Source organism: Onychomys torridus, chromosome 1, assembly GCF_903995425.1.
Source record: "Onychomys torridus chromosome 1, mOncTor1.1, whole genome shotgun sequence".
Lineage (NCBI taxonomy): Eukaryota > Metazoa > Chordata > Mammalia > Rodentia > Cricetidae > Onychomys > Onychomys torridus.
The window spans coordinates 32,895,172-32,967,260 of record NC_050443.1 but is presented as its reverse complement, the minus strand read 5'-3'; the positions used below and the strand labels follow the sequence as shown (position 1 = coordinate 32,967,260).

General features: G+C 38.9%; 2 pseudogenes; one reads left to right on the top strand and one right to left on the bottom strand.

Moving 5' to 3' along the window:
• Positions 1-31,310: 31,310 nt before the first annotated feature.
• LOC118595159 lies at positions 31,311-57,354 on the bottom strand (annotated as a pseudogene).
• Positions 57,355-60,094: 2,740 nt separating this feature from the next.
• LOC118595055 lies at positions 60,095-63,468 on the top strand (annotated as a pseudogene).
• The last annotated feature ends 8,621 nt before the right edge of the window (positions 63,469-72,089 follow it).

The following is a 72,089-nucleotide window of genomic DNA, read 5'->3' as shown; positions in this document are numbered from 1 at the left end:
TATAACCCTTTTCATCAAATCACTTGAGGTCAGGGCAGCTCCCATTATAGACAAACCCCTCCCTACAAAGAAGGCCCAAGGCAGTGCAGGGAAGGTCAAGGTTTCTTTGGTCATTGAATATGATAAAGATTAAATGAATATTGTACTTAATAGAAATGTCCCTATTTTTAAGCAGTTGTTTTTTAATGTTAAGAGAAATAGTTGCCCTCAAACCTTGCCCTTCATTACCCCCACTGTCGTCCAGGTTGTTCATGTAGATCTCATCCATTTCTCTGTCATTGGACGATCTCAGGGTCTTTCCTAGGGTCCCATTTTCTAGGTAGCCTCACTGAAGTTGTGTAGCAGTCTAGTCATCTTTGTTGTACATCTAGTATCCTACAATGAGTGAGTACATACCATGATCGTCCTTCTGAGTCTGGGTTACCTCACTCAGGATGATTTTTTCTAGATCCATCCATTTACCTGCAAACCTCATGATGTCATTGTTTTTCTCTGCTGAGTAGTACTCAATTGTGTATTTTACCATATTTTCTTTATCCATTCTTCAGTTGAAGGGCATCTAGGTTGTTTCCAGGTTCAAAGAAAGCTTAGGGGAGCAGGAGATCCAAGCTGGATCAAGAACAGAAAGGGAGAACAAGGAATAACAGACCATGATAAAGATGACCACATGAGAACAGGAATAGGCAGAGTGCTGGAGAGGTCCCCAGAAATCCACAATGATACATCCTCTGCAGACTGCTGGCAATGGTCAAGAGAAAGCCTGATCTGACCTAGTCTGGTGATCAGATGGCCAAATACCCTATTGGTCGTGCTAGAACTCTCATCCAATAACTGATGGTAGTGGATGCAGAGATCCATGGCCAGGCCCCAGGTGGAGCTCCAGGAGTCCAATTGTCGAGAAAGAGGAGGGACTGTAAGAGTGTGAATTGTTGAGACCAAGATTGGAAAAGCACAGGGACAATAGCCAAATGAGTAGAAACACATGAATTATGAATCAAAGGCTGTGGATCCCCCAGCTGGATCAGGCCCTCTGGATAAGTGAGACAATTGAATAGCTTGAACTGTTTGGGAGGCACCCAGGCTGTGGGACCGGGACCTGTCCTTAGTGCATGAACTGGCTGTTAGGAACCTTGGGTTTACACAGGGACACTTTGCTCACCCTGGAAGGAGGGGACTGGACTGCCTATACTGAATCCACCAGGTTTAAATTAATCCCCAGGGGAGTCTTGGCCCTGGAGGACATGGGAATGGAGGGGAGGGGCTGGGGTGAAGGTGAGGGGGGGGACAGGAAGGGGGAGGACAGGGGTACCCATGGCTGATGTTGTAAAATTAAAACACAAATAAAATAAAAAACAAAAAGAGAAGTAATTGAAATTCCCATAATTCCAATTTCCTTCGATATCCTCACATTTTAGAATATATGTATAATTTTCAACTGTTCCTTAAATAAATTGCCTAGTAAACAAAAATGCATCTTTAGAACTATTCTAAATCTCCATTCACCAATTTGAGTCTAGAACTTCAAATATCTGCCATCTTCAGAATTGAAAGAATAAGGCCAGGTTTTATACATCAACATCCAAGCACACTTGAAGGTGGAGAGAGACTGTCTCCAGTTTCTCCCTTTCCCAATGCCTTGGTTAGCATTCCATGGCCATGTCTTCCCTCTTCTTCCCTTGTCTTTGCCCTGATTCTCTCTCTGTGACTGTCTAACCCCTCATGAAGAAATTTCCAATCAGGGTCATTGAACTGATTTCCTCTTGAATTCAACCTCTGTTTTATATTTACATTATTCCCAAAAGTGCATAGCATCCATTACTTGAATTATAAGTGTTTACATTTTCTTTTTAAAATGAGTCTGAGTATTGAAGCTTGGTAGGAATGTTTGTTTCCTTCACTTGGCAATTTGTATAGTGTTTTCTGGAACCATGGAAGTCATACCACAAGAAAAAGATCAGGTCAAGCTCAAATAATCTGAGTCCTCTGTCCTAAATGTGAAGTGTCTTCAGGAATACCAGCCTATCCTAAACCACTAAGAAATGACCAATGGTTACATCTATAATCCATATTGTTTTGAGAGTCATAGGGACTATCCTGACCAACCATTCAAAAAGAGGTGTCTCATGCCTGGAACTGCTTCTGTTGGTTTATTGTCAGCCTAAGTGGCTTAACTTCCTTTAAGATGTATATGTGTGTGTGTTCGTGTGTGTGTGTGTGTGTGTGTGTGTGTGTGTGTGTGTGTGTGTATAAAATATTTGTATACATGCATATGTGTGTATACATATATATGTGTATATGAAAAAATATATATATAAACAAATAAATATATATATACTCATGTATATGTATAATTTTAAAGAATGATAAAATAATACAATTCCTTAAGGCCTTAACAAACAGCCTTCCTAGTATTTGTCCTTTGCCCTTCCTCTTCCTTCTTTATTGACCTTCCACGCTCCACCCCAGTCAGATCTCCTCCCCATTATTCCAATTCCCACTTCACAACATCTCTATCCTGCTATTGCCTCCCAACCCTCCCAACATATGGTCTTTTTATACTTTTCTGGTTTGTGGTTATTCCATGTTGTATATGCATTTCTGAGATTTTGGAGCTAGGAGCTACAGAAAAGAAAGACTGTGTGGCATTTGTCTTTTTTGGACAGGAGTCCATTTAAAAACAATTGAGGCAAACAATTGATAAGTGAATCTTCATAAAACTGAAAAACGTCTGCACAACTAAGGAAACAATCATCCAGGTAAAGAAGAAACTCACAGGATGGGAGAGAATCTTGCCAGTTATACACCAGATGGAGGATTAATATTCAGAATATATAAAGACTTTCAAAAATGAAGAGTCCAAAAACCAAATTGCCATTTGAAAAATGGACTGAGACCTAAACAGAGAGTTCTCAAGAGAACAAATAAAAATTGCTGGTAAAATTTTGAATGTCTTTATCAACCTAAAAATAAGAAGAATGCAAACTAAAACAACTTTGATATTTCATGTTGCCCCAGGCAGCAGATTTCAAATCAACATCATCCAACAACATTAAAAAAAAATGAACAAAAAATGTTATCTAGGTTGTGGAGAAAGCAGACCTCTCCCTCATTCATTCTTGTAGAAATGTGAACTTGTGTGGCCACTCTGCAAAACAGGATGGAGAATCTTCAAAGACTAAAAATGTATCTAACATATGAATCAGCTATACTACTTGTTGGTATATGACCAAAGAACTGAACATCCTTGTCCACAGATATTTGTTCACCAGTGTTCATTGACGCCTTCTTCATAGAAGCTGGGAAATGGAAACAACACAAATGACTTCAGCTGGGTGAATGGACAATGAAAAATGTCATACATATACACAATGGAATACTATTCAGCCTTTTATGTAGATAAGAGGAAAAACCTAGAAAATGTTAATATTTTCTATGAAATAATATTTCATTCTTAAATGCTACTGAATTGATAATTTAAAGTGTAATTAAGAAAAAGTGATATGCACAGATTAAACAAATGCATAGTTAAAAAATTTTGCTTGGACAAATATAACTACTTGACTCAAAACCTAATGAAGACACAAAATACTTCCTTGCCTCTGTGAGTTCCCTCTGTTCCTCCAGTCATAACTCTGCCTTGGAGGTAAGTACTGTCCATATTTGCAATTTAATGTAAAATTGATAGTGCAAAATAAGAGTATATCATCATGTTGTGTGATACATGATAAAATGGTTGTTAAATATGAATGCATCAACACATAGACATATTTATGCACACACAAACACACACATATATAAATATATATACACACATTTAAAATTTAATTTTCATTTTTCTCCATATAGCAAAACTGCCCTAGGAAAAACTCCTAAATGCAATGCAAATTTACCACATAGTGATCTTGTGTTGTAAAAAATTTTTATTTCATCTTATGTATGTGTTACTTCATATTTTTTACACATTTATCCATTTGCTATGACCATAAAGGTTTAGTAACCAACATTATATCATGTAGTCTGTCTGTACATATTGACACTTTAAAATACATTCCATATGTAAATGAGGTTATACAATAGTTTTCTCCTTATGTTGATCTTACTTCCAGTTGAGTTAAATGGTGACTCCACTTAGATTAAAACTTCACTAATATATGTATCTATTTTAGGAAGTAGTGGGTTTCCATATAGCTTTTCATAAGGCCTATAGTGTTATATTTAACCTTCTCCAAATTCCATCCTCTAGCCTGCCCTCCTATTGAACTTGAGCTTTGAAACTGTGTTGGAAATGTAAATATTTTGTGCCTGTTGAAGATGGACTACTCGAGTTTTACATTATGAAATGGGTATGACACTTTGGGATAGAGGGCAGAATGTTAAGGTCTGAGTATTAAAAATCTTCATAGGCTTGTGCTTTAAATGTTTATTGTCCAGCTAGTGGTTCTATTTTGAGAGATTATACACAGATTAGTTCTTAACTATTGGGAATAACTCCACCTATATTGTAGCCAAAGATAAAAACTCCTCACTTTTGACAGTTGAGGAATGGCATGCTGTTTGTGACTGTAACAATTTCTCAATCCATTTATCTGTAGTTGGATGCCTAAGTCTCCCATATACTAAATCCTGTAACTAATGTTCCAATAAACATATAACACTTTCTTTTTATTGGTGGTAGAGAGGCCTTTGTCAATTATTTTATTTTAATCTGATACATCTATATTTCATAGTCAGCATCTGGAAACAATCTGAATTTAGGGTGTTTTGTTCTCTTTTTCTGAAATTCAGTACTGAAGTCACTCTGTTTCATTTAGTATGTGACATGAAGAGAAGACAGATTATAGCGGCTCATGGTTTGAGCATGTGATACATGACTTAATGGATCTGTGAATCTATGTCAAATGTAATGGAGGGGGGATAAGTGAAAGCATACATGATGGAAGACAGAAAACAAATTTGACAGGAAAAGGCAAAAAATACATATATTAAAGGAAACTTTTCAGAGTCTCTCACTGAGAGAATTCATGCAGGAACTCAAGCTGGAACTGAAAAACTAGGGAGGGACACTGCTTGCTGGCTTCCCCACTTGTCATCTCAGAAGCCATTGTTCAGATAACTTTCTTTTTTCTTTTCTTTTTTTTTTCATGAAGACAAGGTTTCTCTATGTGGTTTTGGTGCCTCTGTTGGATCTCACTCTGTAGACCACACTGGCCTCGAACTCACAGAGATTCACCTGACTTTGCATCCCGAGTGCTAGATAACTTTCTTATAGAGCTCCAGACCACTAGCCTAGGGAATGGCAATGTCCTAAGTAGGCTGAGTCAACCTAAGTTAATTAACAATTAAGACGATCCCTCAGAGATATCTCCATAAGATAAACAATAAAGTACTCAATTGGGGCCTCTCAGAGGATCCTATTCTGTTTCAATATACCAATATGGTAACTAGGACATTCCACCATTTGTCAACTTCCCATACAAACATTTCACTTAAAGACATAATTTTTCTATTTCTTATTCTTGATCTCTCATTTTAATATCATCAGATAAAATACAGTCAAAATTTCAAAGTCTGATACTCTTGAATTTTTAAGCAATTAAATATGCAATAAATCTTTAAAAGTCAAAAGCCTCTTAACTCTGAGTCCTGAAAATAACAAACAAAGAATATGTGCCTTGTTCCAAAATGGAAGAACTTAAGAACAGCAAAAGAAATGAATATTCTAGAAGTGTAAATGCAAATCACCCAGCTCATTTTCAGCATCTGGGACTCACTCACTCTGTAGTTGTCTAGCTTCAAAAAGTTTATGCAGGTTCACTCATCAGCTCTGCTATATACAGCAAACACACTTTGTCTCATAGGCTCTGACATTTACAGCAAATACATTTTGTCACATAGACTCAAGCAGTCTCCACCCCATACCTGCCTTTGTCCTTGAAAATCACCCCATGGCACATGTCATTTCTGATAATCAAGAAAGCATAATGGTACAGGGGTGTCTCAGGTAGGGTTTCTATTGTTATAAATATATGCCATGACTGGCAACTCTTATAAAGAAAATATTTAATTGGGGCTGGCTTACAGTTTAGAGGTTTAGTCTATTATCATCATGTAAGGTGACATGCAGGAAACATGGTGCTGGGCAAGGAGCTGAGAACTGTACGTTTTGACCTGCAGGCAACAGGAAGTGAACTGTGTATCCAACTCTGGGCATAGCTTGAACATGTAAGACCAAAAAGCCCACACCCACAATGACACACATCCTCCACCAAGGTCACACCTACTCCAACAAGGCCACACCTCCTAATATTGCCACTCTGTATAGGCCAAGCATTCAAACACATGAGTTTATGAGGGCCATACCTATTCAAACCACGAAAAAGGGGGCAAAAAGGACCATAATATAAGGAAGTCTGCTGTGAAACTGTCTTGCCTAGAAATGGTTAAATAAACAAGACCAAACAATGGCAACATCAGTGGACATGCTAATGCAGAGGGAGAAATACCAGAGTTTCACCCCTAGACAAAGAACTACAGGTAATTAATGACTTCTGTGGGTAGGGGGAATAAGCTTCTCCTAGGGTTAAGCAAAGAGTGGTTAAGCCCTTGTTTAGTTATAGTTTCTGTTGCTCTGAAGAGACAGCATGACCACAGCAACTCTTATAAAGAAAAACATTTAACTGAGAATGACTTACCGTATGAAGTTATTGTCATCATGGCAGAAAACCTGGCCACATGCAGGCAGACATGGTGCTAGAGAAGGAGCTGAGACTTATACATCTGGATTGTCAGGCATCAGGAAGAGAGCATAACACTGGGCCTCACTTAAGCTTCTAAAACCTCAAATTCTGACCGCAGTAACCCACTTCTTTCAACAAGACTGCATCTTTTCCAAAAAAGCCACACCTCCTAATGGTGCCACTCACTATGAGTCTATAGGGACCATTTTCATTCAAACCACAACATTATACTCCCTGGCCCCCATAGACTTGTAGCCATATCATAATACAGAAATGCATTCATGCTAACTCCAAAAGTCCTATAGTCTATCAGTCTGAACCATGTTTGAAAGTCCAAAGTACAAATCTCTTCTGAAACTCATTCAGTCTCTTAAATGTAATCTCTTATAAAATCATAATAAAAAATAAGAACACACTCTTCCAACATATAATGGCATATAATATACATTACTGTTCCAAAATGGAGGAAAAAGATAATAGTAAGAAAATACTTGATCCATCCATTTGCCTGCAACCTCATGATGTCATTGTTTTTCTCTGCTGAGTAGTACTCCATTGTGTATATGTACCACATTGTATTTTTCCATTCTTCAGTTGAAGGGCAATTAGGTTGTTTCCAGGTTCTTCCTGAATGAGGTAATGCAGACTCAGAAAGATAAACATGGTATGTACTCACTCATAGGAGGATACTAGATGTAAAACAAAGATGACTAGACTGCTACACAACTCCAGGGAGCCTACTAGAAAACAGGACCCAGAAAGACAGAGAGATTGATCAATGACAGAGAAATTGATGAGATCTACATGAGCAACCTGGACATGAGTGGTGGTATTGAAGGGCAAGTTTTGAGGGAAAGAGAGCTTAGGAGAGTGAGAGATCCCAGCTGGATCAAGAACAGACAGGGAGAACAATGAATAAGAGACCATAATAAATGAAGACCACATGGGAATAGGAAGAAGCAAAGTGCTAGAGATGTCCCCAGAAATCCACAAAGATACCTCCACAATAGACTATTGGCAATGGTCCAGAGAAAGCCCGAACTGACCTAGTGATCAGATGGCCAAAAACCCTAACTGTCATGCTAGAACTCTCATCTAATGACTGAGGGAATCAGATGCAGAGATCCATGGCCAGGCCCCAGGTGGAGCTCCAGGAGGGATTGTATAAGTGAGAACTGTTGAGACCAAGATTGGAAAAAGCACAGGGACAAATGGCCAAGCTAATGGAAACACATGAACTATGCACCAATAGCTGAGGAGCCGCCAACTGGATCAGGCCCTCTGGTTAAGTGAGATAGTTGATTAGTTTGATCTGTTTGGGAGGCCCCACACACAGTGGGACTGAGACCTGTCCTTAGTGCATGAGCTGGCTGTTTGGAATCTGAGGCTTATGCAAGCACACTATCCTCAACCTGGGAGGAGGGAACTGCACCTGCCTGGACTGAATCTATCAGGTTGAGCGGGGGAGTCCTTGCCCTGAAGGAGATGGGAATGGGGTGTGTGTGCTAGGGGGAAGGCAAGGGGGCAGAGGCAGGAGGAGGGAAGACAGGCAAATCCGTGGCTGATATGTAAAATGAAACTAAATTATAAAATAAAAAAAGTTGAAAAAATTAAAATAGTTTACCAAAATAAGACCAAAATCTAGCTGGGAAAACTGCAAACACTGCATCTCCATGTCTGGTGTTAAAGATCTCTTCAGATCTCTGTTCAGATCTCAGCCTTCTTTCAGCTTTTTTTTTTTTTTTTTACTACAACACACATTTTTTTCCTTGAGCTGGTCCACTCCCTGTTAGCAGTTTTCCTTGGCAGGTATTTCACAGCCCTGGTGCCTCTAACCTCTTGGTGTCTCCAAGGCAATCCAGTCTTCATCTTTATAAATTCACACAGTGGCCTCCCTATACCACCATTCACGGATATACATTTATATTTTCCTTGTTCAACTTACATCTTTGCATTATAGGTCTATATAAGACTGGCCACTAATAGCTACACAACATTGTCAATGCTAGCTTGATTCAGAATGTCCATTTCTAAAGCTGTTACTCCATAAATCCTCAATTTTTCCTCAGCAGAATTTTTGGACAAGGGCAGAAAGCAGCCATGTTCTTCACCAAAAGATCAGAAGAATGGTCTATAGGTTACATTCTAATATTCTACTCTGAAACATCTTGAGCCAGGCCCTCACAGTTCAAATCACTCTCAGCACCACTGTCTTTCATGCTTCTGCTATTATGGTCCTTTAAATTCTTCTGAAAGCATTCAGCAGCTTTTATAATGCAAATTCCTAAACAACACATTCCCCTGAACAAAAATATGATACAGGCTATCATAGCAATATCCCTGCTCCTGGCACCAAATTCTGTCTTATGGTTGCTATTGTAATGAACAAACACAATGTCTATAGCATCTCTTATTCAGAAAAGGACTAACCATTTACATTACATTGTTAAATGAACTGTATAGGTACAATACCTAGAACAAGAGTAGAAATGTACATACAGTATGTGATAACTGAAATAATTTTAAATTTGTATCAATATACAAAAGTATCTTAGACAAGAGTAGAAACATATATATATATATATATATATATATATATATATATATATTATAACAAAAATAACCTTAAATCTGTATCAATATATAAAAATCCATACCAGTGAATCTACCAGGTTGAGCTGAGTCCCCAGGGGATCTTGGCTCTAGAGGAGATGGGAAGGGAGGGGAGGGGCTGGGAGGAAGGTGGGGAAGGGACAGGATGGGGGAGGAAAGAGGAGCCCATGGCGGATATGTAAAATTAAAATACAAATATAATAAAAAAAATTCAAAAAACAAAATAAATCCATACCAATGTAAAATATTTGAGACTAGTAGCTGCTTCTTTGGTTTAAAAGTAGATTCAAAAATCTATCCATTCATCCTAATCTAAATCCCTCTTTCTGCTTTTAGAATGAGATCCCTGAATCTGATCTCCTCTGTTAAGCTTTTTTCCTGACCATTTGTAACCAAACCCCATAAACAGTGAAAATCCTATGAATAACCAAAAACTGTCCACCCTACCTCTTGGGAATGTGGGCATCATGTTCTTCAAATTACTTCATGCTGTCTGGGGATGATGGCATCTGTAAGAGATCCTGAAAAGAATGATATAATTGTCAAGTCCTGGGAGAGGTAGCTGTATCATTTTTTGTCCTGTCTCTGTAATGGGGAAGTGCAGAGACTATCTCAGTTCCTGGCTAGAGTAGTCTGTGAGGCTGGACCATCTGAGCTAGCCACCTTGAAATTGTCCTGAGAAGTATGTAGTATAAAATCTATCTTTGGGTGGTGTTTTTAGGCTTAGTGGTGTTACCACAATCCAGGTGGAATCATTGTTCTGGGGTCCCATCCTCCTTTTGAAGACTTCAAAGGTCACTGTTAGGAATGGTTATGGGTCAGTTAGAAAACTTAAACATTTTCAATGTCATATGCAGCAGATCTCAAAGAGGTTAAAGGACTATAATTTGTTATGCACATCTAGAGTACAAAAACTTAATTCCTAGTTACATGATAGAGATTCAAACCTATAACCATGTATAGGAAGCTATATGAAGACTTTTTCTAGAATTAGTACACTATATTACTTTTAATATAATGCCAAAAGTTTAAAATATATACATATTAATTTTATAAATATTGAGATAATATTTAAACCTTAAGAAAAGTTTTAGAGTTTCTGTCCAATTGGCAGGCCCTGCGGGAAGGCTCCCCTTTTCCAAGACTGCAGGCAGACCCTGCAGTCTCCACACCCTGCCCACAACATCCACTTGCCCAAGACCCCAGCCACTTCCTGAGAATCAGAGACCAGCCCCCAGCTTCCATCCTGCCCTGGAACTCCCACCTGGAGCAGAGGTGAGTGCCTGGGGTCATACCCAGAGAGGCCCGCACCTGGGTCACAGCCTAGGGCACCAGCAACTCTGGGGAAGACCTGCCCAAATAGGCCCCAGGTTCTCGTCATAGGGCAGGAGACCCCATCCCCACCTGGAAGGTTCCCCCACTCCAAGACACTCTGGTAAATGCTACAATGTCCACGCCCTGCCCCCACAGCCATCTGCCTGAGACCAGGCCACTTCCTGAGACTTAGAAAACAGCCACCAGCTTAAATACTGCCCAAAACTCCAATCTGGACCACCGCTTCCATCCTGTCCTAGAATTCCCATCTGGACAAGAGGATCTCCCATCTGGACAAGATAAGGAGACTCCAGGGACTTCCTGAGACTCAGAGTACAGCCCCCCCCAGCTCCTATCTTACCAGCACTCTCATCTGGACCAGAGCTCCCATCCGGCCCAGAGCTTCCATCTGGACCAGAGAAAGGCTACCTAAATCTGTCAGCTCTGTCTAGAAAAAGTACACTGATAGGATCAAGAACAAATCCATGAGAAGATGGGCAGATGCCAAGGAAACAAAATAAAGAGCAATACAGCATCACCAGAACCTAAACCTTTCTCCAACAGCTAGACATGAACGTCACGGAATGGAAGAAGAAAACAACCTTATAAGGAACATCATAAAGAGGATAGAGTCTTTTATAGAAGCAATCAAAAATGAAGTGGAGGAACAGACAAACAAGAAATGGGAAGAACGCTATAAAAAAAAAAACTAGAGGAAAGGACAATTAAAGCAGAAGAAAACAATAAGTCCTTGAAAGAAAACCATGAAAAAGCAAGGGAAACAGTCCAAGACCTGAAGAGGGAAATAGAAAAAATGAAGAAGACACTGGCAGAAGGAGTACTGGACATAGGATCTGAGTAAACAAATAGGAACTTCAGAGGCAAGTATTACTAACAGAATGCAAGAGATGGAAGAGAGGATTTCTGATGTTGATGATACAGTAGAAGAAATGGATTCATCAGTCACAGAAAACACTAAAACCAACAAAGTCATGACCCAAAATGTCCAAGAAATTTGGGACACCATGAAAAGACCAAACCTACAAATAATAGGGATAGAGGAAGGAGAAGAATACCAACTCAAAGGCACACAAAATATATTTAACAAGATCATAGAAGAAAACTTTCCAACCTTAGAGAACGAAATACCTATGAAGATACAAGAAGCCCATAGAACACCAAACAGACTAGACCCCCAAAAAAAGTCCCCTCGCCACATGATAATTAAACCAATAAATGCACAGAATAAAGAAAGAATATTAAGAGCAGCAAAGGAAAAAGGCCAAGTGACATATAAAGGCAAACCCATCAGAATAACACCCAATTTCTCGATGGAGACTTTGAAAGCCAGAAGGACATGGACAGATATAATGCAGACACTAAGAGACCATGGAAGCCAGCCTAGACTAATATACCCAGCAAAACTTTCAATCATCATAGATGGAGAGAACAATACCTTCCAAGACAAAACCAGACTTAAACAATACTTATCCACAAACCCAGCCCTACAGAAAGCACTAGAAGGAAAATTCCAAGCTAAGGAAAGGAGATACACCCATGAAAACACAGGCAATAGGTAACTCCACAGCAGTAAACCCAAAAGAAGAAAAGTACACACACACTACCGCCAAAAAGTAAAAATAATAACAGGAATGAACAATCACTGGTTATTAATATCCCTTAATATCAATGGACTTAATTCACCTATAAAAAGACATAGACTTTCAGAATGGATACGAAAACAGGACCCATCTTTCTGCTGCATACAAGAAACATACCTCAAATTCAAAGACAGACACCTCCTAAGAATAAAAGGCTGGGAAAAGACTTTCCAATCAAATGGTCTTAAGAAGCAAGACGGTGTAGCCATCCTAATATCCAGCAAAATAGACTTCAAACTAAAATCAATCAAAAGAGATGATGAAGGACATTACATACTCATTGCAGGAAAGATCCATCAAGATGAAGTCTCCATTCTGAACATTTGCCCCAAACAAAAGGGCACGCACATATATAAAAGAAGCATTACTAAAGCTTAAATCACATATAAAACCCCACACATTAATAGTGGGAGACTTCAACACCCAATTTCACTTCTGGACAGATCGGCCAAAATGAAACTTAACAGAGACATAATGGTATTAACTGATGTTATGTCTCAAATGGACTTAATTGATATCTACAGAACATTCTACCCAAACAAAAAGGAATATACCTTCTTCTCAGCACCCCATGGAACCTTCTCTAAAATTGACCACATACTTGGCTACAAAGAAAATTTCAACAAATACAAAACAATTGGGATAACCTCCAGTGTTCTATGAGACCACCATGGTTTAAAGTTAGATTTCAACAACAACAACAACAAAAAAAAAACTATAGAAATCCTACAATCTCATGGAAACTGAATATGCTCAACTGAATCACCAATGGGTTAAGGAAGAAATAAAGAAAGAAATTAAAGACTTCCTAGAGATCAATGATAATGAATACACCATATACCCAAACTTATGGGACACTATGAAAGCAGTGCTAAGAGGGAAATTCATAGCACTATACAGCCACATAAAGCAACTGGAAAAAACTCACGCTAGTGACTTTACAGGACACATGAAAGCATTGAACAGGAAGAAGCAAAGTCTCCCAGGAATAGATGCCAGGAAATTATAAAATTGAGATCTGAAATCAATAAAATAGAAATAAATAGAACAATACAAAGGATTAATGAAACAAAGAGTTGGTTCTGTGAGAAGATCAACAAGATAGACAAGGCCTTATCCAAACTAACAAAAAGACAGAGAGAGAGCATCCAAATTAACAAAATCAGAAATGAAAAGGGGACATAACAACAGACAATGAGGAAATCCAGAGAATCATCAGGTCATACTTCAAAAACCTCTTCTCCACAAAACTGGAAAATCTAAAAGAAATGGAAAATTTTCTGGATATATATCACATACCTAAGTTAAATCAAGACCAGATAAACCATTTAAATAGCCTAATAACCACTAAGGAAATAGAATTAGTCATTAAAATTCTCAACCAAAAATAGCCCTGGACCAGATGGTTTCACTGCAGAATTCTACCAGATCTTCAAAGAAGACTTCATAACAATACTCTTTAAATTGTTCCACACAATAGAAGGAGAAGGAATATTACCAAACTCCTTCTATGAGGCTAAAATTACCCTGATTCCTAAACCAAACAAAGATGCAACAAAGAAAGAGAACTACAGACTGATCTCCCTCATGAACATTGATGTAAAAATATTCAATAAAATACTGGCCAACAGACTCCAAGAACACATAAAAACAATTATCCACCATGATCAAGTAGGCTTCATCCCAGGGATGCAAGGGTGGTTCAACATATGAAAGTCCATCAATATAACACACCATATAAACAAACCCAAAGAAAAAAACACATGATCATCTGACTATATGCAGAAAAGGCATTTAACAAAATCTAACACCCCTTCATGATAAAGGTCTAGGAGCGATCAGGAATACAGGGAATATACTTAAACATAATAAAGGCAATCTACAGCAAGCCAACAGCCAACATCAAATTAAATGGAAAGAAACTCAAAGCAATGCCACTAAAATCAGGAACAAGGCAAATCTGTCCCCTCTCCCCATACTTACTCAATATAGTACTTGATGTTCTAGCCAGAGCTATAAGACAACAGAAAGAGATTTAGGGAATACAAATTGGAAAGGAAGAAGTCAAGCTTTCCCTATTTGCAGATGACATGATAGTATACATGAGTGATCCCAAAAATTCAATCAAGGAACTGATACAGCTAAAAAAAAAAACTTCAGCAACATAGCAGGATACAAGATCAACTCAAAAAAATCAGTAGGCCTCCTATATACAATAGGCAAACAGGCTGAGAAGGAAATCAGAGATACTTCACCCTTTACAATAGCCACAAATGATATAAAATATCTTGAGGATACTCTAACTAAGCATGTGAAGGACCTATATGACAAGAACTTTAAGTCCCTGAAAAAAAGAAATGGAAGAAGATGTCAGAAAATGGAAAGATTCTCCATGCTCTTGGATAGGCAAGATTAACATAGTAAAAATGGCGATCTTACCAAAAGAAATCTACAGATTCAATGCAATCCCTATCAAATTACCAACACAATTCTTCATAGATATGGAAAGAATAATACTCAACTTCATATGGAAAAACAAAAAACCCAGGATAGCCAAAAGAATCTTGTACAATAAAACAACCTCTGGAGGCATCACAATACCCGACCTCAAGCTCTACTATAGAGCTACTGTAATAAAAGCAGCTTGGTACTGGCATAAAAACCAACATGTGGACCAATGGAATCAAACTGAAGACCCTGACATTAACCCACTCACCTATGAACATATAATGTTTGACAAAGAAGCCAAAATTGTACAATGGAAAAAAGAAAGCTTCTTCAACAAATGGTGCTGGCATAAATGGATGTCAACATGTAGAAGGCTGCAAATAGATCCAAGTCTGTCACCTTGCAAAAAACTTAAGTCCAAGTGGATCAAAGACCTCAACATAAATCTAGTTACTCTGAACCTGATAGAAGAGAAAGTAGGAAGTATACTTGAATGCATTGGCACCGGAAATCACTTTATAAACATAACACTAGTAGCATAGACACTGAGAAAATCAATCAATCAGTGGAACCTGTTGAAACTGAGAAGCTTTTATTCAGCAAAGGACATGGTCAACAAGACAAAACAACAGCCTAGAGAATGGGTAAAGGTCTTCAACAACCCCACATCTGACAGAGAGCTGATATCCAGAGTATATAAAGAACTCAAGAAATTAGACATCAAAATGCCCTACAGTCCAATTAAGAAATGGGCTATAGAACTAAACAGATTCTCAACAGAGGAAGTTCAAGTGGCTGACAGACATTTAAGGAATTGTTCAACATCCCTAATTATCTGGGAAATGCAAATCAAAATGACTCTGAGATACTACCATACACATGTCAGAATGGCTAAGAACAAAAATGCAGAAGACAGCTAATGTTGGAGAGGATTTGGAGCAAGGGGAACTCTCCCCCACTGCTTGTGGGAATGCAAGCTTGTACAGTCAATTTGGAAATCAATGTGGTGCTTCTTTACAAATTGGGAATTCCCCAAACCCAGCTGTAGCACCTTGGGCATATACCCAAGGAATGCTCAATCATACCACAAGGGCATTTGCTCAGCTATGTTCATATCAGCATTGTTTGTAATAGCCAGAACCTGGAAACAACCTAGATGCCCTTCAACTGAAGAATAGATAAAGAAAGTATGGTACATATACACAGTGGAGTACTACTCAGCAGAGAAAAAAATGACATCATGAGGTTTGTAGGCAAATGGATGGATCTAGATAAAATCATCCTGAGTGAGGTAACCCAGACTCAGAAGAATGAACATGGTATGTACTCACTCATAGGAGGATACTAGATATAAAACAAAGAAGACTAGAGTGCTACACAACTCCAGTGCTACCTAGAAAATGGGACCCTAGGAAAGACACAGGGATCGCCCAATGACATAGAAATGGATGAGATCTACATGAACAACCTGGACGACAGTGGGAGTAATGAAGGGCAAGATGTGAGGGAAAGAAAGCTTAGGGGATCAGGAGATCCAAGCTGGATCAAGAACAGAAAGTGAGAGCAAGGAATAACAGACCATGATAAATGATGACCACATGAGAACAGGAATAGGCAGAGAGATAGAGAGGTCCCCAGAAGTCCACAATGATACATTCTCTGTAGACTGCTGGCAATGGTCTAGAAAATGTCTGATCTTACCTAGTCTGATGATCAGATGACCAAACACCATAACTGTCGTGCTCAACCTCTCATCCAATAACTGATGGAAGTGGATACAGAGATCCTCAGCCAGGACCCCAGTTGGAGCTCCAGGACTCCAATTGTCGAGAAAGAGGAGGGAATGTAAGAATGTGAATTGTTGAGTCCATGATTGGAAAAGCACAGGGACAAATAGCCAAACAAATGGAAGCACATGAGTTATGAACCAAAGGCTTTGGAGACCCCAGCTGGATCAGGCCCTCTGGATAATTGAGACAATTGAATTGCTTGAACTGTTTGGCAGGCATCCAGGCTGTGGGACCGGGTCCTGTCCTTAGTGCATGAGCTGGCTTACATAGGTACCCATTGCTCAGCCTTGAAGGAGGGGACTGGACCTGCCTATACTGAATCCACCAGGTTTAAATGAATCCCCAGGGGAGCCTTGGCTCTGTAGGAGATGGGAATGGAGGGGAGGGGATGGGGGAGAAGGGGGAGGTGGGAGCAGGAGGGGGAGGACAGGGAAACTCACGGCTGATGTATAAAATAAAACACAAATATAATAATAAAAAAATAAAATTAAAATTAAAAAAATCTTTAAATGTAGATTCAATAATCTATCTTTTTATCTATATAGTTCTATATCTTCTCTTTGCTTTTCAGAGTAAATTCTTTAATCTATACCTCTAATCTATCATTTCTACATATATTTTTTAAACAAGCAACCACATTTTGCTATATGCAGAGAAAGGAAATTTACTATATATGTACATATACATATATACGTATATATATATATATATATATATATATGTGTGTGTGTGTGTGTGTGTGTGTGTGTGTGTGTGTGTGTGTGTATAATATATTTATATGTTAGTGTGTTCAAATTTAACCACCATTTTATCACATATCACACAACATGATGATATACTGTTAGTTTGCATTCTCAATTTTACCTTAAATTGCAGATATGGACAGTACTGACATCCAACACAGAGTAATGCCTGGAGAAACAGTGGGAATTCACAGAAGCAAGGAAGTATTTTGTGTCTTGATTTGGTTTTGAGTAAAGTAGTTATATTTATCCAAGAAAATTTATTGAACTATGTATTTCTTTAATTTGTGCATCTTACTTTTTTCTTAATCATACTTTAAATTATCAAATGCATTTAAGAATAAATTTTTTTTTACAGAAAATGTTAACTCACTCAAGATACTATTTTCTAGGTTCAGCCTTTTATCTATGAATTTAATGATTTGTTTTTTGTTTACAGATGAATAGTATTCCATCTGTATATGTAGCATATTTTCATTATCCATTCACCCAGTAGAAGACATAGGGTTGTTTCCATATCCTGGCTTCTGTGAAGAAGGCGTCCACTGAACACTGGTGAATGTGGACTAGGATGTTCAGTTCTTTGGTCATATGCCAATGAGTAGTATAGCTGTGTCATATGGTAGATACATTTTTAGTCTTTTGAAGACTCTCCATCCTCTTTTCCAGAGTAGCTACACCAGTTCACATTCCTACTAAGAATGAACGAGGTGTCTGCTTTCTCCAAAACCTGGACAGCATTTGTTGTAAGTTTTATTTTTGTTGTTGATTTGAAACGTGCTGGGCAGTGGTGGTGCACTTCTTTAATCCCAGCACTCGGGAGGCAGAGCCAGGTGGATCTCTGTGAGTTCGAGGCCAGCCTGGGCTACCAAGTTCCAGGAAAGGAGCAAAGCTACCTTGTCTCAAAAAAAAAAAAAAAAGAAAGAAAGAAAAGAATAAGAAAAAGAAACGTGCTGCCTAGGGCAACATGAAATGTCAAAGTTGTTCTAGTTTGCATTCTTTTCATTGCTTAGGATGATAAGGACTTTTCACGATTTTATTAGCAGTTTTCATTTATTCTCTTGAGAACTCTCTATTTAGGGCCCATTCTATTTTCAAATGGTAATTTGGTATTTGGACTCTTTATTTTTGAAATCTTTATATATCCTTCTTATAAATCCTCTGTCAGATGTATAACTGGCAAAGATTATCTCCCATTCTATGGGTTTTTTTTCTTTACCTGGTTGATTGCTTCTTTAGCTGTGCAGAAGTTTTTTAGTTTTATGAACCCACTTATCAATTCTGTGGCTCAATTGCCTAGCAAATGGAGTCCTGTCCACAAAGACAAATGCCACACAGTCTCTCTTATCAGTGGTTCCTAGCTCCCAATTCTCAGATGTACATATACAACATGGAATAACCACAAACCAGAAAAAAGAGACCATATGTAGGAGGACTTAGGGGAAATAGCAGGATAAATATGATGTGAAGTGGGAATTAGAATAATGGGGAGGGGACCTGACTGGGTTGAGAGTGGAAGGTCAATAAAGAAGGAAGAGGAGGGACATGGAACAACTAACAGGAAGGTTGTTTGTTAAGGCCTTACAGAATTGGATTATTTTATATTTTATATTTCCTTTAAGTTATACATAATACATGTTTATTTATGTACATATATGAAATGTATATATATCAAATTATATATGTGGATATATTGTATAGTATATACATGAAACTAGACACAAAACCTGAATATATTCATGTACATATATACATGTATACATAAATATAAATGTATATAAAGACACTGTATATATTTATATTCATACAAACATCTTATAGGAAGTTAAGCCATTTGGTCTGACAATAATTCCCACAGAAAGAGTTCCAGTCATAGAGAAAACTCTTTTTGCATGGTTGGTCAGGCTAGTCCCTGTGATGCCCAAAACAATATAGATTATACATGTAACCATTGATCATTTCTTAGTGGTTGAGTGTAGGCCTCTATTGCTGAAGACACTTCACATTTAGGAGAAAGGATTCAGATGATTTGAACTTGAGCTGACCTTTTTCCTGTGGGTTGGCTTCCTAGGTTCCAGAAAATACTATAAAAACTGCCAAGAAAATGAAGCAATTAAATAGTCCTACCAAGCATCAATAATCATGACTCAATTTAAAAATACAATGTAAACCTTCATAATTAAGTTATGGATGCTATGTACACCTGAGAATAATGTAAATCTGACAGAATTTCAATACAAGAGGAAATAAGTTCAATGACACTCATTGGAAATTTTTTTCATGAGGGGTTAGACAGTCACAGACAAAGAATCAGGGCAAAGACAAGGGAAGAAGAGGGAAGACATGACCATGGAATGCTAACCAAGGCAATGGGAAAGGGAGAAAATGGAGACAGTCTCTCTCTACCTTCAAGTGTGATTGGATGTTAATGTATAAAACCTGACCTTGCTCTTTCAATGCTGAAGATGGCAGATTCTTGAAGTTCAAGACTCAAATGGGTGAATGGAGATTTAGAATATGCAGTCTTAAACATGCATATTCATTTACTAAGCAATTTATATAAGGAACAGTTTAAAACCATACATATATTCTAAAAAGTGAGGTTAATGAAGGAAATGGGAATTGTGGAAATTTCAATTACTTTCTCTCAACGTTTAGAAAACAACTTGTAAAAAAATAGAGACATTGCTATTAAATATAGTATTCATTTAATCTTTATCACATTTAAGGTCCAAAGAAATCCTGACCTTCCCTGAACTGCCTTGAGTCTTCTTTGGAGGGTTTGTCTATAGTGGGAGCTGTCCTTGCTTCAAGTGATTTCATTAAAATGTTTACATCACATAGGGATACAGTGAGGCACACATAAGGCAGCTTTATGGTGCTACAGTAAGTTTCTGTTTAATAAGCCCCATTTCAAACAGGTTCTAGAAAATGACTATTTTCTCAATCAATTGAACAAGGTTGTGAAAATGGTTCACACAGATAAAGATCAAGTTGATATTCTAAACAACTGTGTCTGATCAAGGACACACCCAGCTACTACATCAGAGTGTTTCCTGCTCTCCATGATTTCTTGAAGAAGCCCTCTCTATATATATGTTCTTCCTCAGGAGTATCCTGCATGGCTCTCTGCAAATGAATCTTGGGAGTCTGCTTCTGGAACCTGCAAGGCATAATGGATTCAACAAGGAAGTAAATGATGGGGTTGGCACAGCTGTTAACACAGGACAGGAAAGTTGTAATTGCATAAACATTGCAAGGGAAAACTCTATGCAACACCACAATCCAATCTAAGACGAACCAATAGATACTGAAGGGCAGACCAAAGAGTAAGAACGGCACAGTGAGTGCAATGGCCACATACAACCTGGTCACAGGAATCCTCTGTGAGCCACAGAAGATCCTGACCAAGGGCCAGGCTGGATCCACAAGAAACCACACATAATAGTATTACAAGTGCAGCAGTGATAAAATTATAAGTTCTACAGAAATAATGGTCATAAGAACTAAGTAGTAAGATGCAGCCATATGCTGACAGGAGACTTATCCGTAGATAGAAGGACCAGAGCAGTGCACACAGGACAGATAACATGTGTCTTGATTGTTGGATCAAAGTGGGAGGTATCGAATTGAAGAAGGATACACTACAGGACATACATAGTCTGAAAGCAAAGGTAGAGGAAGTCAGCCCCAGCAAGGTTGAGGATATATACATAGAATTCATTCTGTTGCATGTGGAAGGTGTGAAGCCACAGCACTATGGTGTTTCCTGCCAGCCCAACCATGAAAGTGATGACAATTGGAATATTGATGATTGAGTACTGGTGACACAATGTAAGTTTCCAAAGTAGTTACTTGAATTCATTGTTGTGTTGCCAGTGCTCCAGGCTGGGATGTATGGACCCATGCTTGATAATGTTCCTCTGGTGTTCCTGCAAAGGAAATTGAGATATGAACACATGAAACTGTCAAGATCACCTGGCTATGTGGAAATATCTGCCACAGGTTCATAAGGAGGGGGAAACAGGCTAGCAGAGTTTAAGTAATTTGTCAAACCCCCAAAGTGCTTAGAAACTTCTTTTAAATCCAGTTTGTGCTATTGAGTCTATCTGCAGACCACTGCCTCTAGTGATGTTGGGGCAGTTGATGGTCCAAGTCTAATTATTAAGCATCTTGTGCTGTGTCAGGAAGAGACAGAATTCTGAAACTAACTGTCTTTCTGTTCCAGGGCTGAGGATCCTTCTCAGGTGTAGGAATATGGAAGATGCTGGCACAAGCCATATCTGCCTTCAGTCACTGTAAGGCGTCTACCAAATGGGGAAAATGGAATCATAAAAGAGAGTCATGAAGGGAATGGGACTTCTTATGAGGACCTGTGTGTGAACAGTCACACTTCTTATGCTGAAAGGGTTGAGTCTTCATTTTAAAATTTGAAAACTAGAAGGCAGAGAAGCCTTGGAGGACATCAAGCATCAATCTGTTTGTGATTATATCATAAGTGTCCTGTTTTCTACATGATTACAGGGGAAAGTTAAGAACTGTAACAAATGAGCAAATGAACCATAAGTTCAAGGGTAGTTGAAATTTGGAGTAAATATTGTACTTGTTGTGACTGGTACCTACATGCAAAGGCACAGGTCTCTGACATGAAAAGCATGGGCTGTGCTGCAGAGGAAGCTAGAGAGGACCTCCATTTGGGGATAGTGTCCCAACCCCTGGGAAGAGCTTTGAGATCTATACATGGATGCAAATAGTCTGGAAAAGAGAGCAGCATAGCTGGTAGGTAGCATTATTAGAGCTTTCTTTCCACTCCACTTCTCCATACTGAAATCCTTAATAGGCTTCTATTTCTCACCCCTGAAGCCACAGAGACATTTGAAAAGAAGACAACTTTTCTTTCCCTCACTGTCCAAGGGAGGGCTGTTCTTGTGATTGCACTAGCTTAGCCTGAACAGTACCCATGTAGAAAGCTTTGCATCACAGCATCGTTCTGGATAAGTTCTTAAGCATCCAGAAGACCTTAAAAACTAATGTCACATAAGAACTTTCAAGAAAAACACACAACAAATTCAGTTATGTTCACCAAGATCATACCATTCATACCATTCATTTTTGGAGCCTTGATCATCCCATAGACACAAGATTTTCATCTAGGGAACAATCTTAGGTCATCAACAGCTTAAATTAGACAGACTGGTACTAGGTAAGCAGCTTACCCAAACACATGTGAGTGAATCAGGGTGCATGATGTGAAATTCCCAAAGATTCACTCAAGGAATTATGTTAGATGAAAAAAGAAGTGGTCAACAAAAGAAACAATAAACATAAAATTTCATAAAGATTGAACAGTCAGTGTTCATTAAAAAAAGACATGAGGGCTTGATAGATGGCTCAGTGTTTAAGAGCACTGGCTGCTCTTCCAGTTGTCCTCAATTCAAATCCTAGCAGCCACATAGTGGCTAAAAACCATCTATAACAAGATGTATTGCCTTCTTCTGGCATGCAGGCATACATGAAGGCAGAACACTATACATAATAAGTAAATAGATTTTTTTTTTTGGTGTGTAGTGACTGTTCTTAATCCTATTTTATTTTTTTAATATTATTATTTTATAATTAACTTTAATTTCACATATCAGCCATGGATTCACTTCCTGTTCCCACCCCTCAGCCCTCCTCCCCATTTCACCTCCTCCACTGCAAGTTCTCCCCTGGTGAGTCACCCCAGCCTGGTAGACTCAGCCGAGGCAGGTCCAGTCTCCTCTCTACACCTAGGCTGAGGAAAGTGTCCCAGCATAGGCCCCAGGCTCCAAAAAGTCAGCCCATGAACCAAGGACAGGTCCCAGCTCCACTGCCTGGGGGCCTCCCAAAAAGGTCAAGCTAGTCAACTGTCTCACTTATCCAGAGGGCCTGCTGCAGTTCTATGGGGGCTCCTCAGCCATCGGTTCACAGTTCATGCATTTCAACAAACTTGGCTATTTGTACCTGTGCTTTTTCCAATCATGGTCTCAATATCTTTCGTTCATACAGTCCCTCCTCTCTCTTTCAGATTGGACTCTGGGAGCTCCACCAGGGGCTCAGCCGTAGATCTCTGCATCCACTTCCATCAGACACTGGATAAGAGTTCTATCATGATAGCCAGGGTGTTTGGCCATCTGATCACCACATCAGGTCAGCTTGGGCAGTCTTTTGACCATTGCCAGTAGTGTAGAGTGGAGGTACCTTTGTGGATGTCTGGGGACCTCACTAGCACTCTGATTATTCTGATTCCCCTGGGGTCTACATTCATCATGATATCTCCCTCTCCATTCTCCTACTACGCTCCTGGTCAGCTGGAACCTCCCGCTCCCCTAAACTCTCTTTCCTCTGATCCTTGCCTTCCATTACCCTCCCACTCCTAGTTTGCTCATGTAGATCTCATCCATTTTTTTGTCCTTGGCTGATCCCTGCATCTACGTAGGACCATCTTTACTAGGTAGCCTCCCTGGAATTGTGAGTTGTAGTCTGGTTATCCTTTGCTTTACATCTAATGTCCACTTATGAGTGAGTACATACCATGTTTGTCTTTCTGAGTCTGGGTTACCTCACTAGGGATGATTTTTCCTAGTTCCATCCCTTTGCATGCAAATCTCATGATTCATTGTTTTTCTCTGCTGAGTAGTACACTATTCTGTATATGTGCCACATTTTATTTATCCATTCTTCAGTAGAAGAGATCAAGGTTGTTTCCAGGTTCTAGCTATTACAAATAATGTTGCTACAAACATAGTTGAGCATGTGTCCTTGTGGTATGATTGAGCATTCCTTAGGTATATGCACAAGAGTGGTATAGATGGGTGTTGAGGAAGGTTGATTGCCAATTTTCTAAGAAAGCACCATATTAATTTCTAAAGTGGCTACACAAGTTTGTACTCCCACCAACAGTGGAGGAGTGTTCCCCATGCCCCACATCCTCTCCAACATAAATTGTCTTCAGTGATTTTTATCTTAGCCATTCTGACATGTATCACTTGGTCTTTTTCCTTTGCTGCTCTTAATATTTTTTCTTTATTCTGCATGTTTAGTTGTTTAATTATTATGTGGCATGGGGACTTTTTGACGGGATCTAGTCTGTTTGGTGTTCTATAGGCTTCTTGTATCTTCATAGGTATTTCCTTCTTTTAGTTGGGAAAGTTTTCTTTTATGATTTTGTTGAATATATTTTCTGTATCTTTGAGTTGGTATTCTTATCCTTCCTCTATCCCTATTATTTTTAGTTTTGGTCTTTTTATGGTGTCCAAGAGTTCTTAGATATTTTTTTGTTATGACTTTTTGTCTTTGGTATTTTCTTTAACTGACAAATCCATTTCCTCTGTTGTATCCTCTACACCAGAGATCCTCTCTTCCATCTCTTGTATTCTGTTGTTATGCTTGCATCTGTGTTTCCTGTTTGTTTACTCAGATTTTCTATTTCCAACTTTCCCTCTCTTTGTGTCTTTTTCAGGGTTTCTATTTCCCTTTTTATGCCTTGAACTATTTCCCTCACCTGTATCATTGCTTTTTCATGGTTTTCTTTAAGGGATTTATCGCTTTCTTCCAATATTTTAATTGTCTTTTCCTTTGCTTCTTCCAATTTTTTGTTTGTCTTTTTCTCAATTTCTTTATTGATCTCTCCCTTCTTTGCTTATCTTTCCCTCAATTTTGTTTTTCACTTTTTCTTGAAAGGCCTCTAGCATCTTCATGATGCTGTTCTTAAGGTCACTCTCTTCTGCTTCTTCTACCTTGTGATGTTCAGGTGTTGCTGTTGGAGGAGGGCTAGCTTCTGATGGTGCTGTATTGCTCTTTATGTTTTTGTATGTACTTCTGCCTTGACATCTGCCCATCTCCTCCTCTAATGGGTGTAAGAGGTGCCTTTGTCTGTGTGAGTTGCTGTTTGTCCACTCCATGCTTTGTGTGTCTGTGTCTCAGAGGGGCCATTCTGGGTCTAATCTTAGTTTGTAGTCTAATTAGAGCAGGTAGATTCTGTATCTAAGGGAGCTGCTCTTGGGTCAACCCAAGCTGGTTGATTGTATGAGTCACAATTGCTTTCTTTGCCTTCTCAGGACTCTTGGTCCAGTCAGAGCTGACTGATACTGTGTTTCAGGAAGCCTGTCTTGGTCCAATGAGAGGTGGAACATTCTACTTCTTAGAAAGCCACTCTTGGTCTAATGATGGTTAGCAGATTCCCTCTTGGTCCAATGACAGCCCTTTGTCCAATGAGAGCTCTCTCTCTCTCTCTCTCTCTCTCTCTCTCTCTCTCTCTCTCTCTCTCTCTCAAGGCCTGATGAGAGCTGTAAGTCTGAATAGAGCTGGGGGTTGGTTTCCAAACCTCAAAAATTGGCTAGGGTCTAGGGTGAATGGGAATTTGGGGCAGAGCATGTAGATTACAGGATTTGCTGCTGAGTGGTCTTGGTGTAGGGAAGCCTTCCTGCAGGAGCCCTGTCTGCTGGCCTGTAACTGGGGCCCACTTAGGAGGATGTAGTAAAATGATATGAAAGTAGAAAATAGACTGGTTGGGGGGAAGAAGAATGTCCATAGGATTGAAAAGGGCTTAAAGAAGGTGACAGTAAGTGAATGTGATCACAGTGAGTTGTTTTATGTATGATATTGAAAAATGGCAATAACATATAAATAGTATTCACAGTGATTTAGTCAATGCTATTACAAGATGAAAGGGTGCTTAAACATGGATAAATAAGTTAATTAATTAATTAAGACCATAAATATGAAGCAAAATTTATCATTTCAAAATATGTAACAAATGAAGTAACAAAACTGAATGCCACTCAGGGTGATAATCTGTAAAGAAACTTGGAAACTTCACTATATCAGACAGTGAAGATGGGATGCATTTATATCTCCTTGTCCTCAGACTGTGTGACTCCTAAACATTGTTTATTTATGAGTGAATGCACACACGAAAAATTTTACAGCATCAGATGATGAAGCATGTGTAAGCTAGAGAAAGCAAATGCAACAATGGTCATTGACCAGCACTGACAAAGTGATAAAGAAATTCTGAACATCCCTAACTGATTTTGTCAACAGCCCTGAGTATATTCACAATTATTCAAGCACTGACACTGTTTATGGGCAAGACATTGAAGGAAAGGCCCAACACAGCTTAGTTGAGCAGCAGGACACACTTAGGTGCACAGCCTAGGGAGGGTTGTGGTTCTGGGAATGATTACTCAGCAGATGAAGGAGGAAGAAGAAAGGGTAAGTGAGGTCTGAATGCTGCTGCAGTAAGGGACCTGAAACATAGGCATATCTAATAGAGGTCTGCTAAGTGGAGTGCAGTAAATGAGAAAGAAAACCCTAACATAACATGAGCCTTCTCCAAAGTCTCTTCTAGAAGATGGTAGAAGATGGAGAGTTCTCTCTGGTGACAAAAGCCTCATGGTGGAAGAAGATTTGCAAGTGACAAAGTTTTTCCTTCCATATTTCTCTCTGTTCCATGGCATCTCACAAAAGTGCTTAGTCTCACCCCTAAGAGCAATCCTTTTCTCTAAGTTTCTTTTTTATTTGAGGCAGATGGTGACATTTCCAAGGACATAAGAGAGTAAAAGGCAAGATACTATCTAAATGTATTTCTCTTGGTCAGCTGTGTGTTGACAACAGCAATGCTTCTCAGTGCATCTAGTTATCCCCTCTTACTACTGACCTATATTATCACCACTCTTTCCTCCTTCCCTCATGTCCTCTCTCCTTTACCAGCACCAATTCCTTCTGTGGATTACTGGAGTTGAGGAGTAGACATCTTCCTTGACTCTCTCTTGCGTTATCATTATTATATTATATTATATGATATGATATGATATTATATTAGTATCAAGGTGATACTACTTGTTATTGCAACCTATTATGGAGTTGGTCCATAAAAGAGTGAAGAGTAATTATTTGACACAGGTAGACCTAAAAGGATAGGATTTAACTTCTCTGTCCCTAATACCTGTGGTCTTCGTAAATAAACATTCTCTGTACTATTCATTAGTTATTCAAATTCTAACCATCATCTTGAATGCAACATACAAACATTACTGATCAGCTTCATGAACCATCAAACAATGGACCTGTTGTAAAGAAAATATTCACATAACCTTCCTCCATTAAGAAATAACAGACATGAATATGAATGATTTGGGGAAAGTAAGAAAAGTCTCTTTAAGACAGGCCAAATTCTTGCTTCAAAATGAAGCTTCTATCTTATGCCTTCCCAGGAGGAAGCTCTGGACACTACATATTGCATTTTGTGGTAGTTACATGGGAATAATGATATAAAGAAAATACCAAGACAGTAACTCTCTGAAAATTCGTGAAAGATATCTGTACCTTACTTCTATTTTCAGATCTAGAGGTGGAGAGCTGACCAAGGATGAAGAAGGCCCTTTCACAGATTGGTTCTAGACTCTGTTTCCTTGTTCTGGAATTGGGATTTGCCTTCAGGAGCTGAGTAAATGTTTCTGCCCCAGATAAGGCTTATAAAAATGTTGAGCAGACATTGTGACTTCCAGTAAGTATACAGGGAACAAGATACACACTGGACACCTTTGAGTCCAGATGCCCACTAACAATAGAATCTTTCCCATTTCCACTCTCTTCTCAGCCTCTCCCATCCCAGCCTTTTAGGTCTACCCATGTCAAATAATTACTCTTCACTCTTTTATGGACCAGCTCCCATAATAGCTTGCAATAACAAGTAGCATCACCTTGAATTTTGTGAGTGTATAATAGAATCATATTCATATCATGAGTCATGTATCAGCCTCTACAATCTCATCCTAACTGATCTATCTACCTGTAAATATTTTTGTTCTCTCCATTAAGGACCAATTCCCAACACAGCTAGCAACATCAAAGGTGCCAGCTTGGGTTTGTGACTGTATAACTGAAGCATAAACAGACCGTGCAGACTTGCATGGCTCTGCATGGTGATTTTGTGTCACTCTTGCTACTTTTTCCACAGCACTGCTGCAATTAGTGTGGTTTTCTTTCAAATGACATTCAAGCTGACATTCAAGAACTTCTGAATCCTCTGCAGGTATCCTATGTTCAAATTCTCACCCATCTTCACACATTTATTACTAGTGAAGAACCAGCCTGCATCTGTTTTAATCTTCAAGACCAAATAATAGTAAAGCCAAACTAGGTTCAGTCCCTTTTATGATTAAACCTCTGCTTTTCAAAGATTTGGTTATGTCTCATTGGTACCTATAAGTGGAAATGGTTCTGTACTGTCTGTTCCAGGAATGGTAATCATGTCTTTGTTTCAAAAAGTTGTTGATAACCATCTTGCAACTCTGTTTTAAAAGGTCACATGACCATCTATGATTGCTTTGTTATGACTACCTGTTGTGATTACCTTGTTTTGAACACATGTTATGTTCTGATCCTGTAACCTTGCCTGTTTCCCCCATTTGTAAACCCCCTACACCTGAGATCTATAAAAGATCTATAAAAAGATCTATAAAAGCCTTGTCTTACTTCCCATCCAATGCTGAATTCTTGAACCTCATCTTAGGGGGCAACAGCCCATGTACATCAATCAAAACACTTGCTTTAGATAACCAGAGTATAACTCCCAACTCCAGAGAAGCCAGTTAAAAAGGAAGATCCTAAGAGGGACACATGGATTGCTCTAGGATGGGGGAATAGGGGCAATGGAGGGTAGGGGATGGGAATAAAACATAAGGGAACAGAATAGACAAGCTGGAACAGGGATTGGGTGGGAGAACAATGAAGGTGATACCATAATAGAGGGAGAGATTATGAGGATAGGGAGAAACCAGGTGCTAGGAAAGTTCCTAGAAATCCCTAAGGATAGCCCCAGCTTAGACTACTAGCAATAGTGGAGAGAGTGCCTGAACTGGCTTACCCTAGTATTCAGATCATTGAATACCCTAACTATCATCATGGAGCCTTTATGCAGTAACTGATGGAAACAGTTCCACAGCCAAGCACCAGACCAATCTCTAAGAGTCCAGTCAAAGAGAGAGAAGAGGGATTCTATTAGCAAGGGTTATCAATATCATGATGGGAAAACCTACAGACATCAACAAACCAAACTAGTAGGAACTAATGAATTTAGATCAACAGCTGTGGAGACTGCATAGTACTAGACTAGGCCCTCTGAATAGCAAAACAGATGTGTAGCATGATCTGCTTAAGGGCTCCCCTGGGAGTGGGAAGAGGATCCATCCCCACTTCATGAGGAGGCCTTTTAGAGCCCACTTCTTTGATGGAACATCTCGCACATCCTTGAGACTGGGGGAGGTGCTTGGACCTGCCTCTACTAAATGTACCTCTCCATAGGAGGACTTACCTTCTTGTAGGAGGGAATGGGAGTTGTTGGATAAGAATGGTAGGCTGGAGGGCAGGAGGAGGGGAGAAGGGGGGTCTTTGGTATGTAAAATGAATAAAATTTTTTTCTTTATAATAAAAGAAATGCAAAGTAAACAAATATAGAAACATCTTAAAGAGTATCAGAAATTCAAGATAAGAACAATTTTACAACCTCATGTTTAGTTTGTGTTAGGCCTTGGTATTCTATTTTTTAGGAATTAATGTATGCATGAAGATTTATAGTGTTGGATGATTTATGTAATATAGAAAATAAAAATGCAAATGCAAGAGAAGACATTAGAACAGACACAGACCAAGTGATTGAGAAATTCTCAATATTCCTAAATGTCTTTGGTGGACAGCCTGGAGTATATTCAATTAACAATAATTGATGTTTGTTGGCAGGACAGTGAAATAAAGACCTAAGACAGCTTTTTTGAGCAGCAAGAAACACTTAGGTTCACAGCATGACAGAGGGATGTTTATTTGAGATGATTGCTCAGCAGGGGAAAGAGGTCATCACTCCTCTAAGTAAGTGCTTTTCTCTGATGCACACCCATCACAGGTAGGTGCACAAAGCATTATGAACTTGCTTCCTAAGTCTTTGTGATTAAATTTATCAATGGTCTACTCAGCACCCTTCATGGCCATACTGAAGTTAAATTTTTGTTTTCTTGATTTTAGAGAGTTTTTGTTGTTTTGTGTTATTGTGTGTTTTCTGAGAAATAATTAAGTGTGGTTAGGGAGCAGGAGAGGATCTGCAAGTTCTTGGGAGGAGGAAAGGAATATGATCAACTATATTTAAATTTAAGAATTGTTTGAAATAAAAAATATTAAGAAGGAAGTGACAAGCTTGTATTGTATTATCTGTGATGTTCTGTAATGTTCTTTCATGCTCAACAGTATATTTATATTTTTTCATAATGTTGTATGTAGGTGTAATCCATTGTTTTAATTGATTTATGGTTTTTTGTTTGTTTTTGGAGACAGGGTTTCTCTGTGTAGTTTTGGTGCCTGTCCTAGAGCTTGATCTGTAGACCAGGCTGTCCTCAAACTCATAGAGATCTGCCTGGCTCTAACTCTTGGGTGCTGGAATTAAAGATGTGTGCTATCGCTGCCCAGCCTGCTTTAAGTGCTTTATTGAATAAATATCATCAAATTTATGTATCTATTTTCTTATTCTTGTATAATTAGGCATATTCAACTTGCCATAGTTAATTATATTATAGTAACAGACACTATTTTTTGTGCAGGTGTAGTGAACTTTATTAATGGTACTAAAGTAAGAAGGGATCCCTAAGCCCCTCTCTTTCTTCTGGAATTCTGGGATAGAAACTGTGAGGAAGAAGCTCAATGTTGGATGCTGAGTTGGGACAGGGACACCTTCACAGCTTGTGACCTCTCTTGCTCTTGTATTTTTGCTGGGATGAGTGGTTCACCACTTCTTACACTTTGGAGGCCATGTAGGCCATAAGGTCCACTGTCCTGCTGCTGTAGCTATCTATATTCATTAACATACCACGAAATGACCATTTCAAAGTTGACATTGAGAGCACTGCTGCCTTACTTTTTAAGATGGAAGAGTCAGTTTCACTGTTAAAGTTGCAGGTGACAATCTGGTCCTGTTGTAGCCTGGGATGTCCTTTAGTGGACCCTTGGTTGCCTACTGCACCATCTCCTTGATGTCAACATATCATACTTGGCAGCTTTCTCCAGGTGACATGTCAGATCCATGTCAAACATCTTGTAAATAGGAAAACAGGAGGCCATGCCAGTTAACATCTAGTTCACCTCTGGGATGACTTTGACACAGCTTTGGCAGCAACAGTGGATACAAGGATGATGTTTTGCCATCACAACACAGCTTCCTACAAGTATCATCCAGTTTGCTGGATGGAAGGCATGACATTGACTGTTGAGTTCTTCCACAATGTCAAAGTTGTCATGAATGACCTTGGCCAGAGGGGCTAAGCAGTTCATGGTACAGTAAGAGTTGTTGACAATCTTGACTGAAATTTTATACTTCTCATGGTCCTCACCCATCACAACCATGATGGCATCAGCAGAAAGGGCAGAGATGATAACCCTTTCAGCACCATCTTTCAAGTGGGCTCTAGTCCTCTCTAATGGTGAAAACACCAGTAGATTTCACAGCATACTTGGTATCAACATCATCCTTTTTGATGTTGGCAGGATCTTACTCCTAGAAGAAGGTGACAGCCTTTCCATTGATGAAAATCTTCCCATTTTCAGCCTTGACTGAGTATATATGAGAGTTTATATAGTTATATACTAATATTTTCAACTCTCCTAAACATTATCAAACTGAATAGTTAGAAAAGAAATTACTACAACTATCACAGTAATAGTAGCTGTTTACAGTACCATCTGTATATTTTGAGGCTACATTGTTTTCTTATGTCTGTATTGATAAAAAAATTTTTGTTAAGCTGATTAGAGTGAAATAGTATCTGCAATACATATTTTTCATTTAAACATTACAAATAAAAGAAATAGACAGTCTGAATTACATCTCCAGATATGACCAATCCTAACCTCACTATCTAATTACTTTTATCATTAAGATCTCTAAACACAGGACACAAATATCTGCTGCATACAAGAAACACAACTCAAATTCAAAGACAGAGACCTTCTAAGAATAAAAGGCTGGTAAAACACTTTCCAATCAAATGGTCTTAAGAAGCAAGCTGGTGCAGCAACCTTAATATCCAGAAAAATATAATTCAAACTAAAATCAATCAACAGAGATCATGAAAACATTACATACTCATAGCAGGAAAGATCAACAAAGATGAAGTTTCAATTATGAACATTTATGCCCCAAACACAAGGGCACCCACATATGTAAAAGAAACATTACTAAAGCTTAAATCACATATAAAACCCACACATTATTAGTGGGAGACTTCAATACCCCACTTTCACCTCTGGACAGATTGGCCAAATTGAAACTTAACAGAGAAATAATGGACTTAACTGATGTTATGACTCAAATGGACTAAATTGATATCTACAGAATATTCCACCAGAACAAAAAAGAATATAACTTCTTCTCAGCACCCCATGGAACCTTCTCTAAAATCGACCACATACTTGGCCACAAAGCAAATCTCAACAGATACAAAACAATTGGAATACCCTCCTGTGTTCTATCAGATGACCATGGATCAAAGTTAGATTTCAACAACAACAAAAACTACAGAAAACCTACAATCTCATGGAAACTGAATAATGCTCAACTGAATCACCAATGGCCTAAGGAAGAAATAAGAAAGAAATTAAAGACTTCCTAGAGAACAATGAAAATGAATACACCACATACCCAAACTTATGGGATACTATGAAAGCAGTGCTAAGAGGGAAATTCATAGCACTGAATGCCCACATAAAGAAGCTGGAGAAATCCCACAATAGTGACTTAACAGCACACTGGAAACTCTAGAACAAGAAAAAGCAAAGTCAGACAGGAAGAATAGATGCCAGGAAATTATCAAATTAAGAGCTGAAATCAGTAAAATAGCAATAAAGAGAACAATACAAAAAATTACAAAACAAAGACTTGGTTCTTGGAGAAAATCAAGAAAATAGACAAGCCCTTATCCAAACTAACCAAAAGGGAGAGAGAGAGCATCCAAATTAATAAAATCAGAAATGAAAAGGGGGACATAACAACAGACAATGAGGAAATCCAGAGAATCATTAGGTCATACTTCAAACCCTTCTACTCCACAAAACTGGAAAAGCTGAAAGAAATGGATACATTTCTGGATAGGTACCACATACCTAAGTTAAATCAATATAGGATAAACCATGTAAATAGTCCAATAACCCCTAAGGAACTAGAAACAGTCATTAAAACTCTCCTTAACAAAAAAAGCCCAGGATCAGATTTCAGTGCAGAATTCTACCAGATCTTCAAAGAAGACTTAATACCAATACTCTTTAAATTGTTCCACAAAATAGAAGGAGAAGGAATATTACCAAACTCTTTCTATGAGGCTACAATTACCTTGATTCCTAAACCAAACAAAGATGCAACAAAGAAAGAGAACTACAGACCGATCTCCCTCAGGAACATTGATGCAAAAATACTCAATAAAATACTGGCACACAGACTCCAAGAACACATCAAACCAATTATCCACCATGATCAAGTAGGCTTCATCCCAGGGATGCAAGGGTGGTTCAACATATGAAAGTCCATCAATGTAATACACCATATAAACAAACTCAAAGAAAAAAAAACGAATGATCATCTCACTAGATGCAGAAAAGGCATTGACAAATCCAACACCCCTTCATGATAAAGGTCTTGGAGCGATCGGGAATACAGGGAATATACCTAAACACAATAAAGGCAATCTACAGCAAGCCAACAGCCAACATCAAATTAAATGGAGAGAAACTCAAAGCAATACTACTAAAATCAGGAATAAGGCAAGGCTCTCCCCTCTCCCCATACTTATTCTATATAGTACTTAAAGTTCTAGCCAGAGCAATAAGACAGCATAATGAGATTAAGGGGATACAAATTGGAGAGGAAGAAGTCAAGCTTTCCCTATTTGCAGATGACATGATAGTATACATGAGTGAGTCCAAAAATATAATGAAGGAACACATACAGCTTATAAACACCTTCACCAACATAGCAGAATACAAGATCCACTCAAAAAAACAGAAGCCCTCTTATATACAATAAACAAACAGGCTGAGATGTAAATCAGAGATACATCACCCTTTAAAATAGCCACAAATGATATAAAATACTTTGGGGTTACTCTAACTAAGCATGTGAAGGACCTCTATGAGAAGAACTTTAAGTCCCTGAAAAAAAAATTGAAGATGTCAGAAAATGGAAAGATCTCCCATGCTCATGGATAGGCAGGATTAACACAGTAAAAATGGTGATCTTACCAAAAGAAATCTACAGATTCAATGCAATCCCCATCAAATTACCAACACAATTCTTCACAGACCTGGAAAGAATAATACTCAACTTCATATGGAAAACTAAAAAACCCAGGATAGCCAAAAGAATCTTGTACAATAAAACAACCTCTGGAGGCATCACGATCCCCAACCTCAAGCTCTACTATAGAGCTACCATAATGAAAACAGCTTGGTCCTGGCATAAAAACCAACATGTGGACCAATGGGATCAAATTGAAGACACTGACATTAACCTGCAAACCTATGAACATTTAATTTTGACAAAGAAGCCAAAAATATACAATGGAATAAAGAAAGCATCTTCAACAAATGGTGCTGGCATAACTGGATGTCAATGTGTAGAAGGCTGCAAATAGATCCATATCTGTCACCATGCACAAAACTTAAGTCCAAGTGGATCAAAGACCTCAACATAAATCCAGTTACACTGAACCTGATAGAAGAGAAAGTAGGAAGTAGTCTTGAACATATTGGCACCAGAGATCACTTTTTCAATACAACACCAATAGCACAGACAAGGAGAGAAACAATCAATCAATGGGACCTATTGAAACTGAGAAGCTTTTGTAGAGCAAAGCACATGGTCAACAAGACAAAGCAACAGCCTACAGAATGGGAAAAGGTCTTCACCAACTCCACATATGACAGACGGCTGATATCCAGAATATATAAAGAACTCAGGAAATTAGACATTAAAATGCCCAACAGTCCAATTAAGAAATGGGCTATAGAACTAAAGAGAGAATTCTCAACAGAGGAACCTCAAATGTCTTTCAGACATTTGAGGAATTGCTCAACATAACTAATTGTCCGGGAAATGCAAATCAAAACAAATCTGAGATATGACCTTACACCTGTCAGAGTGGCTAAGATCAAAAACATAGAAGACAGCTTATGCTGGAGAGGATTTGGAGCAAGGGGAACTCTCCTCCAATGCTGGTGGGAATGCAAGCTTGTACAGCCACTTTGGAAATCAAAATGGCACTTTCTTAGAAACTTGGAAATCCATCTCACCCAAGAATTATAGCACTCTTGGGCATATACCCAAGGAATGCTAAATCATACCAAAAGGGCATTTGCTCATCTATGTTCATATCAGCATTGCTTGTAATAGCCAGAACCTGGAAACAACCTAGATGCCCTTCAACTGAAGAATGCATAAAGAAAATATGGTACATATACACAATGGAGTACTACTCCGCAGAGAAAAACAATGACATCATGAGGTTTGCAGGCAAATGGATGGATCTAGATAAAATCATCCTTAGGTAACCCAGACTCAGAAAGACAAACATGGTATGTACTCACTCATAGGAGAATACTAGATGTAAAACAAAGATGACTAGACTGCTACACAACTCCAGGGAGGCTACCTAGAAAACAGGACCCTGGGAAAGACACAGGGATTTCCCAATGACAGAGAAATGGATGAGATCTACATGAACAACCTGGACGACAGTGGGAGTAATGAAGGGCAAGTTTCGAGGGAAAGAGAACTTAGGGGAGCAGGAGATCCCAGCTGGATCAAGAACAGAGTGGGAGAACAAGGATTAACAGACCATGATAAATAAAGACCACATGAGAACAGGATGAAGCAAAGTGCTAGAGAGGTCACCAGAAATCCACAATGATACATCCACTGTAGACTACTGACAATGGTCAAGAGAAAGCCTGATCTGACCTAGTCTGGTGATAGGATGGCCTAACAGTCATTCTGGAACTCTCATCCAATAACTGATGGAAGTGGATGCAGAGATCCTCGGCCAGGCCCCAGGTGGAGCTCCAGGAGTCCAATTGTTGAGAAAGAGGAGGGACTGTAAGAGTGTGAATTGTTGAGACCAAGATTGGAAAAGCACAGGGACAAATAGCCAAATGAATGGAAACACATGAATTATGAACCAAAATCTGTGGAGACCCTGGCTGGAGCAGGCCCTCTGTATAAGTGAGACAATTGAATAGCTTGAACTGTTTGGGAGGCACCCAGGCAGTGGAACCTAGACCTATACTAAGTGTATGAGCTGGCTGTTTGGAACCTTGGGCTTAAACAGGGACACTTTACTCAGCCTGGAAGGAGGGGACTGGACCTGCCTATACTGAATTCACCATGTTGAACTGAATGAATCCCCAGGGGAGTCTTGGCCCTGGAGGAGATGGGAATGGAAGGGAGGAAGCTGGAGGTGGGGGCAGGAGGGGGAGGACAGGGGAACCAATGGCTGATGTGTAAAACACAAATATTATAAGTAAAAAAGGGGAAAAAAATTATCTTTAAATACAAACTTTTTGTTAACTTGTTTGCTGTGGGATGTTCTGTATGTTAAATGTGTTGCTGTGATTTGTTAATGAATAAAATACCGATTGGTCAGTAGCCAGGCAGGAAGTATAGGCAGGACAAGGAGAGAGTAGAATTCTGGGAAGTGGAAGACTGAGGCAGAGAGATGCTGATAGCCACTGCCATGACAAGCAAGACGTAAGAAACCAGTAAGCCACAAGCCATGTGGCAACTTATAGACTAATAGAAATGGGTTAATTCAAGATATAAGAATCGATAACAAGAAGCCTGCTGCAGCCATACAGTTTGTAAGCAATAGAAGTCTTTGTGTGTTTAATTGTTTGGGTGTGAGCAGCTGAGGAACTGGCAGGTGAGAGAGATTTGTCCTGATTACAGGCCAGGTAGTACGGGAAAACTCTAGTAATACTTGTTCATATGAAATGGAATTTAAGACTGTCCTGAGGAAAGGAAGAATTCCACACATGAAACACATTCTAATTCCACACTCCCTTTAGTGAACTCTGCCCTTTATGTTCTTATATTATGAATTCTAACATAACTTATTCAGTCACATTTTCCATGATTTTCCTCTTTGTTCTTAAAGCTACAATTATTTTATGATCCTTATAATTTTTTAAAATGTGTATTGTTTTAAAAATTAACAAGGGCATCATCTTTAGGGGGTTGTAGGTAAAATGCAATGATTTGGATGTAGATGAACTCTCTTCTCTCCCAGGGTTCATGTGACTGATACTTGCTCCACAGGGTGGTGGCTTTGGAAAATTTTGTTTGAGTTGTAACAGGTAAAGCTTAGAGGATGGTCCTAAGTATATTAGTAGTATGGTCTAGGATGCCCAGTTGGAGAGTTGACTCAGTGTTGAAAGTGCATACTGTTCTTACACAGGACCGTGGTTCATTTCCAAGTATGTAAAGAAATTCACAAGAACCTATATAACTCCAGCTTGAGGGTAATCTAATGCCCTCTTCACTCCTCTGCAGGTACCTTCACTCACTTGCACACACCCCCACAATTTTTTTTGGTTTTTCAAGACAGGGTTTCTCTGTGTAGGTATGGAATCTGTCCTGGAACACAATTTGTAGATCAAGCTGGCCTCAAACTCACAAAGATCCTCCTGTCTCTGTATCGCGAGTGCTGGGATAAAAGATGTGTGCCATCACTGTACAGCTCCCCTCCACAATTTTTTATTATTATTATGTGTTTTAATTTTATACATCAGCCATGGGTTCCCCTGTCCTCCCCCATCATGTCCCCACCTCCACCTTCCCCCCAGACTCTCCCCTCCAATTCCCATGTCCTCCAGGACCAAGACACCCCTGGGGATGCATTTAAACCTGGTGGATTCAGTACAGGCAGGTCCTGTCCCCTCCTTCCAAGCTGAACATGTGTCCCTGTGTAAGCCCAATAAGTAATCTTTTTAGTAAGAAGATATACAGATGTAAAATATGTATAGAAAAGTATTCATGATATCCATTAAAAATCAAAATTAAAAAGGATCACAAAGAGATGCCAGAATATAGAATATATATTAGAATATAAAAACATCAATTGCACCAACATCTGCCAACAAGAGCAGCAGGAATGCTCATATGCAGTGGAAGAAATAAAAAAGTACTCAGGAACTTGTAAAGCCAGATAAAATTATTAAAAATACAAAAAATAGGCTTATCATAAAATACCATAGCCTAGTTATTTAGAATTTATCAAATTAATAAAAATCCACCCAACCATACAATATTACAGAAGCATCTGAGCTGAAGCTCATGACAGAGTAACTACCCAGCGTGTGGCTCCAGGATCAATCACTAGCACCTCAGAAGTAATATAAACAAAAGTTGGCAATAATGATTCTCTTTGCTACATCTAGAAGTGTACAAAATGTTTTTTACAGGTAAGTGCATGAGGAAAGAATGGACCATCCATATAAAGTGAATCATTAATCAACATTAATTATAAATGGCCCACTATGAGAAGACATGGAAGAAGTCTAAATGAAAACTGAATGAAGTTATTCTAATAGAGCAACATGCTGGATCAAAGCAATAAAATAAAGTATTGGAAGACATAAATCTACAGTGAGAGAAAGTAATAATTATCAAGAGCAATGGCAGGAAATGAGAGAGTACAAGCTGTTTAGAGCATCAACACTCTTCTGCAGGAGATTATATAGACAAGTGAATGTTGTTCTGCTTGTGTCAAAATCCACTGAACTGCATACCCAACAAGCAGACTCCATGGCTGCTTGCCAAGGACTGGCAGCTGCCTACTGCCCCCCTCTATCTCTGTGAGACTCCAGTGATCCTAACCAGTTCCCCACCAGAGACTGTCCCTAACCACTATCCAGCCACCACAAGAGGCAGGATGTATAGAAGACCCCTTGGTCATTGTGGGACTTGCCCTAGTCATGCCAGTCCAAGGACAGGGCTTTTTGTTTGTGCTCTCAATCCTCGAGAATCAGGACAAGCCCACACTCCAGGGGAAGTTTGTTCCAAACTTTCCTTACCGAGATACTACAGTCATCATATTGTAGCTGAAAAACAGAATGTCTGGGGCAGAGGGTATAGCACTAAATACCAACAGACAGAGGACATGCACATCTTAACCCTGATATGAATTAGCTCTTATTTTAATGCTACAGACATCACTACTGAAAGAAGAATGGCAAATAGAACAAAAAAAGAGAAAAGCCTCATCCAATAAACTAACTGCTGGTATGCAAATCTCAAATGCAGAAACAAGAACATTTTGAAAAACAACAACAACAACAAAATAACAGGCCCTGAACTCAAAGGGATTCATCTGCCTCTGCCCGTTGAGTTATAAAATTGAAGGCATGTGCCACTAGGCTTAGCAGAATATATATTTTAAAAGATTGTTATCATCTTCTGAATTTCCTCAGTGTCTATTATAATGTCTCTCTTTTCATTTATAACTATATTAATCTGGAAATTATTTCTCAGTCTTTTCTTTAATTTGGTTAAGTGTTTATCAATCATAAATATTTTTTCATAAGACCAACTCTTCTCAATGATTATTAGAATTTTTTTTCTTTTGTTGTGAATTGGTTCTATTTTATTGATTTCAGCCATGGATTTGATTGTTTTCTCCCATCTACTCTTTAGGAATATTACTCATCCTTGTTTGTCTTTTCTTTTTTTACTTATGATTTTCTTTTTTATTATTATTAGGAAATTTCCTATTCATTTTACTTACCAACCACAGATTCTCCCTCTTCTTGCTCCACTGGCCCCCTACCCTTCCCCAGAATCTACCACCAATTCCCTCCTCCTCCATGGCAAGGCCTCTATGGAGACTCCATGGGAATTCAGCAGAGCCACATACGCTCACTTGAGGCAGGTTCAAGCCCCTCCCCTTGTACCAAACTGTTTAAGGTGTCCCACCATAGGCACTCAGTTCCAAAAAGTCAGCTCATATACCAGGGACGGATCCTGATCCCACTGCCAGGAATCCCCTTAAGCAGGTCAAGCTAAACAACTGTCTCACCTCTGCAGAGGGCTCAGTCCAGTCCCATTGGGGCTATTTGTCCACAGATCATGAGTTCCCACTAGTTTGGTTTGGTGGTCTCTGTACGTTTCCCCATCATGATCTTGATACCCCTTGCTCATACAATCCCTCTTCTCTCTCTGGAGTCTTGGAAATCGGTATGGAGCTTGGCTGTGAATCTCTGCATTTGTTTCCATAAGTTACTAGATGAAGGCTCTATGATGACAGTTAAGGTATTCCCCAATCTGATTGCCAGGGTAGGCCAGTTCAGGTACCCTCTCCACTATTGCTAGTATTTTAAGGTGGTATCATCCTTGTAGATTCCTGGAAACTTCTCTAGCATCCTGTTTCTCCCTATCCCTATAATGTCTTGCTTTCTAAAGGTATCTCTTTCATTGCTGTCCCACTCTGTCTTTTTTCCAGCTCAATCATCTCTTTCCCTTATGTTCTCATCCCCTATCCCCCTACCCTCCATTGAATACCCTCACACCCAGTTTGCTCATGGAGATCTCATCTATTTCCCAGAACCTGGGTGATCCATGTGTCCCTCTTGGGATTCTCCCTGTTAGCTAGCTTCTCTGGAGCTGTGGGTTGTAGTCTGGTTATCTTTGCCTTACATCTAGTTTCAATTTATGAATGACTACAGACCATGTTTGTCCTTCTGAGTCTGGGTTACCACACTCAGGATTTTATTTTCTAGTTCCATCCATTTGCCAGAAATTTTCATGATGTCATTGTTTTGTTTTGTTTTACTGCTGAGTAGTAGTACACTGTGTATATATGCCACATTTTCTTTATCCATTCTTCTGTTGGGGGGCATTGGGTTATTTCCAGGTTCTGGCTATTACGAATAATGCTGCTATAAACATAGTTGAGCATGTGTCCTTGTGGTATGACTGAGCATTCCTTGGGTATATGCCCAAGAGTAGTATAGCTGGTACTTGAGGTAGATCGATTCCCACTTTTCTGAAAAGCTGCCAAAATAATTTCCAAAGAGGCTGTACAAGTTTGCACTCCCAACAACAGTGGAGGAGTGTTCCCCTTGCACCAAATACTCTCCAACATAAGCTGTCATTAGTGGTTTTGATCTTAACCATTCTGACAGGTATAAGATGGTATCTCAGAGTTGTTTTGATTTGCATTTCCCTGGTTACTTAAGATGTTGAATTCCTTAAATGTCTTTTGGCTGTTAGAGATTCTTCTGTTGAGAAGTCTCTGTTTAGTTCTGTAGCTCATTTTTTAATTGTATTGTTCAGTATTTTGATGTCAAGTTTCTTGAGTTCTTTATGTATTTTGGAGATCAGCCCTCTGTCAGATGTGGGGTTGGTAAAGATCTTTTACAGTTCTGTAGGCTGTTATTTTGTATTATTGACCATGTCCTTTGACTTACAGAAGCTTCTCATCTTCAGGAGGTCCCATTTATTCATTGTTGCTCTCAGTGTCTATGCTACTGGTGTTATATTTAGGAGGTGATCTACAGTGCCAGAGCATTCAAGACTACTTCCTAATTTCTCTTCTATCAGGTTCAGAGTAACTGGATTTAGGTTAAGGTCTTTGATCCACTTGGACTTAAGTTTTATGCACGGTGACAGATATGGATCTATTTGCAGCCTTCTACACATTGACATCCATTTATGCCAGCACCATTTGTTGAAGATGCTTTCTTTTTTCCATTGTACATTTTTGGCTTCTTTGTAAAAGATTATATGTTGATATGTTTGGGAGTTAATGTCAGCATCTTCAATTCGATTCCATTGGTCCACATGTCGGTTTTTATGCCAGTACCAAGCTGTTTTTATTACTGTAGCTCTATACTAGAGCTTAGGATTGTGATGCCTCCAGAGGTTGATTTATTGTACAGGATTGTTTTAGCTATCCTGGGGGGAGGGGTTTTTGTTGTTTTTCCAGGAGAAGTTGACTACTGTACTTTCCAGGTCTATGAAGCATTGTATTGGGATTTTGATGGGAATTACATTGAATCTGTAGATTGCTTTGGTAAGACTGACATTTTAACTATTTTAATTCTACCTAATAATGAGCATGGAAGATCTTTATATTTTCTGATATCTTCAATTTCTTTCTTCAGGGACATAAAGTTCTTGTCATTCAGTTCTTATACTTGCTTAGTTAGCAAGTGATTTTTATATTTTATATTATTTCTTGCTATTTTAAAGGGTGATGTTTCTCAGATTTCTTTCTCTGCCTGTTTATCCCATTTCTTAATCTATCTCCTTGAACAGAAAATTTAGCTCCATTCCACTTTCTAGTGCTCTTCTTCTCCTCAAAATTTACTTTCTATAACTTTCCCTGCTCAGTTTGCTTCTTTTCATTATAAATGTTCATTAGAATTATCACTAATGCCCATACTACACAGTCTATACTAGGCTCTTGGAGATTTCTTCTGCTAATGAAATTAATCTAAACCACTTCCCTTTAGCCTCAGGCAGACACTTTGGACAAGGGCAAAAGGCAACATACTAAAGATTTTTTTCCTATAAAACATACTGAGTGAGCCGCAGAAAGTTAAAATAACTCTCACCACCTCTGTATTTCATGCTCCTACTAGAATGGCCCAGTAAGCAGTTCTAAAAGCAGTCTACTACTTTCATAACTCAAGATACCAAAATCCAAAGTTCTTGGAACAAACACATGATCAGGCACATCACAGCAATATCCCTTCTCTGCTTCCAATACTTTATTATTATAAAGAGACACCATGACCATAGTTATTCTTATTAAGAAATCATTAATTGGTGTGGCTCACTTACAGTTTAGAGATTTAGTTCATTATCATCATGATGGGGAGCATGGCAGTATGCAGGCAGACATAGTTCTGGAGTAGATGAAAGTCATACATTTTTCAGGCAACAGGAAGTTAATTGGTGCATCAGGCAGTATTCTGAGCATAGGAAATCTCAAAGCCCACCCCCACAGTGACACACTTCCTCCAACAATGTCAAAACCTCACTAACAAAGCCACACCTCCCTATAATGCCACAGCCTATGAGAGTATGAGAGCCAAATACATTCAAACTACCACATCCTGGTATTGGTATTTTCTTAGTGAGAACTGCACATTTGACAATGGGCCACCAAGTTACCATAAGACCTGAACTACCCGTCATGAGTTAGGTGCTATCAGACCTACAAAGCCATGAAGAAGGATGTGCATAGCAGCAATCTATTATAAATGGAAGTTGTGTATAGGTGATTGGTCCTGAGCAAGTCCTGAAGGCACAAGCAATCTACATAAAGAAGTTGCCTGAATGTCTATAGTTTCTTCTGTTATATATAATACTGTTTGCTGCCAAACATCCAAATATAGCCTTATGGTGTGTTTAATATGATAAACTGACTGAGGAAAGCCTGATCTGACCTAGTCTGCTGATAGGATGGCCAAACACCCTAAGAGTCATGCTGGAACTCTCATCCAATAACTTATGGAAGTGGATGCAGAGATCCTCAGACTGGCCCCAGGTGGAGCTCCAGGTGTCCAAGTGTCAAGAAATAGGAGGAGAGACTGTAAGAGTGTGAATTGTTGAGACCAAGATTGGAAAAATACAGGGACAAGTGGCCTAACGAATGGAGGCACATGAATTGTGAAACAAGGGCTGTGGAGCCCCCAGCTGGATCAGGTCCTCTGGATAAGTGAGCTAGTTGAGTGGCTTGATCTGTTTGGGAGGCACCCAGGCTATGGGACCAGGACCTGTCCTTAGTGCATGAGCTGGCAGTTTGGATCCTTGGGCTTACACAGGGACACTTTGCTCTGCCTGGAAGGAGGGGACTAGACCTGCCTGTACTGAATCCACCAGGTTTAAATGAATCCCCAGGGGAGTCTTGACCCTGGAGGAGATGGGAATGGAAGGGAGGGAATGGGGAGAAGTTGGGGTTTGGGGCGGGATGGGGGAGGACCAGGGGAACCCATGGCTGATGTGTAAAATTAAAACACAAATATAAAATAACAAAATGTATAATAATAATAATAATAATAATAATAATAATAACAATAATAATAATAATAATAAAAAGAAAGAAATTAGCTGAGCTTCCTGAAAGTTGTACAGTGTGCTCCAGATTCACAGCTTTTGTGAGCTTTCACCCATGCTGTGCTGGGCTTTGGTGTGGCTTTCTTTGAATCATTTCTGGTCCTGTATGTAACCTACACCCATATTCCTGTAATTAACTTCAATAAAACTCATTGGTTCACCAAGTTGGACTTTGGTGGTATTTACATTTTGATCTGTCATCCCATCCCTTTCTTTGGTGAGTTGATGTGTGTGTTGTATCTTCTCAGAAAAAATTTGGTCACACAATAATTTCTTGTGTTCTCTTGGGTGTAGTGAACCTCTTCAGACTGAAGTTTTTCCTTCATGTGCCTTTTAAGAGTAGAATTGGTAGACAAAATGATTATATATTGAATCATGAAATGGTATTCTTTCTCTGTTGATTGTGATTTATAGTTTTGCTGTATATAGTAGTCTGCATCTCAGAGCTTATAGAAAATCTCCCATGAAAATCAGGTGTTATTTTAAAAGGTTTGCCTTTATTTGGTGACTTGATGTTTTTCCCTAGCAACTTTTAATATCCTTTCTGTGTTCTGTATCTTTAGTATTTTGATTATTACATATCACAGGAAGTTTATTTTCTGGTTGTGTTTATTCAGTGATCTGTATGCCTCTTACACCTTGATAGGTAGCTCTTGCTTTAGATTGGGGGAATTTTCTTCAATGATTTTTTTAAAACAAATTCTGTGTCTTTGTCTTGGGTTTCTTCTCCTTCCTCTATACTTATTATTCATAGGTTTGGTATTTGAAGCCACTTATATATAACATAAATAATATAAAATTATACACTTACACTTTTACGCTGAAGTATAAATAATTCTTCTTGGCTTTATCAAACAAACTTGGATTTTTTTAATATTATCAATAAATTTTTATTAATTAACAAAATTATCTCCCACTTACTCTGTTTCCTAACACAGGGAAAACATGTATCACATTTAAAAATATTTCCTTAAAGTCATCAAATAATTGAAAATTTGTAAACTCTTTTTTTCCTTTTTATTTAAATTTTTTCATTATATGTATCAATCCCTGTTCCCCTCCATTCCCTTCTCTCTCTCCTTTCTCTCCTCTTACCTCTCCTTCCATCCTTTCCTTGTAGGAGATAAGGCCGCTCTTGGGCATATCAAGTTGGGGCAGGACCAAGCCTGTCCACCCTGCATCATGGCATTGCACCATAGGGAATGGGCTCTAAAATGTCAGCTCCTGTACCTTGGATAAATCCTGGTCTCACTGCCAGGTGCCCACAAACACATCAAGCAACCCAAATTCAGAGGGACTAGTGCTGTCCCATGCAGGCTCCCCATATGTCAGTCCAGAGTCAATGAGCTCCCAATAGCTTGGATCAGTTATCTACATGGTTTTTCCCATCATGAACCTGATCCCACTTACTTCTATAATCCCTTCTCCCTCTCTTCAGCTGAACCCCATGGTCATGGCCAAGTGCTTAGCTTTGGGTCTCTGCTTCCATCAGTTACTAAATGTAGGTTCTATGATGACAACTAGGATAAACAACAATCTGAGTACAGTGGAAGACTAGTTCAAGCACCCTGTTCACCAATGCTATGAGTCTTACCTGGGGATGTCCTAGTGAGTTCCTGGCAAATTTCCAAGTTCCAGATTTCTTTCTAACCCCTTAATGGTTCACTTTGTCAATATATCTCTTTCATTGCTCTCCTTCTCTGTCCCTCCCCCAACTTGGCCATCTTGAACACTCATGTTCCTACCTCCCACTCCTTCCCCTCTACTCCCCTTTCCAATTTAGTGCAGGAGATCTTAACCATATCCCATTCCTGGGGCAATCCATGCATGTACCTCTTTAGGGTACTTCTCTTTACCTAGCTTCTCTGGGATTGTGGATTGTAGCCTGATTATCCTTTGCTTTGCATCTATTATTCACTTATGAGTGAGTACATACCATGTTTGTCTTCCTGAGTCTGGTTACCTCACTCAGGATGATTTTTTCTAGTTCTATCCATTAGCCTACAAATTTCATGATGACATTGTTTTTTACTGCTATATAATACCCCATTGTATAAATATACCACATTTTCTGTATCCATTCTTCAGTTGAGGGGCATGTGGTTGTTTCCAAGTTCTAGCTACTATGAATAATGCTGCTATGAACATAGTTGAGTCTATGTCCTTGTGCTGTGGTTGAGAATCTTTTGAGTACATGCCCAAGAGTGGTATTGCTGGGTCTTGAGGTAGGTTGATTGCTAATTTTCTGAGATACCACCATACTGATTTCCAGAATGGTTGTACAAGATTGCATTCCTACCAGCAGTGGAGGAGTGTTCCTATATCTCCACCTCCTTTCCAACATAAGCTATCTTCAGTGTTTTTGATCTTATCCATTCTGACAGGCATGGGATAGTATCTCACGGTCATTTTGATTTGCATTTCCCTGATGACTAAGGATATTAAACACTTCCTTAAATGTCTTTTGGCCATTTGAAATTCTTCTCTTGAGAATTCTGTTTAGATCTGCACCCCATTTTTAAATTGGATTATCTGATATTTTGATATATAGTTTCTTGAATTCTTTATATATTTTGGATATCAGCCGTCTGTCACACTTGGTGTTGGTAAAGATATTTTCTCATTCTGTAGGCTGCTGTTTTGTCTTATTGACAGTGTCCTTTACCTTACAGAAACTTCTGAGTTTTAGGAGGTCCCATTTATACATTGTTGCTCTCAGTGTCTTTGTTACTGGTGTTATATTTAGGAAGTGGTCTCCTGTGCCAATGCATTCAAGGCTACGTCACCTTGTTTCTTCTATGAGGTTCAGTGTATCTGAATCTATGTTGAGGTCTTTGATCCATTTTACTTGAGTTTTGAGCAAAGCAATAGGTATTGACCTATTTGCATTCTTCTGCACTTTTGCATTCTTCTACACATAGACATTTGGTTATTGAAGCACCATTTGTTGGAGATAATTTCTTATTTCCATTGTACAATTTTGTCTTCTTTGTCAAAAATCAGCTGTTGGTAGGTGTGTGGATTAATGTCAGGGTCTTCACTTCAGTTCTATTGCTCCACATGTCTGTTTTTATGGCAGTACCAAGCTGTTTTTATTACTATACCTCTATAGTAGAGCTTGAAGTCAGGAATCATGATGCCTCCAGAGGTTGTTTTATTGAACAGGATTCTTTTGGCTATCCTGGGTTCTTTGTTTTTCCATATGAAGTTAAGTATTGTTTTTCCGGGTCTGTGAAGAATTGTATTGGTAATTTGATGGGGGTTGCATTGAATCTGTAGATTGCTTTTGGTAAGTTCACCATTTTACTATGTGATCCTACCTATCCATGAGCATGGGAGATCTTTCCACTTTCTGACATCTTCTTCAATTTCTTTTTTCAGGGACTTAAAGTTCTTGTCATACAGGTTCTTCACTTGCTTAGTTAGGGTTACCCCAAGGTATTTTATATCATTTGTGGCTATTGTAAAGGGTGATGTATTTCTGATTTCCTTCTCAGCCTGTTTGTCTATTGTATATAGGAGGGCTACTGATTTTCTGAGTTAATCTTGTTTCCTGCTACATTGCTGAAGGTATTTATCAGATGTAAGAGTTCCTTGTTCAATTTTTTGAAGTCGCTTATGTATACTATCATGTTATCTGCAAATAGGGAAAGCTTAACTTCTTCCTTTCCAATTTGTATCCCCTTGATCTCCTTATGTTGTCTTATTCTCCTGACTAGAACTTCAAGTACTATATTGAATAAGTATGGGGAGAATGGACAGTCTTGTCTTGTTCCTGATTTTAGTGGAATTGCTTTGACTTTCTCTCCATTTAATTTGATGTTGGCTGTTGGCTTGCTGTAGATTGCCTTTATTATGTTTGAGTACGTTTCCTGTATTCCTGATCTCTCCTAGACCTTTATCATGAAAAGATGTTGTATTTTGTCAAATGCCATTTCAGCATCTAGTGAGATGATCATGTGGGGTTTTTTCCCTTTCAATTTGTTTATTTTGTGTATTACATTGACAGACTTTCATATGTTGAACCACCCTTGCATCAGTGAGATGAAGCCTACTTGATCAACAGATAATGACACAGGATATACATTACCTTTCCAAAAGGTATGGAAAAGAGCATAGTGTATAAATATTGGACCAAAGCAGAACCAGAAACCAACTAGGCAAACTTCAAATGCATCTCCATATCTGATGTCAAAACACTCTTCAGATCTCCACCTACTTTCAGCTTTGTTGACTGCAACATATTTCTCCCTCTTGTGCTGGTTCCACTCCCTGTTAGCAGCTCTCCTCAGCAGACACTCCATAGCTCTGGCATCTTCAACATCTTGAAAGCAATTCAGGCTTTACCTACACAACTACAATACTTTCTAGTCTCAGCTCAGGGAAGTCACTGATACATGTCTGGCTTCAGCAGCTTTTCTTAGTAGCAAAGGGAGATTCCTTAAATCATTTCTTCTATCTTTCACTCTCTAAAGATAGAATCATGTGCCGAAAGCAGCCAAGTTGTGCTGGTGTTTGGGGCTGGAACATGTAACTCCCCTTGTTCATTTACATCTTTACCAGCTTCTGTTTTCCATGGTTTCCTTTATTTCCTCAATTGGCTGTCCTGTAACTTGCTTTGTAGACCTGGCTGCCTTTGAAATCAGAGAACTCTTAGTTACCTCTTTACCAGGCTTTTCTTTTTTCTAATATTTTTTTATTTTATTTTTAATTTTTTTTTAATTTCCTGAGCTGAGGACCAATCCAAGGGCCTTGTGCTTGCTAGTCAAGTGCTCTACCACTGAGCTAAACCCCCGAACCTTTCACTGGCTGAGCTTGGTTGCCCTGGAACTTGTTCTGTAGACCAGGATGATCTCAAGTAAAGAGATGCACCTGCCTTTGCTACCAGAGGACTGGTATTAAAGGCATAAGCCACTACACTCATCTTTGAGATTTTCTTTAATCTATTTTCAGAAGTTGGAAGCCTAGCTGGGTGGGATCTTGCCCTGATGTCACCATTGCCTTTATTTCCATTTCTAAATTTGTTTATCTCCTTGAACACAGGACTCAACTCCATTTTACTTCCTGGTGCTCCTTTTGTCCTCAAATTGTATATTTGTATTTTCCTTTCTCAGATTGCTCCTTTTCATTATAAATATTTTTAGAATTAATACTACCAACCACATGACAGAGTCAAAACTAGGTTGTTTGGAGATTTCCTCTGTCAACAGAATTAATCCAAATCCCTTCACTTTCACCTCAGGCAGACTCTTCAGACAAGGGCAAAAAGAAGCCACGTTCTTCAACAAATTATCATAGGAATAATCTCTCTGTCATATATTAATATTATTCTCCTATGAAGCTTCTTGAGGCAGGCCCTAGTCTTCCTTTCTTCAGTCAACTCATTCTATGAAACATTCCATGAGGGCCATAGTTGGATGTTTGGCAACAAACAGTCTTGTAATAGGAAAAGAAATTATAGACATTTGGGCAATTTCTTCATGTAGCTTGTTTGTGCCTTTATGACTTACTTAGGACCAATCTCATATATACCACTTCCATTTAATAATAGAATGTGGTTAAGCACATCCTAATTTATGACTCAGTTGACATGATAGCACTCAGCTCATGGATCAGCAGTTAAGGTCTTGTTGTATCTTGGTGGTCTACTGTCAAACATGCAGTTTCCAGTAAGACCAATTAACTTCCTGTTGCCTGAAAAATATAGGGCTTTCAGCTACTCCAGCACTATGTCTGCCTGCATACTGCCATGCTCCCCATCATGATGATAATGAACTAAACCTCTAAACTGTAAGTGAACCATACCAATTAAATGTTTTCTTAATAAGAGTTACTATGGTCATGGTATCTCTTCAAAGCAAAAAAAAAAAAAAAAAAAAAAAAAAAAATCTTAACTTAGACAGAGTTGGTACCAGGGAAGGGATATGGCTGTGATGGGCCTGATCAAGTGTTTGTAGAACTTTGGATTTTGGTACCTTAAGTTATGAAAGCAGTATAATGTTTTAAACAGAGCTTACTGCACCATACTAGTAGAAGCATCAAAGACAGAGGTGCTAAGAGTAATTTGAGCTGTCTGAGGCTTGTTCAAAATGTTTCAGAAGAGAAGTTTACAATGTGGCCTTTTGCCCTTGTCCAAAGTGTCTGCCTGAGGCTAAAGGGAAGTGGTTTAGATTAATTTCATTGGCAGAAGGAATCTCAAAACAGCCTAGTATAGACTCTGTAGTGTGAATATTAGTGATAACTCTAGTTAAGGTTTATAATGAAAAGGAGCAAACTGAGCAGGATAAAATACAAAAAGTAAATTTTGAGGAGAAAAAGAGCACCAGGAAGTGGAATGGAGCTGTATTCTGTGTTCAGTGGCATAGATTAAGAAAGGGAATAAAAGGAGTGGTGATCTTAAGGAGAGATCCAACCAAGCTAAGTTTCCAACTTGTGAATTAAAGAAAAGCTTAGAGCCAGGTGTGGTGGTGTATGCCTTTAATGACAGCGCTGGGAAGCAGAGGCTGTCAGATCTCTGAGTTGAAGCCAGACCAGTCTAGAGAGCAAGTTTCAGGGCAGCCAAGCTTATGCAGTGAATGACAGAAAGCTGACGAAGATGAAATTGAATTAAGGAACCATTTTCCAGGCCCAGTAAGCAGCAGAACTTGGCAGCTTTGGACATGTGGTTCTATCTTTAGAGTTAAAAATAGAAGAAACAAGTTATGGAGTGTGCCTGCATGCCTAAAGAAAGCCACTGAGTCCTGGCAAATATCAGGGGAATCCCTGAATGGAGGCCTAATAGGTATGCCATTGTGTGAAAGTGTGAAGTTGAAGCCTAAATTACCTTTGAGACCCCAAGATGTTAGAGATGCCAGAGTCTTGGGATAGCTGCTGAGAATAGCTGCTAACAGGGTGTAGAATCAGCCCAAGAGAAAGAAGTGTATTGCAATCAACAAAGCTGAACAAAGTTGTGAATCTGAACTGCATTTTGACATCAGACATGGAGGTGCAGAGTTTGGAGTTTCCCCAGCTGATTTTCAGACTTATTTTGGTCCAATATTTTTTCTCTATGCTCCTTTCCTTGTATTTTGTAATTGTAATGTATATCATGTGACCTTGTATGCTGGAACCATGTGATCTATTTTTTATTTTTATTTTACAAGGGACTACATTTAAGAGGTTGCATGAATCTCAGAAGACACTTTGAAATTTTAATATTGTTGAGACTGTGATAGACTATGGGGACTTTTGAAGTTGGACTAAATGAATTTTGCATTATGATATTGGTACAAGCTTATGGAGGCCAGGAAGTTAAATGTAGTTATTAAAATGTGATTGGCACCCATGATATCATAGGGAGGACATTATTAGGAGGTGTGGCTTTGTTGGAGTAGGTATGGCATTGCTGATGGAAATGAGTTACTATGGGAGAGGTTGGAGGATTCTTATGCTCAGTATACCACTGAATATGTCAGTTAACTTCCTGTTGCATACAAGAGGTAGAACCCTCTGTTCCAGTGCTATGTCTTCCTGCATGTTGCCATGCTCAACTCCACAATGATAATGGACTGAACATCTGAAACTATAAGTAAACCACCCCAATTAAATGTTTGTTTATAAGAATTCCATGGTCATGGTGTCTTTCATAGCAATAAATACTAAACTAAGACACAGCCCAAAGCCTGTCTTTCAAAGGGAGAATAGTTGTCTGTATATGATGGTAGAACCTTGCTCCAAAAATCCTAAAGATCCATATTTCTTCAAACAAAAGCATGCATGGTCAGGCCTACCACAGCATTATCCCAGGCCCTGGGACCAACTCCTCTCTAGTTAATTTTTCTATTGCTGTGAGGAGACACCATGATTATTTCAACTCCTATAAAGGAAAGCATTTAATTGGGGCTGGTTTACAGTTTCATAACATTAGTCCATTGTCGTCATGGTATGACATGGCAGCATACAGACAGTCATGGTGCTAAAGAAGGAGCTATGAGTTATACATCTTGATTCACAAGCAACAGGAAGTAAGCTGCCTACCACACTGAGCATATCTTGAGCAAAAGATACCTCAAGAACTACCTCCCACAGTGATGCACTTCCTCCAGTAAGGCCAAACCTACTCCAACAAACCATACCTCCTCATGGTATCATTCCCTATGGGGGCTATTTTCTTTCAAACCACCACATATATGTATAATATCACATCATCTGTGAATATCAATACTTTGAATGCTTCCTTTCCAATTAGTATCCCCTTGATCTCCTTCAGTTGTCTTACTGCTCTAACTAGAACTTCAAATACTATATGATTTTAGTGGAATTACTTTGATGTTCTCTCCATTTAATGTGAGGTTGGCTATAGGCTTTTTGTGAATTGCCCTTATTATGTTTCAGTATATTCTTTGTATCCCTACTCTCCCCAGGACTATTACCTTGAAAGGATGTTGAATTTTGTCAAAGGATTTTTCTGCTCTCATGGGATGATCATTTTTGTTTCTTTGTTTTGTTTTTAGTTTGTTTATTTAGTAGCTTACATTGATTTATTTTCATATGTAAAACCATCCCTCATTTATGGGATAAAGTCTACTTGTTCATGGTGGGTGAACTTTTTGATGTGTTATAGGATTCGGTTTGCAAATATTTTATTGATTAGTTTTTCATCTACGTTCTTGAGGGAAAGTGGTCTATAATTTTCTTTCTTTGTTGAATCTTTGTGTGGTTTAGGTTATAGGGTGACTGTGACCTCATAAAATGAATTTGGCAATGCTCCCTCTGTTTCTAATGTGTGGAATAATTTGAGAATTGTTAACAATAGCTCTCATTTAAAAGTCTGGTAAAATTCTATGCTAAAACCATCAATGCAATCCCCATAAAAATTCCAACACTATTCTATACAGATCTCAATATATCTATATTGTCTATCATATGGGGAAAAATCCAGTATAGCTAAACAATCCTAAACAATAAAAGAACTTACATGGATGTCACCATCCCTTATTTCAAGCTGTACTACAGAGCTCTACTAATAAATTCCTTATGGTATGAACATTAAAAACAGACACTTCCATCAATGAAATTGAATCAAAGACACAGATAAAATCACATACCTATGGACAGCTGATTTGTTTTTTATTAAAAAACAAAAAACAAAACAAAAAAAAAAAACAGCCGAAAGCATACAATGGAAAAAAGAAAGCATTTTCAACAAATGGTGCTGTCATAACTGGATGTCAGTATATAGAAAAAATACAAATAGATCCATTATTTATCACCCTGCACAAAACATAAGTCCAAATGGTCAAAAATCTCAACATAAAACCAGATAGATACACTGACTCTGATAGAAGATTAAGTGGAAAATAGCTTTGAACACATTGGCACTGAAGACAACTTCCTGAACATTACATTCATATCACAGGCACTAAGATCAACAATTAATAAATGGGACCTCATGAAACACTGCCAATAGGACAAAATGGAGGCCTACACCATAGGAAAAGATTTTCACCAACTCCAAATCTAACAGGGGGCAAAATATATAATGGACACAAGAAACTACACATCAACAAACCAAATAATCCAATTTAAACATGGGGTACAGATCTAAACAGAGAGTTCTTAATACAGGAAACTCAAATGCTGAGAAGATAAGCAAATGTTCAACATATTTAGTCATCAGGGAAATGAAAATCAAAAGTGTTTCTTGCTCTGCAGCTGAGGTCCCACTGTCTATGATCCTGGAAGCAGGGGGTGAGTAGACGCAGAAACAAATGACACAGGCTATAGGAGGTTGGAAGCAATCTCATTTATTAAACAAAAGACTGAGGTATTTATGTGTGTACTTTTTGGTGGACCCTGGATCCAGCTGCCGTGGTGTTTCCTGGTTAGCTCTGGGTCATATGTCAATACTGATAATCTTGAGGGTCCAGTTTCAGGGTCCTCTGGGTCAGGATACTACTGCGTATATCAGAGCTCTTTGTTAGCTTAAGGCATGGCCCAGTGCTTTAGGCCTTATCTGCCTCACAAAAGCACACTAAGATTTTATCTCACACCTGTCAGAATGGCTAAGATCAAAACACAGGTGACAGCTCATGCTGGAATGGAGGTGGAGTAAGAGGAACATTCCTTCACTGCTGGTGGGAGTGAAAACTAGTACAATCACCATGGAAATCAATATGGCATTTCCTCAGAAAACAGGAAATTGATCCACCTCAAGATCCTGCTATAACACTCTTGTGTATATACCCAAATGATACTCCATCCTACTACAAAGACACTTGCTCAATTATGTTCATAGACGCTTTATTTATACTAGTCAGGAACTGAAAACAGTTCTCCTATATCTCCCTCAACTGAAGAATGGATAAAGGAAATATGGTACCTTAACACTATGGAGTATTACTTAGCTGCCAAAAATATTACATCATGAAATTTGCATGCAAATGCTCTGAACTAGACAAAAATCATTCTCAATGAGATAACCCATACAAGAAAGATAAACAAGGTATGAACTCATTCAAAATTGGATATTAACTGTTAAGTAAATGATAATCATGATACAACCTACAGACCCAGAAAGGCTAATTAACAAGAACAGCTCTAAGGGGGACATATGAATCTCCCTGGGAAGAGGAAATAGAATAGATTTTGTCTGTTGACTGGAGGCTGTTGGGAATTGGAAGAGGAGGGAGCCTGCTGGAGTAGATAAGGATGGAGGGAGACAGTATGGGAAGAGGTGACAGGAATTGGAGGTTGTTTGGAGGTCAATATGGAAACTTAGTGCAATAGAAGCTGCCAAATTCTACAAGTGTGACCCTAGATATGGCTCCTAGTAATGGAGGTTACAGAATCTGAACTGGCCATCTCCTGTAACCAGACCACTTCTGTTGATGGTTACTGGGACACCAACCAGCCATAAAATCTTCAACCTAAAATCTATCCTCCATGCAAGATGTGTAAGGGCAATAGAGGCAAAGAACTTGAGAGTATGGGCAATCAATAACTGGTCTAGTTTGAGTCCTACATCAGGAAAGAGACCTCATGCTTGACACTGTCAGAATGACCAGGAATCAGAAGCTGGACAGCCCAGAACCCCAGGATAGAAAAAAAAATCAATAAAATGATTCCTAATGGAATTCTGCTACATTCATAAATTGGTGCCTATTCCAATCTGCATTCTTTCTCCAATAACTGATGGAAGTAGATACAGAAATCCACACCCAAACATTAGGTACAGAGAGAGCCCAAGTTGAGATCTCCATCAGGTCCCTTCCCTCGGACCTTGGGGAAACCCATGGAAGATGGGGCGGGAAGAACTGTTAGAGCCAGAGTGGTTGAGGACCAGGAGAACATGGCCCACAGAATCAACTAAGCAGGACTCATGAGGGCTCACAGAGACTGAGGCAGCAATTGCAAAGCCTGCACAGGACTGAGCTAGGTCCTCTGCAATTATGTTAGTGCTGTGAGAGTGGTGTTTTTATAGGAATCCTAAAATTTGGAGTAGTGGTGGTGTCTCTGACTCTTCTGTCTACCCTTGGGACACGTTTCCTCCTAGTGGGTTGCGTTTACCAGCCCTGATATGAGAATTTGTGCCTAGTCTTACTATAAGTTGTTATGCCATGTTTGGTTGATATTCCTTGGAGGCCTGCTCTTTTCTGAAGGGAAACAGAAGTGGAGTGGATCTGGGGGAGGGAGAGGAACGGGAAGAGTGTAGTGAGTGGAAACTGCAGCTGGGATGTATTGCATTAGAAAAGACAAAAGTAAAAAAAAATGATAAGAACAATGGTGAGGACTCAGCTCAAGTGGGTGTAAGCCACATATAGCCAAGTGTGGGTCCTCAAGACCTTGTCTGGTGGGGAGTCAGCAGTGACCAGAAGATGGGTCCCAACTTGATGAGCAAGTATGTGGTGGAGAAATGGGAGAGAAAGCAAAGAGCAATGGTTCATGTGCTGTGGAAAGAGGTGGAAGAGAAGAAGTGAGTGAAGGCAGTGACAAGTAGGCCTTCTTGTCACCAGGGCCATGGTGATGTCCAGGCTTAGGCTGCTGCCATGGGCCATGTCTGGGTCCATGGTCCTCCCACAGCCAGGATCTTTGTGGACATCCATGACCAATGTGGCCACAAAAGGCCACAATAATGCCCAGTGTCTGGCCCGCCACCACTGGCTATGTAGGTGTCCAAGAGCCATTTTGCTTATGAAGCCATGCTGATCTGCATGGCCATGGTGTCATTCAGGGCTAAGCTGCTATAGAGGGCCAGGTCTGAGTTTGTGACCCAAGAGCAGCTAGGATCTGAGTCTATGTCTGTGACTCCTGTTGCAACAAGGATCTTTGTGGTTGTTCAATGGTCTGAGCAGCCAACAGGGACCATGTTGGTTCCCTGCGGCCATGGTGCATCTGGGGCCCTACAGACCTAAATGGCACACACTGCTATCCAGTGCCATAGTGCCATCCAGGCCAGGGCTGCAATTGGGCGACATATCTGGGTCCATGGCCCTACTGTAGCCAGGGTCTGGTTTGATTTCCATGGTGCCCATCAACATGAGGGCCATTCAGATTCCCAGGATTTGGGCCACCATCTGGAGCTGTGTTGGTATCCAAAGGCCATACTTCCACTGGAGCCATACCAATCTAGAAAGCCTGTGTTGCCAAATGGGACCATGGTGACATCCAGACCCATGATACTGCTGAGGACCATGTCTGGGTCCATGATCCTACTATAGCCAGAATCCATGTTGAAGTCTGTGGCCCAACAGGCCTGGGCTACCCCTTGTGGTGGTTTTGGAGTCTTGATGCCATGCTGCAGAGGAGGACATAACGATTTGAGTGTACTGTGCTCCTACCCAGGGCCATGGTGTTGTCCCAGCCCTGGTTGCTGCCAAGGGCCGTGTCTAGGTCCATGGCCCTATACATCAGCTCGACTATCACCCAAGTTGGGGTTGGCCCACCCTAACATCTATCCTATCTAGAACATGCTGGAGCTGGTAAAGGAACTGGTCTGGTGAAATGATACCCCAAGATCTCCATGACTCAGCATGGCTGAAGGATGTCTGACAGAGTTTTGGTGAGGATCCATGGATGAAGGTGTACCAGAAACCAGAGGCCTTGAACCAGACCAACGACTCATTGCAGTGAACATTTGCAAGTAGAGCTGATTGGAAAAAAAGGGTATAGTGTGTCACACACTGCACCTACCAATTCCACCAGGACAAATGAAGATGTGATGGAGAGGTGGTAAAGATGGAGGAGCAAAGAGATTTATTTTGTTTGGTTTGGTTTGTTTTGTTGGGTTTGTTTTGTTTTTCTCTTTATTTCTTTTTTGTTTTTTTTTTTTTTTTGCTTGTTTTGTTTTGGATTGGTTTGATTTTTTAAATATTCCTTTTGGGACGCTACAGGGATAAGTGGAGGATATGGAGTGTTTGGGAAGTGGACAGAATTAGGGTACATGATGTGAAGGTCCCAGAGATTAAAAAATGAAATTATGTTAAATTTAAAAAAACAATGGTGAGAATGAAAATATGCAATATATTATAGCTGTCTCAGACTTTAAAAGATTTTTTAAAAATACATTATAGAATGCCTTATATAAATAAACTTGAAAAGGAAAAAAAAGAGATAGATGAGGCTTTGTTGGAAGAAATGTGTCACTGATGTTGGGCTTTGGGGTTTCGAAATCCTTTGTCAAGCCCAGAGTCTGTCTCTTAGCCAGTCAATCTACACAAGAACACAACCATTTCCCCATATTATACATGAGACTGTGCTCCTCACTATGATGATGGACTAAACCTCTGAAACTGTAAGCAAGCCCCCAATTGGATGCTTTCTTCAGAAGAGTTCTTGGTCGTAGTGTCCCTTCACAGCAATAGAACAGTGACTAAGACACCCAGTTTACCTCTTTCTCCTATAACTTGTCTCAGTCATGGTATTTTGTATTAGCAATTGAAGAGTAACTAAGACAAATACCCTCTCTTCTCAACAGCCCATGGAACTTTCGGCTAATTTTACCACATATTATATATAACACAAATCAAGTGTCAACATTTAAAAGAAAAATAAAATAATACACTAATCATAATTGTAATCCACCAATTAAAGCTAGATATCAACAACAAAAGAAACAGCAAAGTTATGGAAACAGAATACTTACTACTTACTGAAAATTGGGCAAGACAGAAATCAAAAAGAAAAATTATAATCTTTTTAATTTTAATAAATGAATTAATGTGAAAATACAGCATACCCAAATCTATGGGACAAAATGTAGGCAGTTCTAATCAGGAGAGTGGGCCATATATCATGCCTGGAAGAAATAGTAGAGCTGGTCCTGGTGATGTGAGTGTGGGTGAGCCAGCCCAAGGACTTGAGAGCAGGAGAACTGGTTCTTCTTTTTGTTGCCTGATGATTTGGGTGAGCTGGCTGGGACAGTGCTGGAGAGTTCGCCCTGACTATGTCATTGAGGGAAAGCTGATGAGCTGACCAACACAGCTACCACCCAGACCCAGAACCAGGGCTATGTGTTAGCTCACTCCAACATGCACCCCATCTATGAACTGCTGAATAATGTGAAGGGGCCAGACCTGCTGATCCAATGCTGCAGGATCTCTGTGACACCATAGGATATCCAGGAGGAGCCCCAGTGAGGGCCCAATACCAACAGGGTAGCAGAAGTTAGAGGTCTGGAGCCAAATCAATGATCCATTACAATGAACACTTGCAATTAAAGATGTATGGACTAAGGGTACACTGCTTGACTCACTTGATCACACTACAGCTTCTATACTGAGATTTTTTTTCTTTTTTGGTTGGTCAATTGATTGGGATTTTTGAGTTTGGTTTGTTTCTTGGCTATACTTTAAACTGGGGTGGTGGCTGAAAGATTAAGGTCACAAAAACAGAGGCAAGGAGATAGGGAGATGAGTGGGATCAGGATGCAAGGTATGAAATACACAAAGAATCATTAAGAAGTTTGTTTTTTAAAGGTAACTTCATAGCACTAAATGCCTACATAAAAACAAAAACCCTTAAGCAATCTCAACTTAACTATAAACCTGAAAGTCTCTAGAAAAACAAGAATGTGTAATATGTCTAAAGAGTAGATGGGAAGAAATAATCAAAACCATGGCTGAAATCAATAAAATAGTACCAAACAACAACAAAAGATAAAAAAAATACTAATAATCATTGAAAAATAGTTGTTTCTACTAAAACATCTATATGATTGAGAAACACTTAAACAAATTAAACACAAGACTAAGACTAAAAAAGAATTTCCAGATTAATAAAATTAGAAATTAAAAGAGAGACCTTATAATACACACTGAGGAAATCCAGAAGATATTAACATTTCTTAAAAATCTATATTCTGCTAAGCCCGGTGGCACATGCCTTCAATACCATGACTCAGGAGGCAGTGGCAAATAAATCACTTTGAGTTCAAGGCCTGTATTTTGTTGTTGTTGTCATTGTTGTTGTTGTTGGGGTTTTTTGGCAAAATGTTCTTGTTTCTGCATTTGAGATTTTCACACCAGCAGTTAGATTGTTGGATAAGGTTTTTTTTCTCCTTTTTGTTCTATTTGCCTTTCTTCTTTCAGTAGAGATGTCTATAGCTTTAGGATAGGAGCTAATTCATAGCAGGGTTAAAATGTGGATGTCCTCTGTCAGTTGGTCTGTTTGTCAGCTACAATATGGTGCCTGCAGTATCTTGGTCAAGAAGTTTGGAACAAACTTCCCCTGGAGTGTGGGCTTGTCCTGGTTCTTGAGGATTGATAGCGCAAACAAAAAGCCCAGTGTTATGACTGGCATGATTAGGGTAAGTCCTGCAATGACCAAGGGGTCTGGATCTCCTGCCACTTGTTGTGGCTGGACAGTGGTTAGGTATAGTGATATTTTATGTGTATTGAAATGTGATTTTATTTGTATGTTAATAAAGTTGCCCTGAGGTCAGAGCAAGCCAGAGCAGAAGGTGGACAGTGGTGGTGCACACCTTTAATCCCAGCACATGGGAGGCAGAGCTAGGTAGATCTCTGTGTGTTCAAGGACACAGCCAGCATGGCAGACACTCGCCTTTAATCTCAATACCAACCATAGAAGACCTGGAGGTCTGACAGACAGGCAGTGACAAGGAGGTCATGTGGCTGGCTTTACAACCAATGAGAAACCAGAACAGAAAGTCTATTAAAAAGACAGGACTCATAGAAGTAGGTCTCTTGTGGAGAGGAAAGACAGCAGAAGCAGTGAAGGGAAAAGTTTTCTGCTCTTGCTCTGACCTTGTGGCTTTTAACTCTGCAATTATTCTGTGTTTCTTATTTAACAAGACAGTTACATCTACAGTTAGGGATAGTCTCTGGTGGGAACTGGTTAGGATCTCTGGAGTCTCACAGAGATAGAGGGGCACAGTGGACAGGTGCCAGTCCCTAGCAAGCAGCCATGGAGTCTGCTTGTCAGGAATAGAGTTCAGTGGATTTTGACACAAGCAGAACAACATTTACTTGTCTTATAATCTCCTGCAGAAGAGTGTTGATGCCTGCCATTGTTCTTGGTAATTACTACTTTCTCTCACTGTAGATTTATGTCTTCCAATACTTTATTTTATTGCTTTGATCTAGCATGTGGCTCTATTAGACTAACTTCATTCAGTTTTCATTTAGACTTCTTCCATGTCTTCTCATAGTGGGCCATTTATAATTAATGTTGATTAATGATTCATTTTATATGGATGGTCCATTCTTTCCTCATGCACTTACCTGTAAAGAATATTATGTACACTTCTAGATGTGGCAAAGAGGATCAATATTGCCATTTTTTGTTTTTATTACTTCTGAGGTGCTAGTGATTAACCCTGGGGCCTTCCACATGCTGAGTAAGTGCTCTGTCATAAGCTCAGATGCTTCTGTAAAGTTGTATGTTGGGTGGGTTTTTTATTAACTTGATAAATTCTAAATTATTTGGCTCTGGTATTTTATGATAAGCCTCTTTTTTTTATTTTTAGGAGATTTTACCTGGTTCTATATGTCCTTCAGTACTTCTTTATTTCAACCATTGCATATGAACATGTCTGCTGCTCTTGGTCAGGAGATGTTAAGGACATCACTGTATTTTATGTTCTATATTATATTCTAATATATATCCTATATTTCTGACATCTCTTTGTGTTTGTTTTTAATTTTCACTTTTATTAGATATCATAAATACTTTCCTATACATATTTTACACCAGTATATCTCGTTTTTTAAAGATTAATTAAAAATTGTGTGTGTGGGGGGGGTGTAATGAGTGAAGGCACCTGCAGAGGAGAGAAGAGGGCATTAGGTTACCCTAAAGCTGAAGTTACAGGTTGTTGTGAACTGCTTTACACACTTGGAAATGATCCAAGGTCCTGTGCAAGAGCAGTATGCACTTTCAACACTCAGCCATCTCTCCAACTGAACATCTGAGACCATACCCCCAATATACTTAGGACCATCCTCTAAGCTTCACCTGTTATAACTCAAACAAAATTTTCCAAAGCCACCACCCTGAGGAGCAAGCACCAGTCACATGAACCCTGAGGTAAGAGAGAGTTCATCCACATCCAAATCATGGCATTGTACTTATAACCTCTTAAAGATGATTCCCTTGTCAATTTTTAAAAGAAATCACATTATAAGCAGAATAAAATAATTGTAGCTTCAAGAACAAAGAGAAAAATCATAGAAAATGAGACTGAATATGTGATGTCAGAATTTACAATACCACAACATAAAAAGCAAATTTCATGAAAGAGAGTGAGAAACGAGAATGTCTGTCATGTGTGGAATTTGGTCTTTCCTCAGGAAAGTCTTAAGATCCATTTCATGTGGACAAGTTAATAAAAACATTTGTATTTAGATTTATTAATGATAAAAATAATTAGATAGTGAAGTTAGGATGTGGTGATATCTGTAGATATAATTCAAAGTGTCTATTACTTTTATTGCTAATTTTTATATGAAAAGTATGTATTGCAGATTTCACTCTCATCAGCTTAACAAAAATTAAATGGAAAATATTTGTCAACACAGACATAAAAAACAATGCAACCCTAATATATACAGATAGTACTATAAACAGCTGGTATTACTGTGATAATTGTAGTAATTATTTTTCTAACTATTCAGCTTGATGATACTAAGGAGAGTTGAAAATACTTGTATATAGCTTTATAAACTCTCATATATATATACAGTCAAAGCTGAGAATGGGAAGCTTGTCATCAATGGGAAGCCTGTCACCTTCTTCTAGGAATAAGATCCTGCCAACACCAAAAGGGATGATGCTGGTGCCAAGTATGTTGTGAAGTCTACTGGCGTTTTCACCATTAGAGAGGGCTGGAGCCCACTTGAAAGATGGTGCCCAAAGGGTCATCCTCTCCGCCCCTTCTGGTGATGCCCTCATGGTTGTGATGGTTGTAGACCATGAGAAGTATGAAAATTCAGTCAAGATTGTCAGTAACTCTTCCTGTACCACCAACTGCTTGGCCCCTCTGGCCAAGGCCATCTATGACAACTTTGGCATTGTGGAAGATCTCATGACAACAGTCAGTGCCATTACTGCCATCCAGAAAACTGTGGATGGCTCTTCTGAGAATCTGTGGTGTGGTGGCTAGAACATCATCTCTGCATCTACTAGTGCTGCCAAAGCTGTGTGAAGGTCATCCCCGACTGAACTAAATGGCATGGCCTTCTGTGTTCCTATCTACAAGATGTTTGACATGGTTCTGACATGTCACCTGGAGAAAGCTGCCAGGTATGATATGATGACATCAAAGAGATGGTGAAGCAGGCAACTAAGGCCCCACTAAAGGACATCACAGGCTACAACAAGGACTAGGTTGTCACCTGCAACTTTAACAGTGATACTTACTCTTCCATCTTTGATACAGGGGCTGGTAGTGCTCTCAAAGTCAACTTTGTAAAGTTCCTATCTTGGTATGATAATGAATATAGCTACAGCAGCAGGGCAGTAGACATCATGGCCTACATGGCCTCTAAGGTATAAGAAGTGCTGGACCATCTACCCCAGCAAGAACACAAGAGCAAGAGAAGTCCTGAGCTGTGAAAGAGTCCCTGTCCCAACTCAGCCCCCAACACTGTGCTTGTCCCTCACAGTTTCCATCCCAAAACTACTGAAGAAAGAGAGGGGCTTAAGGATCCCTTCTCTCTTTAATACCATCAATAAAGTTCACTTCACTCACACACACAAAAAGTAGTGTTTTTTATTATAATGTAAATAATTATGGAAAGTTGAATATGCGTAATTATACAGGAATAAGAAAATAGATACATTATTTGAGGATATTTATTCAATAAAAAACATAAAACCATTAAAACAATGGATTATATCTACATACATCATTAGGAATACAAATATAAATACACCATTGAGCATGAAAGAATATTACAGAACATCACAGATAATACAATAAAAGCTTGTCACTTCCTTCTTAATATTTTTTATTTAAAATAATTCTTAAATTTAAATACAGTTGATCATATTCTTTCCCTCCTCCTAAGTCCTTGCAGTTCCTCTCCTGCTCCCTATCCACCCTTAAGTTCTTTCTCAAAAAACAAAGACACAAAAACACAAAACCCTCTGAAATCAAGAAAACAGAAGTTTATCTTCAGTGTGGCCATGAAGGGTGTTGAGTAGATTTCATAATGCTTCACATTTCTACCTAAGATGGGAGTGCAATCAAAAGAAAAGCTCTTACTAAGGGGGATGATGACTACTTTCCTCTGTTGAGCAATCATGTCCGATGGACATCCCATTGTCATGCTATGCACCTAAGTGCTTCCTGCTGCTGAACAAAGCTGTCTTTAGTCTATATTTCAATGACCTGCCAACAAACATCAGTTATTGTTAATTGAATATACTCAAGGCTGTCCACCAAAGACATTTAGGAATACTGAGTTTTTCTCCATCAGTTGGCCTGTGCCTGCTCTTATGTCTTCTGTTGCATTTGCATTTTTATTTTCTATATCACCCAAATCATCTTACACTATAAATCTTTGTACATACATTCATTGTTAAATAAGAGAATACTAAGGGCTAACACAAACTAAACATGAAGTTGTAAAATTGTTCTTATTTCTGATACTCTTTGAGATATTTCTATATTTTTTAAATATGTAATTTTATTATATTAAAAAAGAGAAACCGTGAAGGGTTCTTTTTCTTTCTCTTGATTTATTACTTTTACTAAGATTTCATGCACAATGATGAATAAAAAGAGTTATGAGGGAATGTGCTTGTCTTATTCAAAATTTTAAGAGTTGATGTCATTCACAAAGGTGCTAGCTGCATATATCAACTTTACCATCATAGGGTATTATGTTCCTGTTTCCAAGTTTCTTCAGACTTTTCATCCTGAGGAGACATTCAATTTGCCAATGTCATTTTTTAATCTTTGAAATTATCATATTGGTCTCTTTGTTCATTTTATTTACATGTTGTGTTATATTTATTTATGATTTATGTTTTCATTTGTTGAAGGATCATTGCAGTCTTAAAAAACAACTTATATATAATTTTATCTGTTTTTAAGTCCTTATCATTGCTGCTGTTACTTTATTTTCAGTTTCATATGTGTAAACAATTCATTGTGATCACATTCACTCTCTATTACTCTCTGTCATCCTCCTACTTGTGCTAATCTCTTTCTTCAACCAGTCCCTCTTCTTATTTGGTGTCTTATTTTTATAATTCACTTATCACACAATCTTTATGTCTTTGCATGTTTTCTGTTGAGTCTTTTGTTATTCATTTCTACTTGTATTTGATGTTATAAGACAGGAAGCATTTCAATTAGTTAGACTTTATGAAGACTGCCTTCTGAGCTAAAATAAAATAAAACTTCTGACAGGAAGTTTTGTGTATTGTTGAGAAAGATATGTCCTCCAGTGTTGTTGGATGAAGTACTAGGCACTTGTTTTTTAAGTCTCTTTTAGCTAAAATGGTTTATCTCTGATGCTTCCTTGTTAATTTATGTTCTGAATGATGCATTAATAAGTGTTGGAGTCAGGGGTAATGGCAATTGCCAATCATCCCAACAGTCTAGAAGCAAAGATACATAGATCTCCATGAGTTTAAGGCCAGCATGGCCTACATAGTGAGTGTAAAGCCGTCAGGGCTACACAGTGATAACTTGTTTCAATAAAACAAAACAAAACAAAGAAGCAAAAAGAAGTCATATGTTAAGCCACCATTGTGTAGTTGAGTTTAGTGGCATGTACACACACATACACTCATACACACACACACACACACACACACACACAAACATATATCCAGATATTACTTCTTGATAAGTGATCCATTTAGTAGTATGCATCATTGTTACTTATATTTTAAATTTTTTATTGTGCCAAATAGGAGTACAGTCAACTCCATTCTTTCATTTTCCATTCCTTTTGAATAATATTTTTCTCCTTTGTTTTCATTCTATACATGTTTTTGTCAGGAGAAATGTGTTGCTTGCAGACAGTGAACAACTGGAGGATGCTTTGTCATCCAATCAAGCAGAGTTAAAACAATTTACATTTAAGATTACTTTAGAAATATGTACTAATCCCATACCATAATTTGGAGGGTTTCTGAGTAGATTTGAATACCACCTCTGAGCTATACCAATTAAGTGTTTTATTTATAAGAATTTGCCAAGTTCATTTCGTCTTTTCACAGCAATAGAAACCCTAAGTAAGACAGAGATTGACACCAGAGACTTGGGTACTGCTGTGACAGATCTGACCATGTTATTGTTTGAAAGATTTGGACTTTGGGTTAGAAAAAGAGTGGAATGCATTAAGCACTGCTTATGGGCCATACTAGTAGGAGTATGCAACACATTGGTGCTAACAGTTATTTAAACTATTGTGAACTCAATCAAGATGTTTCATAGGAGAAGCATTTTAGTATGTTGCCTAGAAATCATTTTTGTGATATTCTGTAAAGAAAGCAGATGCCTTTTGGCAATTCATTGTCCAAAGAGACTGCCTGAGGCTAAAGTAGAGAGGTTTGGATTAATTTCATTGTCAGAGGAAATCTCAAAGCAGCCTAGTATAGACTCTGTAGTGTGGTTATTAGTAGTAACTCTACTAAAAATTTATAATGAAAAAGAGCATGCCTAGCAGGATAAATTACAAAATGTAAAATGTAAGGAGAAAAGGAAAACCAAAAAGTAGAATGGAGCTATGTCCTGTGTTCAAGGACATAAACAGATGAAGAAATGGAATAAAGAGAGTGGTGAACTTAAGGCAAGATACAACCCAGCTACGTTTCCAACTTGTGAATTAAAGAAAAGTTTAGGGCCAGGTATGTTGGCACATGCCTTTAATGACAGCACTGGAAAGCAGAGTCTGGCAGATCTCTGAATTTGAGGCCATCATGGACTGCAGAGCAAATTTCAGGACATCAAAACTGAGACAGTGAAGGAAAGAAAGCTGGGGAAGATGCAATTGAACAAGGGGACCATGTTCCAGCCCCATCTAGCAGTAGATCTTGTCAGCTTTGGCCAGGTGGTAGTGGCTTTAGAGTTAAAGATAGAAGAAACAGGCTATGGAGTTTGCCTCCATTCCTAAGGAAAGCCACTGAGGCTAGGCATGTGTTAGGGGTGTTCCTGAATGGAGGCCTAATAGGGAGACCAACTTCTGAAGCTGTGAAGTTGAAGCCTGAATAGCCCTGAGAATCCCAAGATTTAAGAGATGCCAGTGTTGTGGAATACCTGCCAAGGAGAACTGAGAACAGAGAGTGCAACCAGCCCAAGAATAGAAGTGTGTTGTAGTCAATAGAGATGAATGTAGCTGGAAATCTGAAGAGCATTTTTGTATCAGACATGGAGGTGCAGAGTTTGGAGTTTGCCTTGCCGGTGTTCAGTCTTGCTTTTGTCCAGTATTTCCTCACTATGCTGTCTTCCAGGCATTTTAAAATGATAATGTACATCCTGTCCCACTGTATGTAGGAATTATGTGATCTGCATATTAATTTTGATTTTAAAGGTGATTACAATTAAGACATTACATGAATCTCAGAAGGGACTGTGAACTTTGGACTTTAAAACATTGTTGATGCTGTGATAGACTATGGGGACTTTTGAAGTTGGACTAAATGAATTTTGCAGTATGATATTGTTACAAGCTTATGGGGCCCAGGGAGTGGAAAGTGGTAGTTTGACAGTAATTGGCCCCCATAATCTCATAGAAAATGACCCTATTAGGAGGTGTGGCTTTGTTTGCATGGGTGTGGCCCTGTTGGAGGAAGTGTGTCACTGTGGGGTAGGCTTTGAGGTTTCCTATGCTCAAGATACTATCCAGTTTCTCAATCATTTCCTGTTGCCTGCAAGATGTATGAGTCACAGCTCCAGCTCCATGTCTGTCTACATGCTGCCATTCTCATCTCCATGATGATAATGGACTGAACTCCAAAACTGTAAATGAGCCACCCCACTTAAATGTATTCTTTATAGGAGTTACTGTGGTCATGGTGTCTTTTCACAGCAATAGAAACCCTAACAAAGACACTGACTTTGACACCAAAAGGTCATGCACATTTTATAATGTAAAATTCATGTAGTCCATCTTTAAGAGTTCCCCCACTCATAATGGTTTCAACTTTGTTGAAAAGTTCAAGTGCAAAGTCTCCTCTGAGATCAATGTCAGTGAACCTCCATGAATAATAAAATACAACAGACTTCCTTCTGAGCTACTGTGGAAAAGAAAGTACTACCATTCTTTAAGCTGAGAACAAGAAAATACCACACCAAAGCAAAACTAAACCATAGGAAAAAAAACATTAAATTCTGTAGATCTCTGTCTGGCACCCATGTCACATGCTATCATGACATTAACTCCAATAAGCTCAGACATTGCTGCCTCTAGTGCTTGGCTCTTGTAGCTATATGGCTTCTCTCTGTGACTGGTTCCATTAATACCCTCTTCAGACATTCCATACTCCTGTCTTCTTCAACATCCTTGGGTCTCCATTTCAGCTTTAAATATTACCTGTTGGGGGATTCCTGTAGGAATTCAACCATGTTGCTCATTGCCAAGAATTCCCAATCTCCTTTAAAAATCTATGACTCCACCTCTTGTCAGATTAACATCCAAACAAATCATTTCTAATAAAAACCCTTCCACCTCTCAAATACACAGGCTCATGATGATCTGGCAACACAAGAAGCATTCAGTGCTCCATTCTCAAACCAGGAATTAACAGGCACAACACAACTCACAGTCAAACATTTCCTAATTATGAGCTCCAAAACTGATAAGATCAAAGAACAAACAAAACCCAGCAGGATAAACATTGTGTCCTTCAGTTCGAAATGCAGCTTCTGAAGTTCATAATCAGCCAGGCGCCAAAAGGCTTGGGGAGCCTCATCCCTCCAAACCTGCCTCGACCAGCTCCATAATGAGCCCAAAGCCTTTCTTGACTGATAGATATCCAATGGTCCTGGCAACTCTACTATCCTGGAATTTCCATGACAACTTAAATGATACCTTCACAATGTCACACAGTGACCTCCCTGGTAGTCCTGTCAGGGGCCAGCCCTACCCCACAGTGTCTGACCTCAGCTGCCTTTTATGCCCCAGTGTATATTTTGTCATTCATGGCTTCAAAACCAGTACAGAGAAGTTATGATGCCAGTTTGAGATGAAGTCTCAAATTCTAGGCCCACAGCTGTTAACATCACGTGTATGCAGACACCAAAGCAACACTGTCCTGTTTCCCCAGTGATGAACCCCAGGTTTCTGCTTAATGATCCTAAACTCCCTGACAGGTACAGCTTCTACATTGGCTACATGCTCCTTTCCAATGATTTAAGCTTGTTTAACACATTTTTCTTCATCACAAAAATTAGTCCATTATCTTTAAATTCAACTTCATTAAAGCTCAAAGGACAAGGACAGAATGGTGACAAAATGTTGAAGAAAATACTGCTGGAAGGGTCCCTAGCCCAGTACTAGACAGAGTCTTTCCTCCCCTCAGAAACCCCATCAGCTGGGGTTCACTGTTTGAAGCTTCCTAGAATTCTTTTATTACTAGATGTTCAAGATTCTTTTATGTTCATGTGACAAACATTCTGACCAAAGGCAACTTAGGGAAAGAAAGGATTTACTTAGTTTATGCTTCTAGGTAAGAGTTCATCTTCAATTTTAAGCAAGATTTAGAAGACAAATACCATGTTCTAAAGCAACAAACAAAAGAAAAGACTGAGGCCTCTAGGAGAAAACTGAAATCTTAAAATCGGGTCATATAACCTCCTGGACAAGGGGAACTGAAGCTTGGAAGGGGGCTGATGTCAACTGCAACTCCATACTCCAGGCTCATGTTTGAAGGGATACTTTTCTGAGAGATGCTCATCCATCTGCTGTTGTGATGGAGTTTGGCAGTTTCAATGTGAAGTGTCCCACAGATTCTGTATTTGAACACTTGGCCCCAGGAAGAATGGCAGATGGAAAGGCTGTAGCACCTTCAGAAGGTGGAGCCTCACTGTCAGAAGTGGGTCACTGTAAAAGAAAGTGACTCTCTTCTTGTTCACACTCTGCTTCTAACCTACCAAGTCAATGTGACCAGCCAGCCTCAAACTTCTGCTGCCATGCCTCCCCATCATAGTGGGATAGACCCTCAAACTCTAAGCCAGAATAAACCACCTTGATTTCTCCATGCTCTGTGATTCAATTATGTGTTGTCTTCATCAACAGGGTCTTAGTATCAAGTTCTAGAGAGCTATCAAGGGCATTGGCAATAACCTGAAGTGTTTGAGGTTTGGGAGCCAGTGACCAACAATCTAAAAAAAGAATAACCTATAACTAGCATTGGGCATCATTTTTGACAGCTTATATTGTCTGGGGAGACATTGCTTCCTCCATTGTAGAGTAACTCCATTTAAAAATGTCTGTATATATGTGTATGTATATACACATATGTATATACACATATATACACATACATACATATATGGATGTGCCTTTTTCAAAGGTGTTTGATGTTAGGTACACTTCATTTCCCCATCTCGTCCCTGTCCTCCCATCCCCTATTTCATTCAGACTTTCTGTCCCACTATTCTTCTTCTCATTTATAACACCTGCTCGTGAATTCTCCTGCCCTACCACCTGCACAGCCCCTTACCAGTTTCCTGACTTATATGGATACTCCAATTTAAACACAGATATCTGAAGAATCAAATATGTTATCTACATACACAATGTAAAATGTGACATTTGACATTCTGTGTTGGGGTTATCTCCTTCTGAAGTATCATTTGCAACTCCATCCATTTACCTACATTTTTCATATTTCATTATAGATGAATAATATACTATATGTATGTGAACAACATTTCCATCATTCATTCATCACTTGATTGATATCTAGGCTTTTTCTATTTACTGCTATTGTGAATAAACCAACAATATACATCAATCAATGAGCAACTCTCTGAAGTAGGATAGAGTCTTGGGGTATGCCTAGGACTGGTATATCTCGATTTCTGCATCTGTGTTTATGTATACAGCAAAATTTAAAACATGGATGAGCTTCCATCTTCACATGAGTTAAAAACCTTATTCTTCAGATAAAAATTAACTACAAAAATTTTAGATGTGTGATGTAGAGGATGGATTAAGCTGTTTTAAGACAGCTCAGATTTTAGTTCTGTATGTCACTTGCACCTGGTTATTATTTAGCATTAATACATCACTGTGCTAGTTGATAGTGCATGTTTTCACATTCTAGCTGAGTTTCTTACCAGAGGAGAATTCAGCTGTACACAATTTTAATGTTCCTAAGGAATTTTTCTTTTGGTATCTTTTTGCATATGGAAGAGAATGATTCCTACCAAGTTTATAAATTCTGAAGTGGGCCATGGAAGTAGAAATGCAAGTGAGACCCAATAACTCTTTCTAAATTTTAATTATCTTTTTCAAAGAACTAGTAGAAGAAAATATGACAAATTTTTAAATTCTGCTTAAATGTAGTAGAGTATATGAATTCATATTTTCTTTTTGGTAATAGGCCTAGTAAACCATCTCCTCTGCCACTCAAATAACTTTACTCATGGTGATGGTGACATACATAGGTATTTAATGCCACACACTACCTTTTCTGTAACATTTTAACCTAAATTAATTATAGAGTAAAACAAAATTGGAAAGTAATAGATAACGTATTGGTATACTCTCTACCTACCCTGTAGCCATGTGAACCCCCCCACACACACACACACACATACACACTGATATAATACATTAACAGAAAGGGTACTTGATGTTGGTGAAACAAAATTACACTATACTTTAGACCCCACTGAGACTGCATCATTTTGAACATCTCATGTGCTGCAGGGTTCTGGGCATGGCCAAGGCTAGATGTTGGAAGATACAGGAAGCAATGAGACCCAAATAAGGCCAGGAATGTTCTTTTTATGACAACGCTCAAACAACACTATAGATCACATGTGAAACCAGGATCAAGTTACCTAAGGACTAACCATTAGGATTCACCCCTTAAAAGCCCCACAGATCCTCCCAAAGCCATCACCCTTGCTGAACTAGTGTACACTACTTGGTGGACATAGTTAAGCCACATCCAAAACACTGCATTTTCCCTACAGTCTATAATGT